General features: G+C 44.3%; 2 protein-coding genes and 1 long non-coding RNA gene across 5 annotated transcripts in view; 1 reads left to right on the forward strand and 2 right to left on the reverse strand.

Moving 5' to 3' along the window:
• Nucleotides 1–16253: 16253 nt before the first annotated feature.
• On the forward strand, nucleotides 16254–25235 carry LOC309541537. The gene is made up of 4 exons (XR_014223806.1): nucleotides 16254–16318; nucleotides 16381–16481; nucleotides 20816–20894; nucleotides 25159–25235. It is a non-coding gene; the product is annotated as an uncharacterized lncRNA (long non-coding RNA).
• Nucleotides 25236–40887: 15652 nt separating this feature from the next.
• On the reverse strand, nucleotides 40888–45146 carry IL22 (interleukin 22). The gene is made up of 5 exons (XM_082241439.1): nucleotides 44921–45146; nucleotides 44265–44330; nucleotides 44019–44162; nucleotides 43646–43711; nucleotides 40888–42035 (listed from the first exon to the last, which is right to left on the reverse strand). The coding sequence occupies exons 1-5, from the start codon at nucleotides 45113–45115 to the stop codon at nucleotides 41907–41909; spliced, it is 600 nt and encodes a 199-aa protein (XP_082097565.1). The 5' UTR covers nucleotides 45116–45146; the 3' UTR covers nucleotides 40888–41906.
• Nucleotides 45147–58489: 13343 nt separating this feature from the next.
• MDM1 (Mdm1 nuclear protein) overlaps nucleotides 58490–71299 on the reverse strand; it is a 20827-nt gene continuing 8017 nt past the window's right edge. For 2 of the 3 annotated variants that reach the window (XM_082239645.1, XM_082239644.1), the window contains 7 exons: nucleotides 71250–71299; nucleotides 69342–69605; nucleotides 67885–68027; nucleotides 67591–67724; nucleotides 65796–66045; nucleotides 63428–63496; nucleotides 58490–60276 (listed from right to left, as the gene is read on the reverse strand). The exon at nucleotides 71250–71299 is cut by the window's right edge and continues 126 nt beyond it. In XM_082239645.1, the coding sequence (XP_082095771.1) occupies nucleotides 60161–60276; nucleotides 63428–63496; nucleotides 65796–66045; nucleotides 67591–67724; nucleotides 67885–68027; nucleotides 69342–69605; nucleotides 71250–71299 (1026 nt within the window). In that variant the 3' untranslated portion in view covers nucleotides 58490–60160. The remainder of the gene's footprint in view (nucleotides 60277–63427; nucleotides 63497–65795; nucleotides 66046–67590; nucleotides 67725–67884; nucleotides 68028–69341; nucleotides 69606–71249) is intronic. The other variant, XM_082239646.1, reaches the window with a different exon arrangement.

Below are 71299 nucleotides of genomic sequence, written 5' to 3' on the forward strand. Positions count from 1 at the left end.
CATGCCTGATAAGCATACGAACAAGATGTAGCGTGTGCACCATTTCATGTTTTACTGGAAAACTTAAGGTCACTGTTAGCTGGTAGGCTTGGCCTTGGGGGGAAATCCCCCCTTGAATCTGACTTAGGACTTCAGCACTGCCACTACAGAGTAATAGTGTCATCATAATTTCACCATGGCAACCAGCTGCTTCATTTTTTTTAGTAATATTTTATTAGGTTTTATCCATAAAAAAAGTTTAGAAAAATACAAAAAACGAAAAAGATACAAAATTACAAAATACAGAAATACAGACATTAAACACAAAAAAGAAAAGAAAAAAGCACATTAAAAAAAACAAAAATTCCTTCTTGTCCCCATTTTATCATTGCAGATTTTACCGTTTCTTCCTCAGTGTTCCATTTCAACAGCAGATTATACATTCTTGAAAGTATCTTAGAAAGTATCTGCTGTGTTTTTTTCCTGTAATTTAAAAAAAATATCAATAAATATCATTTAAAAAAAGAGAGAGAGAACTTGGAATGTTTTTGTTCCTTCCTCAGAAAGGGAGAAATGGCTACCAAATAAAAATAAATTGGAAAAACCATACTCAAAGAAACTGCAAGTTCATAGTTCAGGTAAGAGAGGCAGGGGGAAAGTAAAATGACACAGTGCTGAAATGCACTTTCAAAATTTCTGATTTTGGAGTGCATTCTTTGACTTTCTGAAACTTGCAGCATTTCTTGGAGTGCTACATTAAAAGTATTCTCTTGGAAGTCTTCCTTTGTAACCTAAGAAAGCTGCCTGGATCAGGCCAGTGGCCCAAGTTCAGCATCCCATTCTCACAGATGCCTGTGCAAAAACTGCAAGCAGAATCTGACCCCAACAGCCCTCGTGATTCTCAGGAACTGATATGCAGAAATATGCCGCCTCTGAACCTGGAGGTACTACATAGCCATCACTTGACACATCGCTCATTTCACATGGCATCCACCTGGCTCCCCGCCCCCCAAGAATCTGGGAGCCATAGTTTGGGTCATTGGGTTTGGTGCTTTTGTAACTGGATTTGTAATGGCTTTTAGTCAAATACAATAAATGATTGATTAACTGATTGATGAAAAAGTGCTTTTTTCCTGAGATGCTAACTTTCTCTCTGCATGCCATTCCTTGAACAGCTTCCTGTGCAAAGATAAGGCTTGCTTTCATTGCTCTGTTCATCTGTGCATTTGACTAGTGTTGTGGGGAGGGAAATGCAACCACTGGGCCTAAAAATGTCCCCCTCCGGCCCACTTGGGTTTCCGGTGTGGCCTTCACAGATATTGGCACAACTTGTGTGTGTGTGTGTGTTTGTGTGTGTGTGTGTATGTGTGTGTGTGTGTTTTGGCTGCTGAGCTGTGCTCACCATTGTGAGGGCTGAGGGAGTTGTGGTGATGCCTCCCCAGCTGCTGCCATTGTCCGTGGGTTGATTGTGATGTGACAAAAGCATTTGGTTGCTGAGTGGGTATAAATGTGGGCCAAGGCGCAAGCCTCAGCAGTTGCCCTCCCCAGAGAGAAATGGGCAGCTCGGTGGCACTCAGCCCAGGTGGTCTCCTGTCCCGTGGCAGCAAGCTGGCAAGCAGAAGGAGGCAATTGCCCGGTGCTGGGATGCTGTGGCCCTGGTGGTCTCCTGCCCCGTGGTGGCAAGCTGGCAAGCGGAAGGAGGCAATCACCCGGTGCTGGGATGCTGTGGAGCAAGGAGAAGGCAAGTACAAAGATTACTTGCTGGTGGGGTCGCTACTTGAAGGTGACTGACACTCAGCTCTGAAGCTGGTTGAATGTCTGGCAATGGACCTGATGAGGTTGCAGCTGGTGGATGGTTGTCGGAAGAATTTGCATTCAGGCTAGTGGATGTTGCGCGGCTACGCTGGCTGAGATGGGTGCAAACTGGTTTGGAAGCATTGTTTGTTAACAGGCAGCCAAACAGAGGAGGAATCTGGGGGGACGCTGTCGGGTGTTGGCCATCCCACTCACCTGTTTGCCTTTGCCTTACAGGGATGTCTGGAGCCGGTGAGGTTTTCCCCAAGTCCAGCCTTAAAAGTCATCAAGAGAACCACAGAAAAGTCATCAAGAGAACCACAGGACATCCCTATTTACATCGGAGAAGTGAACGTGAAATACTGGCAGTGAGGAATGGACAAGGCTGTGGCCATACTTGAGAGAAGGAGAAGGGAGACTGCAGGTGGACATCTGCTGCATTGCAAGTGATGGGGCAGTGGGGAGAGAGAAGAAAATGAGGGAGGGGACATTAGGCCACATTAGGTGCACCACTGAACTGCTATGAAGTCACTTTAAACAGGCATGGCTTCCCCTCAGGGATTCTGGGAACTGTAGATGGTTAAGGGGACGGAGACTTGTTACGGTGGTTAAGTATTAGGATTAAGATTAGGGGTAGGGTAGGGGTGGGGGTAGGGGTAGGGTTCCCTTCATGCCAGGGAACTCTGGGAATTGTAGCTGTAGTTAGGGGGCAGGGTAGGGTTCCCTTTTTGCCAGGGAACTCTGGGAATTGTAGCTGTAGTTAGGGGGCAGGGTAGGGTTCCCTTTTTGCCAGGGAACTCTGGGAATTGTAGCTCTAGTTAAGCCTTAAGGGTTAGCATTAGGGTTAGAGTTAGCGTCCGGGGTAGGGGTGGGGGTAGGGGTAGAGGTAGGGTTCCCTTCTTGGCAGGGAACGGGGCCCCCTAACAACTCTTGGCACCCTTTTCCAACTATAGCTCCCAGAGTCTTTGGGGGTTGTTTAAGCCATGAGTGTTTAAAGCGGCTTCATAGCGCATTCAATGGTGTGGATGTGGCCATGGCCTCCCTCACCCCACTGCCTCTTATTAATGAAGAATTGAAAGGATTTCCCAATTCAAATCTCTCGGAAACAGGAAACAAAAATGGAATGGACAAGGCTGTGGCCATACTTGAGAGAAACTTTGAAGGGAGACTGCAGGCGGACATCTGCTGCATTGCAAGTGATGGGGCAGTGGGGAGAGAGAAGAAAATGAGGGAGGCAACATTAGGCCACATTAGGTGCACCACTGAACTGCTATGAAGTCACTTTAAACAGGCATGGCTTCCCCTCAGGGATTCTGGGAACTGTAGATGGCTAAGGGGACGGAGACTTGTTACGGTGGTTAAGTATTAGGATTAGGATTAGGGGTAGGGTAGGGGTGGGGGTAGGGGTAGGGGTAGGGTTCCCTTCATGCCAGGGAACTCTGGGAATTGTAGCTCTAGTTAAGGGTTAGAGTTAGGGTTAGCGTCAAGGGCAGGGGTAGGGTTGGGGTTCCCTTGGCAGGGAACTCTGGGAATTGTAGCTGTAGTTAGGGGTTAGGGTTAGGGTTCCCTTTTTGCCAGGGAACTCTGGGAATTGTAGCTCTAGTTAAGGCTTAAGGGCTAGCGTTAGGGTTAGAGTTAGCGTCGGGTAGGGGTGGGGGTAGGGGTAGGGGTAGGGGTAGAGGTAGGGTTCCCTTCTTGGCAGGGAACGGGGGCCCCTAACAACTCTTGGCACCCTTTTCCAACTATAGCTCCCAGAGTCTTTGGGGGTTGTTTAAGCCATGAGTGTTTAAAGCGGCTTCATAGCGCATTAAATGGTGTGGATGTGGCCTTGACCTCCCTCACCCCACTGCCTCTTATTAATGAAGAATCGAAAGGATTTCCCAATTCAGATCTCTCGGAAACAGGAAACAGAAAGAAGGCTTTGTATCTCAAGCCATTTTGGAAGGTCTTAACTTGAAATGTCAATAAATGTATTTTTGTTGTATTGTGTTGTATAGTGTTGTGATTAACATGGGAAGTAGGGTGGTAAAATCTGCATGCGTTTATGGTAGGCATTTTGCACTCACCTGAACCCTTGCAGGGAAAGGGACAGGGCACAATGGGAAAGGGTGGGGCAACCGGGCTGCTTAAACCACACCCTTTTTCCAATGGAAGCACCATGGGGAGTGGGCCGTCCGAGAGACAACAACAGAACACAGAACAAAGAAGACGGAAGTGGCGCACAGTTCCTTCTGTTCCCTCTCTTCCAAAGAATGGAACGTCAACACACAGAGTATGTGATCCAGTAGTCACACACACTCTGCAGCACGGGAGAGAATGAAACTCCGGACATCCAGCACCCGCTTCTCTGCTTCTCAGAACTCTTTGACTGTAACCCTGTCCAATCTTTTTCCAAAGAGGGCCAGATTTGATGAAGTGAAGGGCTGTGGGGGCCGCCGAAACAGCCAACTCAAGTTGTTAACCTTTTTTAGGGTTGAATTTGTTGAGGGTTTGTTTTTTTAGGATTTTACCCCAGGAAATAAACTGCCACAGGGGCCGGATTAAACTGACCGGTGGGCTGGATTAGGCCCCCAAAATGGACCTTGGACATGCCTGATAAGCATACAAACAAGATGTAGCGTGTGCACCATTTCATGTTTTACTGGAAAACTTAAGGTCACTGTTAGCTGGTAGGCTTGGCCTTGGGGGGAAATCCCCCCTTGAATCTGACTTAGGACTTCAGCACTGCCACTACAGAGTAATAGTGTCATCATAATTTCACCATGGCAACCAGCTGCTTCATTTTTTTTTAGTAATATTTTATTAGGTTTTATCCATAAAAAAAGTTTAGAAAAATACAAAAAACGAAAAAGATACAAAATTACAAAATACAGAAATACAGACATTAAACACAAAAAAGAAAAGAAAAAAGCACATTAAAAAAAACAAAAATTCCTTCTTGTCCCCATTTTATCATTGCAGATTTTACCGTTTCTTCCTCAGTGTTCCATTTCAACAGCAGATTATACATTCTTGAAAGTATCTTAGAAAGTATCTGCTGTGTTTTTTTCCTGTAATTTAAAAAAAATATCAATAAATATCATTTAAAAAAAGAGAGAGAGAACTTGGAATGTTTTTGTTCCTTCCTCAGAAAGGGAGAAATGGCTACCAAATAAAAATAAATTGGAAAAACCATACTCAAAGAAACTGCAAGTTCATAGTTCAGGTAAGAGAGGCAGGGGGAAAGTAAAATGACACAGTGCTGAAATGCACTTTCAAAATTTCTGATTTTGGAGTGCATTCTTTGACTTTCTGAAACTTGCAGCATTTCTTGGAGTGCTACATTAAAAGTATTCTCTTGGAAGTCTTCCTTTGTAACCTAAGAAAGCTGCCTGGATCAGGCCAGTGGCCCAAGTTCAGCATCCCATTCTCACAGATGCCTGTGCAAAAACTGCAAGCAGAATCTGACCCCAACAGCCCTCGTGATTCTCAGGAACTGATATGCAGAAATATGCCGCCTCTGAACCTGGAGGTACTACATAGCCATCACTTGACACATCGCTCATTTCACATGGCATCCACCTGGCTCCCCGCCCCCCAAGAATCTGGGAGCCATAGTTTGGGTCATTGGGTTTGGTGCTTTTGTAACTGGATTTGTAATGGCTTTTAGTCAAATACAATAAATGATTGATTAACTGATTGATGAAAAAGTGCTTTTTTCCTGAGATGCTAACTTTCTCTCTGCATGCCATTCCTTGAACAGCTTCCTGTGCAAAGATAAGGCTTGCTTTCATTGCTCTGTTCATCTGTGCATTTCACTAGTGTTGTGGGGAGGGAAATGCAACCACTGGGCCTAAAAATGTCCCCCTCCGGCCCACTTGGGTTTCCGGTGTGGCCTTCACAGATATTGGCACAACTTGTGTGTGTGTGTGTGTTTGTGTGTGTATGTGTGTGTGTGTGTTTTGGCTGCTGAGCTGTGCTCACCATTGTGAGGGCTGAGGGAGTTGTGGTGATGCCTCCCCAGCTGCTGCCATTATCCGTGGGTTGATTGTGATGTGACAAAAGCATTTGGTTGCTGAGTGGGTATAAATGTGGGCCAAGGCGCAAGCCTCAGCAGTTGCCCTCCCCAGAGAGAAATGGGCAGCTCGGTGGCACTCAGCCCAGGTGGTCTCCTGTCCCGTGGCAGCAAGCTGGCAAGCAGAAGGAGGCAATTGCCCGGTGCTGGGATGCTGTGGCCCTGGTGGTCTCCTGCCCCGTGGTGGCAAGCTGGCAAGCGGAAGGAGGCAATCACCCGGTGCTGGGATGCTGTGGAGCAAGGAGAAGGCAAGTACAAAGATTACTTGCTGGTGGGGTCGCTACTTGAAGGTGACTGACACTCAGCTCTGAAGCTGGTTGAATGTCTGGCAATGGACCTGATGAGGTTGCAGCTGGTGGATGGTTGTCGGAAGAATTTGCATTCAGGCTAGTGGATGTTGCGCGGCTACGCTGGCTGAGATGGGTGCAAACTGGTTTGGAAGCATTGTTTGTTAACAGGCAGCCAAACAGAGGAGGAATCTGGGGGGACGCTGTCGGGTGTTGGCCATCCCACTCACCTGTTTGCCTTTGCCTTACAGGGATGTCTGGAGCCGGTGAGGTTTTCCCCAAGTCCAGCCTTAAAAGTCATCAAGAGAACCACAGAAAAGTCATCAAGAGAACCACAGGACATCCCTATTTACATCGGAGAAGTGAACGTGAAATACTGGCAGTGAGGAATGGACAAGGCTGTGGCCATACTTGAGAGAAGGAGAAGGGAGACTGCAGGTGGACATCTGCTGCATTGCAAGTGATGGGGCAGTGGGGAGAGAGAAGAAAATGAGGGAGGGGACATTAGGCCACATTAGGTGCACCACTGAACTGCTATGAAGTCACTTTAAACAGGCATGGCTTCCCCTCAGGGATTCTGGGAACTGTAGATGGTTAAGGGGACGGAGACTTGTTACGGTGGTTAAGTATTAGGATTAAGATTAGGGGTAGGGTAGGGGTGGGGGTAGGGGTAGGGTTCCCTTCATGCCAGGGAACTCTGGGAATTGTAGCTGTAGTTAGGGGGCAGGGTAGGGTTCCCTTTTTGCCAGGGAACTCTGGGAATTGTAGCTGTAGTTAGGGGGCAGGGTAGGGTTCCCTTTTTGCCAGGGAACTCTGGGAATTGTAGCTCTAGTTAAGCCTTAAGGGTTAGCATTAGGGTTAGAGTTAGCGTCCGGGGTAGGGGTGGGGGTAGGGGTAGAGGTAGGGTTCCCTTCTTGGCAGGGAACGGGGCCCCCTAACAACTCTTGGCACCCTTTTCCAACTATAGCTCCCAGAGTCTTTGGGGGTTGTTTAAGCCATGAGTGTTTAAAGCGGCTTCATAGCGCATTCAATGGTGTGGATGTGGCCATGGCCTCCCTCACCCCACTGCCTCTTATTAATGAAGAATTGAAAGGATTTCCCAATTCAAATCTCTCGGAAACAGGAAACAAAAATGGAATGGACAAGGCTGTGGCCATACTTGAGAGAAACTTTGAAGGGAGACTGCAGGCGGACATCTGCTGCATTGCAAGTGATGGGGCAGTGGGGAGAGAGAAGAAAATGAGGGAGGCAACATTAGGCCACATTAGGTGCACCACTGAACTGCTATGAAGTCACTTTAAACAGGCATGGCTTCCCCTCAGGGATTCTGGGAACTGTAGATGGCTAAGGGGACGGAGACTTGTTACGGTGGTTAAGTATTAGGATTAGGATTAGGGGTAGGGTAGGGGTGGGGGTAGGGGTAGGGGTAGGGTTCCCTTCATGCCAGGGAACTCTGGGAATTGTAGCTCTAGTTAAGGGTTAGAGTTAGGGTTAGCGTCAAGGGCAGGGGTAGGGTTGGGGTTCCCTTGGCAGGGAACTCTGGGAATTGTAGCTGTAGTTAGGGGTTAGGGTTAGGGTTCCCTTTTTGCCAGGGAACTCTGGGAATTGTAGCTCTAGTTAAGGCTTAAGGGCTAGCGTTAGGGTTAGAGTTAGCGTCGGGTAGGGGTGGGGGTAGGGGTAGGGGTAGGGGTAGAGGTAGGGTTCCCTTCTTGGCAGGGAACGGGGCCCCCTAACAACTCTTGGCACCCTTTTCCAACTATAGCTCCCAGAGTCTTTGGGGGTTGTTTAAGCCATGAGTGTTTAAAGCGGCTTCATAGCGCATTAAATGGTGTGGATGTGGCCTTGACCTCCCTCACCCCACTGCCTCTTATTAATGAAGAATCGAAAGGATTTCCCAATTCAGATCTCTCGGAAACAGGAAACAGAAAGAAGGCTTTGTATCTCAAGCCATTTTGGAAGGTCTTAACTTGAAATGTCAATAAATGTATTTTTGTTGTATTGTGTTGTATAGTGTTGTGATTAACATGGGAAGTAGGGTGGTAAAATCTGCATGCGTTTATGGTAGGCATTTTGCACTCACCTGAACCCTTGCAGGGAAAGGGACAGGGCACAATGGGAAAGGGTGGGGCAACCGGGCTGCTTAAACCACACCCTTTTTCCAATGGAAGCACCATGGGGAGTGGGCCGTCCGAGAGACAACAACAGAACACAGAACAAAGAAGACGGAAGTGGCGCACAGTTCCTTCTGTTCCCTCTCTTCCAAAGAATGGAACGTCAACACACAGAGTATGTGATCCAGTAGTCACACACACTCTGCAGCACGGGAGAGAATGAAACTCCGGACATCCAGCACCCGCTTCTCTGCTTCTCAGAACTCTTTGACTGTAACCCTGTCCAATCTTTTTCCAAAGAGGGCCAGATTTGATGAAGTGAAGGGCTGTGGGGGCTGCCGAAACAGCCAACTCAAGTTGTTAACCTTTTTTAGGGTTGAATTTGTTGAGGGTTTGTTTTTTTAGGATTTTACCCCAGGAAATAAACTGCCACAGGGGCCGGATTAAACTGACCGGTGGGCTGGATTAGGCCCCCAAAATGGACCTTGGACATGCCTGATAAGCACACGAACAAGATGTAGCGTGTGCACCATTTCATGTTTTACTGGAAAACTTAAGGTCACTGTTAGCTGGTAGGCTTGGCCTTGGGGGGAAATCCCCCCTTGAATCTGACTTAGGACTTCAGCACTGCCACTACAGAGTAATAGTGTCATCATAATTTCACCATGGCAACCAGCTGCTTCATTTTTTTTAGTAATATTTTATTAGGTTTTATCCATAAAAAAGTTTAGAAAAATACAAAAAACGAAAAAGATACAAAATTACAAAATACAGAAATACAGACATTAAACACAAAAAAGAAAAGAAAAAAGCACATTAAAAAAACCAAAAATTCCTTCTTGTGCCCATTTTATCATTGCAGATTTTACCGTTTCTTCCTCAGTGTTCCATTTCAACAGCAGATTATACATTCTTGAAAGTATCTTAGAAAGTATCTGCTGTGTTTTTTTCCTGTAATTTAAAAAAAATATCAATAAATATCATTTAAAAAAAGAGAGAGAGAACTTGGAATGTTTTTGTTCCTTCCTCAGAAAGGGAGAAATGGCTACCAAATAAAAATAAATTGGAAAAACCATACTCAAAGAAACTGCAAGTACATAGTTCAGGTAAGAGATGCAGGGGGAAAGTAAAATGACACAGTGCTGAAATGCACTTTCAAAATTTCTGATTTTGGAGTGCATTCTTTGACTTTCTGAAACTTGCAGCATTTCTTGGAGTGCTACATTAAAAGTATTCTCTTGGAAGTCTTCCTTTGTAACCTAAGAAAGCTGCCTGGATCAGGCCAGTGGCCCAAGTTCAGCATCCCATTCTCACAGATGCCTGTGCAAAAACTGCAAGCAGAATCTGACCCCAACAGCCCTCGTGATTCTCAGGAACTGATATGCAGAAATATGCCGCCTCTGAACCTGGAGGTACTACATAGCCATCACTTGACACATCGCTCATTTCACATGGCATCCACCTGGCTCCCCGCCCCCCAAGAATCTGGGAGCCATAGTTTGGGTCATTGGGTTTGGTGCTTTTGTAACTGGATTTGTAATGGCTTTTAGTCAAATACAATAAATGATTGATTAACTGATTGATGAAAAAGTGCTTTTTTCCTGAGATGCTAACTTTCTCTCTGCATGCCATTCCTTGAACAGCTTCCTGTGCAAAGATAAGGCTTGCTTTCATTGCTCTGTTCATCTGTGCATTTGACTAGTGTTGTGGGGAGGGAAATGCAACCACTGGGCCTAAAAATGTCCCCCTCCGGCCCACTTGGGTTTCCGGTGTGGCCTTCACAGATATTGGCACAACTTGTGTGTGTGTGTGTGTGTGTGTGTGAGTGTGTTTTGGCTGCTGAGCTGTGCTCACCATTGTGAGGGCTGAGGGAGTTGTGGTGATGCCTCCCCAGCTGCTGCCATTGTCCGTGGGTTGATTGTGATGTGACAAAAGCATTTGGTTGCTGAGTGGGTATAAATGTGGGCCAAGGCGCAAGCCTCAGCAGTTGCCCTCCCCAGAGAGAAATGGGCAGCTCGGTGGCACTCAGCCCAGGTGGTCTCCTGTCCCGTGGCAGCAAGCTGGCAAGCAGAAGGAGGCAATTGCCCGGTGCTGGGATGCTGTGGCCCTGGTGGTCTCCTGCCCCGTGGTGGCAAGCTGGCAAGCGGAAGGAGGCAATCACCCGGTGCTGGGATGCTGTGGAGCAAGGAGAAGGCAAGTACAAAGATTACTTGCTGGTGGGATCGCTACTTGAAGGTGACTGACACTCAGCTCTGAAGCTGGTTGAATGTCTGGCAATGGACCTGATGAGGTTGCAGCTGGTGGATGGTTGTCGGAAGAATTTGCATTCAGGCTAGTGGATGTTGCGCGGCTACGCTGGCTGAGATGGGTGCAAACTGGTTTGGAAGCCTTGTTTGTTAACAGGCAGCCAAACAGAGGAGGAATCTGGGGGGACGCTGTCGGGTGTTGGCCATCCCACTCACCTGCTTGCCTTTGCCTTACAGGGATGGCTGGAGCCGGTGAGGTTTTCCCCAAGTCCAGCCTTAAAAGTCATCAAGAGAACCACAGAAAAGTCATCAAGAGAACCACAGGACATCCCTATTTACATCGGAGAAGTGAACGTGAAATACTGGCAGTGAGGAATAGACAAGGCTGTGGCCATACCTGAGAGGAGCTTTGAAGGGAGACTGCAGGCGGACATCTGCTGCATTGCAAGTGATGGGGCAGTGGGGAGAGAGAAGAAAATGAGGGAGGCAACATTAGGCCACATTAGGTGCACCACTGAACTGCTATGAACTCACTTTAAACAGGCATGGCTTCCCCTCAGGGATTCTGGGAACTGTAGATGGTTAAGGGGACGGAGACTTGTTACGGTGGTTAAGTATTAGGATTAGGATTAGGGGTAGGGTAGGGGTGGGGGTAGGGGTAGGGTTCCCTTCATGCCAGGGAACTCTGGGAATTGTAGCTGTAGTTAGGGGGCAGGGTAGGGTTCCCTTTTTGCCAGGGAACTCTGGGAATTGTAGCTGTAGTTAGGGGGCAGGGTTAGGGTTAGGGTTCCCTTTTTGCCAGGGAACTCTGGGAATTGTAGCTCTAGTTAAGCCTTAAGGGTTAGCATTAGGGTTAGAGTTAGCGTCCGGGGTAGGGGTGGGGGTAGGGGTAGAGGTAGGGTTCCCTTCTTGGCAGGCAACGGGGCCCCCTAACAACTCTTGGCACCCTTTTCCAACTATAGCTCCCAGAGTCTTTGGGGGTTGTTTAAGCCATGAGTGTTTAAAGCGGCTTCATAGCGCATTCAATGGTGTGGATGTGGCCATGGCCTCCCTCACCCCACTGCCTCTTATTAATGAAGAATTGAAAGGATTTCCCAATTCAAATCTCTCGGAAACAGGAAACAAAAATGGAATGGACAAGGCTGTGGCCATACTTGAGAGAAACTTTGAAGGGAGACTGCAGGCGGACATCTGCTGCATTGCAAGTCATGGGGCAGTGGGGAGAGAGAAGAAAATGAGGGAGGGAACATTAGGCCACATTAGGTGCACCACTGAACTGCTATGAAGTCACTTTAAACAGGCATGGCTTCCCCTCAGGGATTCTGGGAACTGTAGATGGCTAAGGGGACGGAGACTTGTTACAGTGGTTAAGTATTAGGATTAGGGGTAGGGTAGGGGTGGGGGTAGGGGTAGGGGTAGGGTTCCCTTCATGCCAGGGAACTCTGGGAATTGTAGCTCTAGTTAAGGGTTAGAGTTAGGGTTAGCGTCAAGGGCAGGGGTAGGGTTGGGGTTCCCTTGGCAGGGAACTCTGGGAATTGTAGCTGTAGTTAGGGGTTAGGGTTAGGGTTCCCTTTTTGCCAGGGAACTCTGGGAATTGTAGCTCTAGTTAAGGCTTAAGGGCTAGCGTTAGGGTTAGAGTTAGCGTCGGGTAGGGGTGGGGGTAGGGGTAGGGGTAGGGGTAGAGGTAGGGTTCCCTTCTTGGCAGGGAACGGGGCCCCCTAACAACTCTTGGCACCCTTTTCCAACTATAGCTCCCAGAGTCTTTGGGGGTTGTTTAAGCCATGAGTGTTTAAAGCGGCTTCATAGCGCATTAAATGGTGTGGATGTGGCCTTGACCTCCCTCACCCCACTGCCTCTTATTAATGAAGAATCGAAAGGATTTCCCAATTCAGATCTCTCGGAAACAGGAAACAGAAAGAAGGCTTTGTATCTCAAGCCATTTTGGAAGGTCTTAACTTGAAATGTCAATAAATGTATTTTTGTTGTATTGTGTTGTATAGTGTTGTGATTAACATGGGAAGTAGGGTGGTAAAATCTGCATGCGTTTATGGTAGGCATTTTGCACTCACCTGAACCCTTGCAGGGAAAGGGACAGGGCACAATGGGAAAGGGTGGGGCAACCGGGCTGCTTAAACCACACCCTTTTTCCAATGGAAGCACCATGGGGAGTGGGCCGTCCGAGAGACAACAACAGAACACAGAACAAAGAAGACGGAAGTGGCGCACAGTTCCTTCTGTTCCCTCTCTTCCAAAGAATGGAACGTCAACACACAGAGTATGTGATCCAGTAGTCACACACACTCTGCAGCACGGGAGAGAATGAAACTCCGGACATCCAGCACCCGCTTCTCTGCTTCTCAGAACTCTTTGACTGTAACCCTGTCCAATCTTTTTCCAAAGAGGGCCAGATTTGATGAAGTGAAGGGCTGTGGGGGCCGCCGAAACAGCCAACTCAAGTTGTTAACCTTTTTTAGGGTTGAATTTGTTGAGGGTTTGTTTTTTTAGGATTTTACCCCAGGAAATAAACTGCCACAGGGGCCGGATTAAACTGACCGGTGGGCTGGATTAGGCCCCCAAAATGGACCTTGGACATGCCTGATAAGCACACGAACAAGATGTAGCGTGTGCACCATTTCATGTTTTACTGGAAAACTTAAGGTCACTGTTAGCTGGTAGGCTTGGCCTTGGGGGGAAATCCCCCCTTGAATCTGACTTAGGACTTCAGCACTGCCACTACAGAGTAATAGTGTCATCATAATTTCACCATGGCAACCAGCTGCTTCATTTTTTTTAGTAATATTTTATTAGGTTTTATCCATAAAAAAGTTTAGAAAAATACAAAAAACGAAAAAGATACAAAATTACAAAATACAGAAATACAGACATTAAACACAAAAAAGAAAAGAAAAAAGCACATTAAAAAAACCAAAAATTCCTTCTTGTGCCCATTTTATCATTGCAGATTTTACCGTTTCTTCCTCAGTGTTCCATTTCAACAGCAGATTATACATTCTTGAAAGTATCTTAGAAAGTATCTGCTGTGTTTTTTTCCTGTAATTTAAAAAAAATATCAATAAATATCATTTAAAAAAAGAGAGAGAGAACTTGGAATGTTTTTGTTCCTTCCTCAGAAAGGGAGAAATGGCTACCAAATAAAAATAAATTGGAAAAACCATACTCAAAGAAACTGCAAGTACATAGTTCAGGTAAGAGATGCAGGGGGAAAGTAAAATGACACAGTGCTGAAATGCACTTTCAAAATTTCTGATTTTGGAGTGCATTCTTTGACTTTCTGAAACTTGCAGCATTTCTTGGAGTGCTACATTAAAAGTATTCTCTTGGAAGTCTTCCTTTGTAACCTAAGAAAGCTGCCTGGATCAGGCCAGTGGCCCAAGTTCAGCATCCCATTCTCACAGATGCCTGTGCAAAAACTGCAAGCAGAATCTGACCCCAACAGCCCTCGTGATTCTCAGGAACTGATATGCAGAAATATGCCGCCTCTGAACCTGGAGGTACTACATAGCCATCACTTGACACATCGCTCATTTCACATGGCATCCACCTGGCTCCCCGCCCCCCAAGAATCTGGGAGCCATAGTTTGGGTCATTGGGTTTGGTGCTTTTGTAACTGGATTTGTAATGGCTTTTAGTCAAATACAATAAATGATTGATTAACTGATTGATGAAAAAGTGCTTTTTTCCTGAGATGCTAACTTTCTCTCTGCATGCCATTCCTTGAACAGCTTCCTGTGCAAAGATAAGGCTTGCTTTCATTGCTCTGTTCATCTGTGCATTTGACTAGTGTTGTGGGGAGGGAAATGCAACCACTGGGCCTAAAAATGTCCCCCTCCGGCCCACTTGGGTTTCCGGTGTGGCCTTCACAGATATTGGCACAACTTGTGTGTGTGTGTGTGTTTGTGTGTGTGTGTGTATGTGTGTGTGTGTGTTTTGGCTGCTGAGCTGTGCTCACCATTGTGAGGGCTGAGGGAGTTGTGGTGATGCCTCCCCAGCTGCTGCCATTGTCCGTGGGTTGATTGTGATGTGACAAAAGCATTTGGTTGCTGAGTGGGTATAAATGTGGGCCAAGGCGCAAGCCTCAGCAGTTGCCCTCCCCAGAGAGAAATGGGCAGCTCGGTGGCACTCAGCCCAGGTGGTCTCCTGCCCCGTGGCAGCAAGCTGGCAAACGGAAGGAGGCAATTGCCCGGTGCTGGGATGCTGTGGCCCTGGTGGTCTCCTGCCCCGTGGTGGCAAGCTGGCAAGCGGAAGGAGGCAATCACCCGGTGCTGGGATGCTGTGGAGCAAGGAGAAGGCAAGTACAAAGATTACTTGCTGGTGGGATCGCTACTTGAAGGTGACTGACACTCAGCTCTGAAGCTGGTTGAATGTCTGGCAATGGACCTGATGAGGTTGCAGCTGGTGGATGGTTGTCGGAAGAATTTGCATTCAGGCTAGTGGATGTTGCGCGGCTACGCTGGCTGAGATGGGTGCAAACTGGTTTGGAAGCCTTGTTTGTTAACTGGCAGCCAAACAGAGGAGGAATCTGGGGGGACGCTGTCGGGTGTTGGCCATCCCACTCACCTGCTTGCCTTTGCCTTACAGGGATGTCTGGAGCCGGTGAGGTTTTCCCCAAGTCCAGCCTTAAAAGTCATCAAGAGAACCACAGAAAAGTCATTAAGAGAACCACAGGACATCCCTATTTACATCGGAGAAGTGAACGTGAAATACTGGCAGTGAGGAATAGACAAGGCTGTGGCCATACCTGAGAGGAGCTTTGAAGGGAGACTGCAGGCGGACATCTGCTGCATTGCAAGTGATGGGGCAGTGGGGAGAGAGAAGAAAATGAGGGAGGCAACATTAGGCCACATTAGGTGCACCACTGAACTGCTATGAACTCACTTTAAACAGGCATGGCTTCCCCTCAGGGATTCTGGGAACTGTAGATGGTTAAGGGGACGGAGACTTGTTACGGTGGTTAAGTATTAGGATTAGGATTAGGGGTAGGGTAGGGGTGGGGGTAGGGGTAGGGTTCCCTTCATGCCAGGGAACTCTGGGAATTGTAGCTGTAGTTAGGGGGCAGGGTAGGGTTCCCTTTTTGCCAGGGAACTCTGGGAATTGTAGCTGTAGTTAGGGGGCAGGGTTAGGGTTAGGGTTCCCTTTTTGCCAGGGAACTCTGGGAATTGTAGCTCTAGTTAAGCCTTAAGGGTTAGCATTAGGGTTAGAGTTAGCGTCCGGGGTAGGGGTGGGGGTAGGGGTAGAGGTAGGGTTCCCTTCTTGGCAGGCAACGGGGCCCCCTAACAACTCTTGGCACCCTTTTCCAACTATAGCTCCCAGAGTCTTTGGGGGTTGTTTAAGCCATGAGTGTTTAAAGCGGCTTCATAGCGCATTCAATGGTGTGGATGTGGCCATGGCCTCCCTCACCCCACTGCCTCTTATTAATGAAGAATTGAAAGGATTTCCCAATTCAAATCTCTCGGAAACAGGAAACAAAAATGGAATGGACAAGGCTGTGGCCATACTTGAGAGAAACTTTGAAGGGAGACTGCAGGCGGACATCTGCTGCATTGCAAGTGATGGGGCAGTGCGGAGAGAGAAGAAAATGAGGGAGGCAACATTAGGCCACATTAGGTGCACCACTGAACTGCTATGAAGTCACTTTAAACAGGCATGGCTTCCCCTCAGGGATTCTGGGAACTGTAGATGGCTAAGGGGACGGAGACTTGTTACAGTGGTTAAGTATTAGGATTAGGGGTAGGGTAGGGGTGGGGGTAGGGGTAGGGGTAGGGTTCCCTTCATGCCAGGGAACTCTGGGAATTGTAGCTCTAGTTAAGGGTTAGAGTTAGGGTTAGCGTCAAGGGCAGGGGTAGGGTTGGGGTTCCCTTGGCAGGGAACTCTGGGAATTGTAGCTGTAGTTAGGGGTTAGGGTTAGGGTTCCCTTCTTGCCAGGGAACTCTGGGAATTGTAGCTCTAGTTAAGGCTTAAGGGCTAGCGTTAGGGTTAGAGTTAGCGTCGGGTAGGGGTGGGGGTAGGGGTAGGGGTAGGGGTAGAGGTAGGGTTCCCTTCTTGGCAGGGAACGGGGCCCCCTAACAACTCTTGGCACCCTTTTCCAACTATAGCTCCCAGAGTCTTTGGGGGTTGTTTAAGCCATGAGTGTTTAAAGCGGCTTCATAGCGCATTAAATGGTGTGGATGTGGCCTTGACCTCCCTCACCCCACTGCCTCTTATTAATGAAGAATCGAAAGGATTTCCCAATTCAAATCTCTCGGAAACAGGAAACAGAAAGAAGGCTTTGTATCTCAAGCCATTTTGGAAGGTCTTAACTTGAAATGTCAATAAATGTATTTTTGTTGTATTGTGTTGTATAGTGTTGTGATTAACATGGGAAGTAGGGTGGTAAAATCTGCATGCGTTTATGGTAGGCATTTTGCACTCACCTGAACCCTTGCAGGGAAAGGAACAGGGCACAATGGGAAAGGGTGGGGCAACCGGGCTGCTTAAACCACACCCCTTTTCCAATGGAAGCACCATGGGGAGTGGGCCGTCCGAGAGAGAACAACAGAACACAGAACAAAGAAGACGGAAGTGGCGCACAGTTCCTTCTGTTCCCTCTCTTCCAAAGAATGGAACGTCAACACACAGAGTATGTGATCCAGTAGTCACACACACTCTGCAGCACGGGAGAGAATGAAACTCCGGACATCCAGCACCCGCTGCTCTGCTTCTCAGAACTCTTTGACTGTAACCCTGTCCAATCTTTTTCCAAAGAGGGCCAGATTTGATGAAGTGAAGGGCTGTGGGGGCCGCCGAAACAGCCAACTCAAGTTGTTAACCTTTTTTAGGGTTGAATTTGTTGAGGGTTTGTTTTTTTAGGATTTTACCCCAGGAAATAAACTGCCACAGGGGCCGGATTAAACTGACCGGTGGGCTGGATTAGGCCCCCAAAATGGACCTTGGACATGCCTGATAAGCACACGAACAAGATGTAGCGTGTGCACCATTTCATGTTTTACTGGAAAACTTAAGGTCACTGTTAGCTGGTAGGCTTGGCCTTGGGGGGAAATCCCCCCTTGAATCTGACTTAGGACTTCAGCACTGCCACTACAGAGTAATAGTGTCATCATAATTTCACCATGGCAACCAGCTGCTTCATTTTTTTTTAGTAATATTTTATTAGGTTTTATCCATAAAAAAGTTTAGAAAAATACAAAAAACGAAAAAGATACAAAATTACAAAATACAGAAATACAGACATTAAACACAAAAAAGAAAAGAAAAAAGCACATTAAAAAAACCAAAAATTCCTTCTTGTGCCCATTTTATCATTGCAGATTTTACCGTTTCTTCCTCAGTGTTCCATTTCAACAGCAGATTATACATTCTTGAAAGTATCTTAGAAAGTATCTGCTGTGTTTTTTTCCTGTAATTTAAAAAAAATATCAATAAATATCATTTAAAAAAAAGAGATAGAACTTGGAATGTTTTTGTTCCTTCCTCAGAAAGGGAGAAATGGCTACCAAATAAAAATAAATTGGAAAAACCATACTCAAAGAAACTGCAAGTACATAGTTCAGATAAGAGATGCAGGGGGAAAGTAAAATGACACAGTGCTGAAATGCACTTTCAAAATTTCTGATTTTGGAGTGCATTCTTTGACTTTCTGAAACTTGCAGCATTTCTTGGAGTGCTACATTAAAAGTATTCTCTTGGAAGTCTTCCTTTGTAACCTAAGAAAGCTGCCTGGATCAGGCCAGTGGCCCAAGTTCAGCATCCCATTCTCACAGATGCCTGTGCAAAAACTGCAAGCAGAATCTGACCCCAACAGCCCTCGTGATTCTCAGGAACTGATATGCAGAAATATGCCGCCTCTGAACCTGGAGGTACTACATAGCCATCACTTGACACATCGCTCATTTCACATGGCATCCACCTGGCTCCCCGCCCCCCAAGAATCTGGGAGCCATAGTTTGGGTCATTGGGTTTGGTGCTTTTGTAACTGGATTTGTAATGGCTTTTAGTCAAATACAATAAATGATTGATTAACTGATTGATGAAAAAGTGCTTTTTTCCTGAGATGCTAACTTTCTCTCTGCATGCCATTCCTTGAACAGCTTCCTGTGCAAAGATAAGGCTTGCTTTCATTGCTCTGTTCATCTGTGCATTTGACTAGTGTTGTGGGGAGGGAAATGCAACCACTGGGCCTAAAAATGTCCCCCTCCGGCCCACTTGGGTTTCCGGTGTGGCCTTCACAGATATTGGCACAACTTGTGTGTGTGTGTGTGTGTGTGTGTGTGTGTTTGTGAGTGTGTTTTGGCTGCTGAGCTGTGCTCACCATTGTGAGGGCTGAGGGAGTTGTGGTGATGCCTCCCCAGCTGCTGCCATTGTCCGTGGGTTGATTGTGATGTGACAAAAGCATTTGGTTGCTGAGTGGGTATAAATGTGGGCCAAGGCGCAAGCCTCAGCAGTTGCCCTCCCCAGAGAGAAATGGGCAGCTCGGTGGCACTCAGCCCAGGTGGTCTCCTGCCCCGTGGCAGCAAGCTGGCAAGCGGAAGGAGGCAATTGCCCGGTGCTGGGATGCTGTGGCCCTGGTGGTCTCCTGCCCCGTGGTGGCAAGCTGGCAAGCGGAAGGAGGCAATCACCCGGTGCTGGGATGCTGTGGAGCAAGGAGAAGGCAAGTACAAAGATTACTTGCTGGTGGGATCGCTACTTGAAGGTGACTGACACTCAGCTCTGAAGCTGGTTGATGTCTGGCAATGGACCTGATGAGGTTGCAGCTGGTGGATGGTTGTCGGAAGAATTTGCATTCAGGCTAGTGGATGTTGCGCGGCTACGCTGGCTGAGATGGGTGCAAACTGGTTTGGAAGCCTTGTTTGTTAACAGGCAGCCAAACAGAGGAGGAATCTGGGGGGACGCTGTCGGGTGTTGGCCATCCCACTCACCTGTTTGCCTTTGCCTTACAGGGATGTCTGGAGCCGGTGAGGTTTTCCCCAAGTCCAGCCTTAAAAGTCATCAAGAGAACCACAGAAAAGTCATCAAGAGAACCACAGGACATCCCTATTTACATCGGAGAAGTGAACGTGAAATACTGGCAGTGAGGAATGGACAAGGCTGTGGCCATACTTGAGAGAAGGAGAAGGGAGACTGCAGGCGGACATCTGCTGCATTGCAAGTGATGGGGCAGTGGGGAGAGAGAAGAAAATGAGGGAGGGAACATTAGGCCACATTAGGTGCACCACTGAACTGCTATGAAGTCACTTTAAACAGGCATGGCTTCCCCTCAGGGATTCTGGGAACTGTAGATGGTTAAGGGGACGGAGACTTGTTACGGTGGTTAAGTATTAGGATTAGGATTAGGGGTAGGGTAGGGGTGGGGGTAGGGGTAGGGGTAGGGTTCCCTTCATGCCAGGGAACTCTGGGAATTGTAGCTGTAGTTAGGGGGCAGGGTAGGGTTCCCTTTTTGCCAGGGAACTCTGGGAATTGTAGCTGTAGTTAGGGGGCAGGGTTAGGGTTAGGGTTCCCTTTTTGCCAGGGAACTCTGGGAATTGTAGCTCTAGTTAAGCCTTAAGGGTTAGCATTAGGGTTAGAGTTAGCGTCCGGGGTAGGGGTGGGGGTAGGGGTAGAGGTAGGGTTCCCTTCTTGGCAGGGAACGGGGCCCCCTTACAACTCTTGGCACCCTTTTCCAACTATAGCTCCCAGAGTCTTTGGGGGTTGTTTAAGCCATGAGTGTTTAAAGCGGCTTCATAGCGCATTCAATGGTGTGGATGTGGCCATGGCCTCCCTCACCCCACTGCCTCTTATTAATGAAGAATTGAAAGGATTTCCCAATTCAAATCTCTCGGAAACAGGAAACAAAAATGGAATGGACAAGGCTGTGGCCATACTTGAGAGAAACTTTGAAGGGAGACTGCAGGCGGACATCTGCTGCATTGCAAGTGATGGGGCAGTGGGGAGAGAGAAGAAAATGAGGGAGGCAACATTAGGCCACATTAGGTGCACCACTGAACTGCTATGAAGTCAATTTAAACAGGCATGGCTTCCCCTCAGGGATTCTGGGAACTGTAGATGGCTAAGGGGACGGAGACTTGTTACGGTGGTTAAGTATTAGGATTAGGATTAGGGGTAGGGTAGGGGTGGGGGTAGGGGTAGGGGTAGGGTTCCCTTCATGCCAGGGAACTCTGGGAATTGTAGCTCTAGTTAAGGGTTAGAGTTAGGGTTAGCGTCAAGGGCAGGGGTAGGGTTGGGGTTCCCTTGGCAGGGAACTCTGGGAATTGTAGCTGTAGTTAGGGGTTAGGGTTAGGGTTCCCTTTTTGCCAGGGAACTCTGGGAATTGTAGCTCTAGTTAGGGGGCAGGGTTAGGGTTCCCTTCTTGCCAGGGAACTCTGGGAATTGTAGCTCTAGTTAAGGCTTAAGGGCTAGCGTTAGGGTTAGAGTTAGCGTCGGGTAGGGGTGGGGGTAGGGGTAGGGGTAGGGGTAGAGGTAGGGTTCCCTTCTTGGCAGGGAACAGGGCCCCCTAACAACTCTTGGCACCCTTTTCCAACTATAGCTCCCAGAGTCTTTGGGGGTTGTTTAAGCCATGAGTGTTTAAAGCGGCTTCATAGCGCATTAAATGGTGTGGATGTGGCCTTGACCTCCCTCACCCCACTGCCTCTTATTAATGAAGAATCGAAAGGATTTCCCAATTCAAATCTCTCGGAAACAGGAAACAGAAAGAAGGCTTTGTATCTCAAGCCATTTTGGAAGGTCTTAACTTGAAATGTCAATAAATGTATTTTTGTTGTATTGTGTTGTATAGTGTTGTGATTAACATGGGAAGTAGGGTGGTAAAATATGCATGCGTTTATGGTAGGCATTTTGCACTCACCTGAACCCTTGCAGGGAAAGGGACAGGGCACAATGGGAAAGGGTGGGGCAACCGGGCTGCTTAAACCACACCCCTTTTCCAATGGAAGCACCATGGGGAGTGGGCCGTCCGAGAGAGAACAACAGAACACAGAACAAAGAAGACGGAAGTGGCACACAGTTCCTTCTGTTCCCTCTCTTCCAAAGAATGGAACGTCAACACACAGAGTATGTGATCCAGTAGTCACACACACTCTGCAGCACGGGAGAGAATGAAACTCCGGACATCCAGCACCCGCTTCTCTGCTTCTCAGAACTCTTTGACTGTAACCCTGTCCAATCTTTTTCCAAAGAGGGCCAGATTTGATGAAGTGAAGGGCTGTGGGGGCCGCCGAAACAGCCAACTCAAGTTGTTAACCTTTTTTAGGGTTGAATTTGTTAAGGGTTTGTTTTTTTAGGATTTTACCCCAGGAAATAAACTGCCACAGGGGCCGGATTAAACTGACCGGTGGGCTGGATTAGGCCCCCAAAATGGACCTTGGACATGCCTGATAAGCACACGAACAAGATGTAGCGTGTGCACCATTTCATGTTTTACTGGAAAACTTAAGGTCACTGTTAGCTGGTAGGCTTGGCCTTGGGGGGAAATCCCCCCTTGAATCTGACTTAGGACTTCAGCACTGCCACTACAGAGTAATAGTGTCATCATAATTTCACCATGGCAACCAGCTGCTTCATTTTTTTTTAGTAATATTTTATTAGGTTTTATCCATAAAAAAGTTTAGAAAAATACAAAAAACGAAAAAGATACAAAATTACAAAATACAGAAATACAGACATTAAACACAAAAAAGAAAAGAAAAAAGCACATTAAAAAAAAACAAAAATTCCTTCTTGTGCCCATTTTATCATTGCAGATTTTACCGTTTCTTCCTCAGTGTTCCATTTCAACAGCAGATTATACATTCTTGAAAGTATCTTAGTAAGTATCTGCTGTGTTTTTTTCCTGTAATTTAAAAAAAATATCAATAAATATCATTTAAAAAAAGAGAGAGAGAACTTGGAATGTTTTTGTTCCTTCCTCAGAAAGGGAGAAATGGCTACCAAATAAAAATAAATTGGAAAAACCATACTCAAAGAAACTGCAAGTACATAGTTCAGGTAAGAGATGCAGGGGGAAAGTAAAATGACACAGTGCTGAAATGCACTTTCAAAATTTCTGATTTTGGAGTGCATTCTTTGACTTTCTGAAACTTGCAGCATTTCTTGGAGTGCTACATTAAAAGTATTCTCTTGGAAGTCTTCCTTTGTAACCTAAGAAAGCTGCCTGGATCAGGCCAGTGGCCCAAGTTCAGCATCCCATTCTCACAGATGCCTGTGCAAAAACTGCAAGCAGAATCTGACCCCAACAGCCCTCGTGATTCTCAGGAACTGATATGCAGAAATATGCCGCCTCTGAACCTGGAGGTACTACATAGCCATCACTTGACACATCGCTCATTTCACATGGCATCCACCTGGCTCCCCGCCCCCCAAGAATCTGGGAGCCATAGTTTGGGTCATTGGGTTTGGTGCTTTTGTAACTGGATTTGTAATGGCTTTTAGTCAAATACAATAAATGATTGATTAACTGATTGATGAAAAAGTGCTTTTTTCCTGAGATGCTAACTTTCTCTCTGCATGCCATTCCTTGAACAGCTTCCTGTGCAAAGATAAGGCTTGCTTTCATTGCTCTGTTCATCTGTGCATTTGACTAGTGTTGTGGGGAGGGAAATGCAACCACTGGGCCTAAAAATGTCCCCCTCCGGCCCACTTGGGTTTCCGGTGTGGCCTTCACAGATATTGGCACAACTTGTGTGTGTGTGTGTGTGTGTGAGTGAGTGTGTTTTGGCTGCTGAGCTGTGCTCACCATTGTGAGGGCTGAGGGAGTTGTGGTGATGCCTCCCCAGCTGCTGCCATTGTCCGTGGGTTGATTGTGATGTGACAAAAGCATTTGGTTGCTGAGTGGGTATAAATGTGGGCCAAGGCGCAAGCCTCAGCAGTTGCCCTCCCCAGAGAGAAATGGGCAGCTCGGTGGCACTCAGCCCAGGTGGTCTCCTGTCCCGTGGCAGCAAGCTGGCAAGCGGAAGGAGGCAATTGCCCGGTGCTGGGATGCTGTGGCCCTGGTGGTCTCCTGCCCCGTGGTGGCAAGCTGGCAAGCGGAAGGAGGCAATCACCCGGTGCTGGGATGCTGTGGAGCAAGGAGAAGGCAAGTACAAAGATTACTTGCTGGTGGGGTCGCTACTTGAAGGTGACTGACACTCAGCTCTGAAGCTGGTTGAATGTCTGGCAATGGACCTGATGAGGTTGCAGCTGGTGGATGGTTGTCGGAAGAATTTGCATTCAGGCTAGTGGATGTTGCGCGGCTACGCTGGCTGAGATGGGTGCAAACTGGTTTGGAAGCCTTGTTTGTTAACAGGCAGCCAAACAGAGGAGGAATCTGGGGGGACGCTGTCGGGTGTTGGCCATCCCACTCACCTGCTTGCCTTTGCCTTACAGGGATGTCTGGAGCCGGTGAGGTTTTCCCCAAGTCCAGCCTTAAAAGTCATCAAGAGAACCACAGAAAAGTCATCAAGAGAACCACAGGACATCCCTATTTACATCGGAGAAGTGAACGTGAAATACTGGCAATGAGGAAGAGACAAGGCTGTGGCCATACCTGAGAGGAGCTTTGAAGGGAGACTGCAGGCGGACATCTGCTGCATTGCAAGTGATGGGGCAGTGGGGAGAGAGAAGAAAATGAGGGAGGCAACATTAGGCCACATTAGGTGCACCACTGAACTGCTATGAACTCACTTTAAACAGGCATGGCTTCCCCTCAGGGATTCTGGGAACTGTAGATGGTTAAGGGGACGGAGACTTGTTACGGTGGTTAAGTATTAGGATTAGGATTAGGGGTAGGGTAGGGGTGGGGGTAGGGGTAGGGTTCCCTTCATGCCAGGGAACTCTGGGAATTGTAGCTGTAGTTAGGGGGCAGGGTAGGGTTCCCTTTTTGCCAGGGAACTCTGGGAATTGTAGCTGTAGTTAGGGGGCAGGGTTAGGGTTAGGGTTCCCTTTTTGCCAGGGAACTCTGGGAATTGTAGCTCTAGTTAAGCCTTAAGGGTTAGCATTAGGGTTAGAGTTAGCGTCCGGGGTAGGGGTGGGGGTAGGGGTAGAGGTAGGGTTCCCTTCTTGGCAGGGAACGGGGCCCCCTAACAACTCTTGGCACCCTTTTCCAACTATAGCTCCCAGAGTCTTTGGGGGTTGTTTAAGCCATGAGTGTTTAAAGCGGCTTCATAGCGCATTCAATGGTGTGGATGTGGCCATGGCCTCCCTCACCCCACTGCCTCTTATTAATGAAGAATTGAAAGGATTTCCCAATTCAAATCTCTCGGAAACAGGAAACAAAAATGGAATGGACAAGGCTGTGGCCATACTTGAGAGAAACTTTGAAGGGAGACTGCAGGCGGACATCTGCTGCATTGCAAGTGATGGGGCAGTGGGGAGAGAGAAGAAAATGAGGGAGGCAACATTAGGCCACATTAGGTGCACCACTGAACTGCTATGAAGTCACTTTAAACAGGCATGGCTTCCCCTCAGGGATTCTGGGAACTGTAGATGGCTAAGGGGACGGAGACTTGTTACGGTGGTTAAGTATTAGGATTAGGATTAGGGGTAGGGTAGGGGTGGGGGTAGGGGTAGGGGTAGGGTTCCCTTCATGCCAGGGAACTCTGGGAATTGTAGCTCTAGTTAAGGGTTAGAGTTAGGGTTAGCGTCAAGGGCAGGGGTAGGGTTGGGGTTCCCTTGGCAGGGAACTCTGGGAATTGTAGCTGTAGTTAGGGGTTAGGGTTAGGGTTCCCTTCTTGCCAGGGAACTCTGGGAATTGTAGCTCTAGTTAAGGCTTAAGGGCTAGCGTTAGGGTTAGAGTTAGCGTCGGGTAGGGGTGGGGGTAGGGGTAGGGGTAGGGGTAGAGGTAGGGTTCCCTTCTTGGCAGGGAACGGGGCCCCCTAACAACTCTTGGCACCCTTTTCCAACTATAGCTCCCAGAATCTTTGGGGGTTGTTTAAGCCATGAGTGTTTAAAGCGGCTTCATAGCGCATTAAATGGTGTGGATGTGGCCTTGACCTCCCTCACCCCACTGCCTCTTATTAATGAAGAATCGAAAGGATTTCCCAATTCAAATCTCTCGGAAACAGGAAACAGAAAGAAGGCTTTGTATCTCAAGCCATTTTGGAAGGTCTTAACTTGAAATGTCAATAAATGTATTTTTGTTGTATTGTGTTGTATAGTGTTGTGATTAACGTGGGAAGTAGGATGGTAAAATCTGCATGCGTTTATGGTAGGCATTTTGCACTCACCTGAACCCTTGCAGGGAAAGGGACAGGGCACAATGGGAAAGGGTGGGGCAACCGGGCTGCTTAAACCACACCCCTTTTCCAATGGAAGCACCATGGGGAGTGGGCCGTCCGAGAGAGAACAACAGAACACAGAACAAAGAAGACGGAAGTGGCGCACAGTTCCTTCTGTTCCCTCTCTTCCAAAGAATGGAACGTCAACACACAGAGTATGTGATCCAGTAGTCACACACACTCTGCAGCACGGGAGAGAATGAAACTCCGGACATCCAGCACCCGCTTCTCTGCTTCTCTTGAACTCTTTGACTTTAACCCTTCAGTGGTGTCCAGATTTTTTTCAAAGAGGGCCAGATTTGATGAAGTGAAGGGCCGTGAGGGCCGACCAAAGTTGTTAACCTTATTTTAGGATTGAAGTTGTTGAGATTTTTTAGGATTTTTACCCCAGGAAATAAACTGCCACATGGGCCAGATTAAACCGACTGGGCGGGCCAAATTAGGCCCTAGCTGCTTGTGGCAGTTCACATCTGATGGCTTTTACAAATCACTCTTGAATTCCTATACCAATAATTTCGGGATTTTCACCACTTTGTAACTAGTTCAGGTTTTACTGCCTGCACAACTATTTTTGATGAATCTTACCTTTGGAGAGTTTGTAAGTAACACAAACACATGCTCATTTTCTAAACAAGGTGTTGTTAAAATGAATCTCTTCTAGCCAAGTCAAGCATGATGGTGGTTAAAGATTCAGAAATCACTTTGCTTCAGTTGAAGATTTATGAGCATAGAAAGCCTTTTCTGCATTTCGTTATGATTTGACCCTGACCTCATTCTTCTTGGATGCAAAACACAAAGTGAGTTATGCTGTGACATCAGCTCACTGGAAACCTATAAAAGCTACTCTTGTGTTTAAGTGATTCATATTCTTGCTGTGTAAACCTTGAGTTTCATGAAGATGGATAGGAAATATGTTGGTTGCAGGAAGTATACAGGAGCAGACTTAAAAATGGAAATAAGTAGCCAAGATACTCAACTTTCCACTTTGCATTTAGGCTGTTCAATGAGCTTTCTTGCAGTGGGCTCCTGGGTCTTGTCTCATTCCGCTCAGGTGAATTGCCATCTTGAAAAGATGCAGAATTTTTTTGGGGGAAGCCTAGCTATATTGAGTGATTCTTGGGAATAAGGAGGAAAAATTGATAAAAACATATTCTTACAAGTTAGGCAGTGATCCTTAGCCTTCCAGATGTGGGCATCTATTCTTTTCAGTGCTTCTCCACCCTCAACATAACTTTTCATTTTCATATATTTATTTTATTTTTTATTATTAAATTTATAACCTGCCCTTCCTTCCCAGGGAGTCCCAAGCGACATACAGCAAGTGATGAAACATATTAAAACAATCCCACTACAGAATACTAATAGCTAAAAATTAGAGCGGGGACATTGTTCCCTCAATATCGGAGTGGCAAATCTAGCTTAGTGAGTTTATAGAGTTGGCCAAACTGACAGCAGACTTCAATCAAATCAGAAATTGAGGAAAGAATGGGAATGTGTGGCAGAGTATATGACAAAACGTTCCAAAACAAATTTATTGACATGTATTGACGGAGTTTGTAAAGTTAAGGGTAAAGATAGAAAGAAATTAGTTAATAATACTTATAACACAATATAAAAGTTTTGAAAAACAAAAGAAGCCAAACTTTGGTGAAGGGAAGACACAATGCTAGAAATAAGGAAAATATATATTTACACATAGATCTATATACAGTGAGGATTATACTGTAAAGCATGATGAATTGTGTGATTGTATTCAGTTCAGTTGTATTGTAATTGTATAACATTGCAAAATAAAATAAAGTAAGATGGATTTTTTTAAAAAAATTAAAAAATAAAACAATCCACTGCAGATGTAGACTGGGAAGGATCTCAACTAAAAAGTCTGGTTGAAAGAGGAAGGCCTTCAGTAGGTACCAAAAAGAACAAAGACAGCACCCTTCTAATATTTATTTTAGGAGGAACTGATCTGCAAAAATGTGTATATTGGGCAAAATTGCATACAAAAAATAGAAATATTAGGAGAAATTTGACCTAAATGCTGATGAATTTTCTTAAGGACTTTTTTAAAAGCTGTGGGAAATGCAGAGACATGAAATTAAGACTGTAATACAGTAGACGCTCGGGTTGCAAATATGATCCGTGCGGGAGGCATGTTCACAACCCACAGTGTTCGCAACCTGCAGCGGCACGTCTGCGCACAGGCGGGTTGCGATTCAGTGCTTCTGTGCATGCGCAAAGTGCCATTTAGCGTTTCTGTGCATGCGCAACAGCTGAAACCCAGAAGAAACCCATTCAGGTACTTTCAGGTTTCGGCAGTCCGTAACCCAAAAAAACGCAATCCGAAGCGTCTGTAACCCGAGCTATAACTGTAATGAAAAACTGACATGAACTGAAACAGACAGATTAGTCCAGAAATTAACAAACCAGAGTCAAGGGAGTTGGGAGGAAAAGCAAGGAGGGAAGGCAGCTAAAAATGGAGGAAAAGAGAAGTCTGCTTCTGCCACGTTTAACGAGGTTAGAGCATCTTAAACAGAGAAATAGCCTTCTGGATGTGTGTCCCCCAAAATTTGAACAACTTGGGGGTGCAAAAGGGAATTAGGTACAAGGAAGGGGTTTGTATCAATTGGTGTTATCCTAAATTTGCAGAGTAATCTTGTTAACTTCTGGGAGGAGAATGAGTGACACTAAATAACAAAGGACACAGGCAGTGAGCTGTCATGGGCCATCATGTAAAAGATAAAGGGACCCCTGACCATTAGGTCCAGGCGTGGCCGACTCTGGGGTGGTGGCGCCCATCTCACTTTATTGGCCGAGGGAGCCGGCATACAGCTTCCGGGTCAGGTGGCCAGCATGACTAAGCCGCTTCTGGCGAACCAGAGCAGCGCACGGAAACGCTGTTTACCATCCCACCGGAGCGGTACCTATTTATCTACTTGCACTTTGACGTGCTTTCGAACTGCTAAGTTGGCAGGAGCAGGGGCCGAGCAACGGGAGCTTACCCTGCCACAGGGATTCAAACCGCCGACCTTCTGATTGGCAAATCCTAGGCACTGTGGTTTAACCCACAGCACCACCTGCGTCATCATGAGTTAAAAGCAATTCCTACCATGTTTTAAGAGGAATCCTTGTGCTCACAGCAGGGATTGAGCTTGAATTTCCCAGGAAATGCAAACAAGAATGCTTACAATTAGGCTGGAAAAAGCTTGCTGGAGAGAAGCCATTCCTAGTAAAGGATAATTAACGGCCAACCTTGATGCATTTCCTACGTTAAATGTGGTTCCAGGTGCTTATTTAGGCTTATAAAGACCTGTTCATGTCTGTGGCTTACCATCCTTCTGTTAGGAGCTATTGCTCAGAACAAATCTAAACAAGACACACCTCACACAGCATGTGCCGAGTTCCCATTAAACCACATTTTTTCAAGAATGAAAGGTCAGACTCAGCCTAAAGCAGATACCTGTATGTTCCTGGCCATCTTCCTGTGAACATGTGTGTATAGCCACAGGAGTGGATTGTGCCTCTGATACAAGGGTTGACAATCTTATGGGGCCAGTGTGCACATTTGCAGTTTTTAAGATAGTGCCATGAGTAACAGTCAGGAATGGACCTCATAAGATTGATGCATAACACAAAATGGCTGCCATGGGGATCTGTCAGGCTTAGCCAGTGCAAACAGGAACTGAGAAGGAAGAGTAAACAGTCTCTCATGCAATGTGGATTTTTGAGGGGATGTGTACCCTTTTTCAGGGGCCAGGGGCCATCTTCAGCTGTGTTTGTGGCCCCTGCTCTAATATTTAAACCAATGTATTTCAAAATAGCTAAAAAATATTTTTGCATGCCATCCCAATCTCCAGGCAGTGCAAGATTCCAGGGGTACCAGGAGTTTATCCGGGGTTCATGCTTCCTTTTGGGAATGAGGAACAGTGAGACTGTGGTGTCTTTATGATATATGGTTTATTTGCCCATATTTACAACCTGAGCCCATGATGGAGGGGTTCACAGCATCAACACCCCAAGAAGGTCCTACTTCTCCCATAATTGCAACCTTGGTTTCAAGCAGAAAGCCAGTGTGGCTCTTTTTCCTCTCTGCTTTTCCATCCTGTTGCTTTTCCCTCTAGGTCACAGCACACACCTTTCAACTCTAAACTCCAGCTTCGGTCATTCTCACTATCTAAGAGCTGGAGGAGGGGCCCCACCCATTTGCTACCTGGCACAGACCCCCTTTTCCATTGCTCCCGCCCATCGCTTTTCTTTTGTTCTCTTAATGGCCAATCACCCAGGTGATCACATGAACCTGGGATACTAGCCGGGCTTATTTGGCTTTTAACACTTGCTGGATCCAGAGATTAAAGGGGCCTGGCACCCACCAACTCATAACAATATTCTGCAGAATCCTGTTGGGATTTCCGCAAGAAACCTCCCCTCCTGTCTAATGCCCTGGGAAGGCCAGGCCAGCCTTGGCCCACAAATTAAAGCAAGACACATTCAGAATGCTAAGGAAGAGGAGACCGAGTGCCTTCCTGCAAAGGGTTGCCAAAGAGACGGCTGTTGCTTCTGCTACATCTAATCAAATTTTGCCTGCACAATATCTTTAAGAAAAGTGGGGCATCCTGTTTCCAGTTCCTATCCCGGAACTCTCTGTATCTTTCTCTGTTCGACTCTTTCGGGCCCCTTTCCTCTAGGCTATGCTGTAGATGGAATCTCGGTGCGATTACATGATTTTTGAGAACAAACTTTCTGGGAGCTGAAAGGCGTATGCCTGTGCAAACCCACCCACAGATAAATGATAGTCTTGTAGATTGTTGGAAGTAGGACCCTGATCTAACTTTAACTATTTTTCGCCCTGTAAGACGCACATTTTCCCCTCCAAAAATTAAGGGGATATGTGTGTGCGTCTTATGGAGTGAATGCAGGCTCCTTGGCTTCAGCAATATCAACACGAAGCCTCCGAAGCACAGTGAAAGTGCTCCCGCCACGCTCCGGAGGCTTCGGGTCGCCTTCACTGAAGCCTGGAGAGCGGGAGGGGTCGGTGCGCTCTCCAGGCTTCAAGGATAACCTCCCGAAGCCTCCAGAGCGTAGCGGGAGCTCCTGCTGTGCTCCAGAGGCTTCGGGTTCCTTTTTCTGAAGGGTAGGTGCCCCTTCAGCTAAGGCACAGCGCCCCTTCAGCCAAGTGGAAGGGGAAATGGAAGGAGCCCCGTTTCTCCTGCCGCTTCGCTGAAGGGGTGCTGCGCAGAGAGGGGGGAATTTTTTTTTCTTGTTCTCCCCCTCTAAAACAAGGTGCATCCTGTGGTCGGGTGCGTCCTATAGAGCAAAAAATACAGTAAGTAAGCAGAAGCCCAAATTGGAAGTTTTGAGCATGGCCGCCTATGGTAGCAAATGGAGCAGTTTAAGCTACCAACTCGAGCTGGGGATAAATTTGTTCAGTTCGCCATTTTATATGATCTTTCCAAATCCACAGATTCTGATGCACAAACTCAAGTACATCACTTCCAGCAACTCCAATTCGTCAGGATCGATTTTCAGTTTATTGGCCCTCCATTACACTTTAGCACTTCCACTGCCTCCCCTGAATCAGATGAAAAGTAGAAAGAGATCCAGGTATCATTAGCATACTGATGAGGGCACCTCACCATGACCTCATTCAGCAGTTTCATCATGTAGGTGTTTAGAAGCATGGGAGAAAAGATTAATCCCTCTGGGACCCATGTCATAAATAGCTGGAGACTGAGAAGCAGTCCTCCAGCACCACCTGCTGGAAATGGCATTCAGGCAGGAAGAGAAGCACTGAAACACACCGCCCTCACTCCCTAGCTGACGGTCAAACAAGGCATGGTGCAGAATGTGCCAGTGTCAGCAGCTTTTCAATTTAATGCTAAGCACAGACGGTCCTTACAGTAAGTACACTGCCCTCTGTCCAGAGATCACAGGGCAGTTCACAATATTAAAATCAAAGTGTTGGCGCTGACCTTTAAAGCTCTAAATGGTCTCAGCCCAGTATACTTGGAGGAGCATCTCCACCCCCATCATTCAGCCCAGACACTAAGGTCCAGCTCTGAGGGCCTTCTGGTGGTTCCCTCACTGCAAGAAGTGAGGTTACAGGGCCTTCTCGGTTGTGGCGCCCACCTTGTGGAACGCTCTCCCTTCAGATGTCAAGGAGATGAGTAACTGTATAACCTTTGGAAGACATCTGAAGGCAGTCCTGTATAGGGAAACTTTTTAATGTTGAATGTTTTACTATGTTTATAGATGTTGGAAGCTACCCAAAGTGGCTGCAGCAACCCAGTCAGATGGTCAGGGTACTGTTGTTGTTGTTGTTGTTGTTGTTGTTATTATGATGATGATTGACCAAAAAAGAGAGCACCAATATGTAATAAAACAAAAATAAACCAATAGGCCTATACGCATCTGCTCAGAAGCAAATCATGTTCGGTTCTGTGTAGCTTACATCAAGGTTGGGACAGATGAATCCAGCAGTTTATCTCTTTAAGCTTCTGGCATTTCCAAGCTTCTTTTCAGTTCAGCACATTTCCACATCAATTTGTAATTTTATTATGTCAGCATTTTAGTTGACATTTCTTCCAGTATAAACATTTTTGTATGCTGTTCTGCCTGATTTACAGATTTCGGCACACAATTTCTCCTAACGCAATGCATCTTGGTATATTATTTTCTTTCATTAATATTTGTGCCCATTTGTAAATATGGGGAATTTTGTACCCATATTTTGCTTGGACAACTGCATTGCAAAATTTGGAGAAGCGTGAATTTCAAAGGATAGCTGTGCTCTGGTTTGCATCTATGTTTTGGGAAGTGCAAATAAGGGAGGTCCACATTAAAATATGAAGTGAACCAATTTTCTTTCCCCTCCCAACTCCCAGGTATGGACTGTTGCCAAAGGGTGAAATTCAACATTGTGCTGCAGTGATAATTCAAGAAACTCAAGGATTTCTACTTTCCAGACAGAACAATGTCTCAGAACAATGCCCCGAAATGTCTCAAAAGATCCTTTGTTGAGCTCTTTCTTTTTCACCCCACTCAACAGCTGGAAATTTTAAACCTGTGGAGTATATTAGAAGAAATTCCCCCCACATTTTCGCAACCTGCACGTAGAATGGATAATCTCATAAAGCACTTTAAGGTAGGTCCAGTCGTGGCCGACTCTGGGGTTGCAGCGCTCATCTCGCTTTATTGGCTGAGGGAGCCGGCGGACAGCTTCCAAGTCATGTGGCCAGCATGACTAAGCTGCTTCTGGCAAACCAGAGCAGTGCACGGAAACGCCGTTTACCTTCCTGCCGAAGCGCTACCTATCTATCTATTTGCACTTTGACGTGCTTTCGAACTGCTAGGTTGGCAGGAGCAGGGATCGAGCAACGGGAGCTCACCCCGTCACTGGGATTCGAACCGCCGACCTTCTGATCGGCAAGTCCTAGGCTCTGTGGTTTAACCCACAGCGCCACCCGCGTCCCTTTAAAGCACTTTAAGGCACTTTAAGCTAACCAAAAAAAGAGAGAGATCTTGATTGAGGATCTCCCTATCTCCTGTGGCCAGAAGATACCTTTTGCTGAAGTTTAAAAACAAACCCACAATGACTTTACAAGGTTGCCATCTAGTGGAAAGAAAGAAAAAAAGGTTTTGTTGTTTCAATTCCCTTCCAGTTGAGGTCTGACAAGACCTCTCCTTGCTGAACTTCCAGGTGTTTGTTGAAGACTTTTATTATTATGATCATTCCAGCAGGGTTTTTAATTGAACTCTGACTTTACAGTTTTAACTCTTTTTTTTTTTAGTTTTATTGTATTGAGTCTCCTGTAATTACACAGCATATGATTTGTAGAAATAAATAAAATTAAAATGAACAGTATCCACAGGTTCCATTTCCTTGACATAAAGCTATCCAGACATTGTTTATCTTGAACGTACATGCAGAATTGAAATTGGTTTCCCTATTGTGTGTTTTCTATGTACATCCCATTATGTTCCATCCATATTGTCCGTGTGGCAGAGCCATGTGGGCGGAAAAAGGAATGGAACAATTTACCAGAATGGTCATTTGCTTAAAAAAAAAATATTTTTTTTAAATCAATCCTTTTTTATAAACAATAACCACAATTATTTATTTTGTGCCATTGTGCTTAAACCCCATTTAACTCAGTAGAACCCCACCCTTTTTTTTTTTTTTTTAGAAGACGTGCACAGATGATCTGAGCAGCTTAGTAGACATATGCAGGATTATTGGTGTCAGATTGCAAACATATTTATCTCTGCTTCCCTCTATGTGAGCCTGTGCCAACTTTCCTCTGTTCTTAGCCGGCATTTTCATTTCATTCAACTGAGCCGTGCAAATCTACATCACATCGAGCCGGGAAATTATCCTTATTGTTATAGCTAGGGAATAAAATCTATTTTCTCTCCTTTTGTCAAAACATTCTATTCAATCAATGACATTTCTTCAAGAGCAGTAGCTCTTGCAATTAGAGTTTAAGTTACATAATCTTTCCCCCCCCTGAGTAGGATAAAAGCTTCTGCTAATTGTATGCAGAGTCACCACGCGGAGGTGACAAGTTAATGTTGTGACAGTTTGCCATTTGTGGCGGGTCCTTTACCATTTAATCCACTATAAGTAAACACGAATGCGTGGGTTTTCTTCTTTGTATAACAAACAGCGCTATTTGTTTAGTGTTGATGTCTTGATAAACCCTTGCATTGAAAATAAGATGCTGAGGTGAATGCAATTTAAATAGCCCTCTTGGAAATAAGACGCTGCCTTGCAACATGTTAGGCTTTGGGTCTATCCAGTGCTGTGTTGTCTATGTTGAGCGGCATCGCTTGCCTTTCAGCTCTCTGGGCTTTCAGATGAGTGTCTTCCCTCACCTTCACAGGAAATACGAAGGATCATATGGGAGCTTTTGAATGTAATGCATGCTATGCCCCTCCATGCCATTCATATCAGCCAAAGTGAACCCCTTCTTGGAGCGATTGCTTGCATTCAATCTAGTTTCTGAACATCCCAAATATTTTGTGAAGATGTTGTTTAGTCGTTTAGTCATTTCCGACTCTTCGTGACCCCATGGACCAGAGCACGCCAGGCACTCCTGTCTTCCACTGTCTCCCACAGCCTGGTCAGACTCATGCTGGTAGCTTCGAGAACACTGGCCAACCATCTCGTCCTCTGTCATCCCCTTCTCTTTGTGCCTTCAATCTTTCCCAGCATCAGGGTCTTTTCCAGGGAGTCTTCTCATCTCATGAGGTGGCAAAAGTATTAGAGCTTCAGCTTCACAATCTGCCCTTCCAGTGAGCACTCAGGGCTGATTTCCTTCAGAATGGAGAGGTTTGATCTTCTTGCAGTCCATGAGACTCTCAAGAGTCTCCTCCAGCACCATAATTCAAAAGCATCAATTCTTCGGCAATGAGCCTTCTTTATGGTCCAGCTCTCACTTCCATACATCACTACTGGGAAAACCATGGCTGAAGATGTTAGTCCTTTGCAATCCTTCAACTTTATACTGGGCTTGTAATCGGTTCCTCTCTAATCACTTTCACATTGCTGAGCTGTCGAATCAGCAGGGAATCACACCCAAGTGCCTTTCCAAATTCTTCAAAATAATTGGGTAGATGAAGAGATGGGATAGGCATTGGAAGCAGACAAAGTCTCTCGAAAGACAAGTGGTGTTAAAATCCAACAGGGTGGCATTTATGAGCATAAAGCTCTAGTTTTCTTTCTAGAACATTCCCCTGAGAACGTCATCCATATAGGCTTTGCTTTTATTCACAGAAGATCAGTGAGAGGGTTGCCAGATTGCCATCCTAGTATCTTCCAGATGTTATGGCTATGTCTTCTATCAGGTCCGGACAACCCAGACTGGTGAAGGCTGCTGTAGGTCACCAACAGCTGGCCTAGAAAGGGGTTGTGCCTTGAATGCATCTTATGTGGGCTTTGAGGCACAGAAGAGTAGAATGTCACAAAGCAGGAATCCAGACAGGAAGATGGTACTGTCTGAGATGACAAATTATGAGAGGATTGCTGAATGATAAGGAAACCACAGAGAAGCTAAGTGTGTGTGTGTGTGTGTGTGTGTGTGTGTGTGTGTGTGTGTGTGTGTGTTGCTCCTCACCAGAGCTGATTTCAGAAGATGCTGAACTGATAGCCAGACCTGGATAACTGGGAGGGGACCAGCGCCTGAAGAACAAAGAACTGAAATGGCAATACATTAAGTTCTAGGGCTATTTGACACACCAAAGATTAGAAAGTTATTAGGGTGAAAAGGTGAGAGCACTTCCGCATCATTTATGCTATGTCAGTATCCTTACCTTTGCTGTTTGTCTTAATGCTATCTATCAAACAAAATTAGAAATTCATTCATTCTCAATGCTTAGGGATATTGTTGTAGGTTTTGAAAGACAGAATGTCAGGGCTGCAGTTCACTGCAGGTCAACAATTAAGGAAGCAGATCTCCATTGTCAGTGAAGTATTTCTTTCTTCAAGGAAAAAAACATACAAGTCAGCCTAGTGGCCTCAGCAATGCTTCCCAGTAGGACTTGTCCCTATGGAGCAGTTGCCAGGAGTGGAGGTCCCTATCTCCCACTCCTCTCTAAGGTTCCTTCTCTGCCACATGTTTCCCCTAGCAGTCTCAAACTGTGTCTGCACACCTCTGGTCCCTGTTCTGCCCTCCTTATTATCATGCACCTTCTTGAACACCAGTGGGGAGGGGAACTTGTCACAGCAGAAGAGGGAGACTCCCTGGATTCTTCAGCAGCCTCTTGCCCCCACTTTTCTGCTTCAGCCTTGGAGTCACAGGCTCTTCCTGCTCACTAAACCCTGTTCCCCCTTGAGCATCCAGGCCCTCCTCCCAATCCTCTCCCACTGACCTCTCCTGGGTGTCCCACCACTAATCCCCAGGCTCTGGGCCTTTATCCTCTGGGATTTCACTTGGGGGTTCCCCAGCTGGTACCTCCTACCACCTCTTCATCCAGCCAGTCCATGACTTATAAAATCAGCGATCCAATCTTCAATGCCCTAAGCAACATCTGTGATCTTAAATATGAATCTTCAATTATCGATGTTTTCTCAGACCTATCCCCAGAGACCTTGGCCTGTCGCAGATCATTCTAATGCTACAGTCCTGTGCTAGCAGCTACAGGCATTCCTTATTGGTGAGGCTTCCCATTTAAGCTACTAGTGCAAGCAAATTGTACGTACCTTGCAGCCCAGCAAATAGAAAATGTATCTTTCTCTCTCTTCTTCTATTAAACAAAGCAAACACTATATGAATAAAAAAAAAATCTATTTAGACTTCTGCTTTATCTATTTAATCCATAAGGGTTGGCTAGAAATAGCACAAGAGACTGCAATGTTATTGGGTTATTGAGACTGCTTTAATTAAGTAAAAGGTCAAGGGAATTATAATAATGAAATGTGAAAATGCAGAGGATTAGACTGATAAAATAGTACCAATGTACATTTTTATTATAGAGACATGCTGTGGTTCTCGTAAAGATGAAGCCTCATTTCCATTTCTTTAGGCAGAGAAATTTTACTAGAATAAAACTGTGGGGGGAAACCCAACCAAGCCCATCTGCTAGTAGAACAGACACTGGGGGTGAAATGGATTACCCTTTACCCTCAACCCCCCTGTGTACCCCAAATCTCTGCTCTGGAGAGTTGGGAGATTTCCTCCCAACAGATTTGAGGAGTTGGGGTGCAGGGAAAGAAGAGCAAAGGGGAGTTGTGTTGTGTGAGTGTTATGGAGCAATCCCATCCCATGTTCAAACAAATGAGCTTGGTCAGAAAACGTACACGAGGAATCACTCGGTGGTGTTGACCTAATAGCTTCACAAATGTCATAATGAAGAAATCACACACACACACACACACACACACACACACACACAACCACCTACTCAGCAGGATGTGGCATTTCTATTCTATGTATCTGCAATAGATGCTTTAAAAAAAAAAGATGCTATTTCCCCCATGCTTGTTTAAGTGGAAAGAGGAGAAGAAAGTTCAGAAGGGGCACCAAGGTCCCCATGTGCGTAGCATGTTCTTCCCATCACAGAGCATGTTTTGCCATCATCCCACCGGTGCTTTCAAGAACAGTTCCCTGTTATAAACCAAGCCCGCAGCTCATTCATGTGAGAAATAATGCGTTCATAGTAGGTATGGAAGAGAAATATGGCTGTTTGCATTTACAGCGATACCTCAGGTTACATACATTTCAGGTTACATACACTTCAGGTTACAGACTCTGCTAACCCAGAAATAGTGTTTCAGGTTAAGAACTTTGCTTCAGGATGAGAACAGAAATCGTGCTCTGGTGGCGTGGCAGCAGCAGGAGGCCCCATTAGCTAAAGTGGTGCTTCAGGTTAAGAACAGTTTCAGGTTAAGTACGGACCTCCAGAACGAATTAAGTACTTAACCCGAGGTACTACTGTAAAGGTTATCCCCTCTTCCCACTTTCCACAATAAGACATGAACCAAAACAGAGACAGCCTTTGAAATTCACACATATCTGAATTTTGCAATGCAGTTCTCCAACCCAAGTTTACAAAAAATGCATGGGTTAAGGGATAGTGTGCATAAATATTAATATATTATTGGAAAATAACACACAAAAGTGCATTATTTTAGGCAAAGTAACTCTGCCACAATGTGTCAAAATTGCATATAAGCTTGTTTTAGGATAAATTCAAACTAAAATGTTGGTGAATTTTCATGAGGACGTTTCTTTTTTAAAAAAAAAAAATGCAAACTGATGCGGAAGTGTGGTGAACTGAACTTAAGATTGGAAAGAATGAGAAACCAAAACTGATAGATCCATCCATCCCTCTTTAATGGGCAAGGCATGTGTAAATGCATCATAAATCAGAACCCAAAAGTATTATTGGCATTACATTTCTTTCCCAAACTTGACAATGGAGCCTCAGCTAAGTCTTCTCAGAACAAGGCAAGTGTGGAAATAATAATAATAATAATAATAATAATAATAATAATAATAATAATAATAATAATTTATTTATACCCCGCCCATCTTGCTGGGTTTCCACAGGCACTCTGGGCGGCTCCCAACAGAATATTAAAAACACAATATTAAAAACACAATGAAACATTTAAACATTAAACATTAAAAACTTCCCTAGACAGGGCTGCCTTCAGATGTCTTTTAAAAGTCAGATAGTTGCTTATTTCCTTGACAATTGATGGGAGGGCGTTCCACAGGGCGGGCGCCACTACCAAAAAGACCCTCTGCCTGGTTCCCTGTAACCTCACTTCTTGCAGGGAGGGAACCACCAGAAGGCCCTCAGAGCTGGACCTGAATGATGGGGCTGAGGCTGTTTAGGGAGAACCTGTGACCATCCATCTGTTGCTGAACAACAACAGCAGATAAGAGCTGTAGTTCATTGGCATCTGGAGGGTCAAAGATTCCCCAACTCTGACAGGTGGGATTTAGTCACTGCTACATGTTCACAGACTTTTAGATAGGATATTGGCGTGAGCAATGGAATGGCAGTGACAGTATAAGAAGGAAGATCGGGGTGGATGCTGCCTATGACACACACCTATCCCTTAAATATAGCTCTGTTATCACAGCTGATGAATGAATGACTTCAGGCATTTTCAAACACATCTATTCTCATGACCACAGTAACTTCCACTTTGCAGCCATTCATGCCCCACCACACACGATCCCAAATTCCTTCAGCTGCATGTGTTTCAGAATGAGCATAGCAATAGTGCAAAACTTTTCCCAGACTCATGCTAAGTGCTGTAACAGTGCTGGGATACCAGCTCCTTAGCCCTACTGCAATTGAGAAGTGTGCTGTTGACGCTGAACTGCTTTCATCAGTGGCAATGGGGAAAGACAAGTGATTCTGTTAGCCATGGAGAAATATTTAGCAGAGCCACAGTTAACTGAGGGTAAGGTTGTCTCTGGGGGTTTTTTAATCCAGCACCGGAACTGTACTTTTGAATTTATTTTTAAGTTTCTTTTGATGTCAGCTATTATGGGAGCTCTAATAGAAGAACAGCTAGTACCATATCTGAGGAAACAGGGCACAGAACACATGCAAAGAGGGCTGGAAGCTGGGAGTGCTGGGATGGTGTAATGCTAAGTCGTTCCCCATGTGAAAAGTTCCCTCCTCCTCTGTACCTCCACCACTTCCCTGAAAGTAATCCAAGAGTTCTGCACTCCCACAGTTCCCCTAAGCTACTGACCCAGCACCTGACTTCAGGCAAAGAGTAAGGATTGTTCTCTCTTACTGGCAAAGCCCACGCCTCTCCAGCAGGAGTGTGGAACCTTTTGTGAACTACAGCATCCATCATCAAGCATGGCCAATGTGGTTCATCAAGATCTGGAGAACCAACGGTTCTTCACATCTGCTTTCCAGACTTTCCTGCAACACATCACCAACTCTGGCATTGCGTTCTAAAAGTGAGTGGATAAAGACTAACAATCCAGTGTAAATACCTAGTGTAGAAGTACCCTAGAAAAATGTGGATCTATATCGCACACCAAGTCAGGCCACAGGTCCATCAAGTTCAGTATTGTCTTATGTGGTTGGCCGTGGATCTTCAGGGTTTCAGACAGGAGACATTCCCAGCCCTCCTAGGAGATGTGAGGGATTGGAACCTGGGACCACTGAGCTAGGTTCTTTCTCAAACCTCTAATGAAAAGACACAGGAAAGTTGTGATTCGGGAGTAATTGGGTCATGGAACATTGTTCTAGAGTTCTTCAGCAACCTTCAGCTAACATACCACTAGCACAACATATTGTCCCATGCTCATTTTACACATCAGGCTGGGGGGGAAATCTATTGATTTCTTGTCCATGTCATTTTCTGAAGCAAAACAAATATGTCACTGAGCTTGGTTTTTACTTCTTTTTAATGAATAACCAGATGTGTGGAACTCCTTTTTTTAAGTCAATACATATTTTCATAATAAATAAAATGGACATGATCAACTTTGACAGGGCATCATTATGACATAAGAGCTGCCATTAAGCTTAACTCATAAACATTTCCTAGATTGGTACAGAATATTAAATCATATAAATAAATCTCCACTCATATAAATTATGCGATACAATTTTAAATAAATTATTATTAAATAGTACTATCTGCTAAAATGGTTTTTAAATAAGGCAATACACTTTGTCCTCTGGAGAGAAGTAAACAGAAAAGGGAAAGATTCCTCAGATACCTATTAACTAGATGTAATTAAGCAAGTTTGCTATCAGAAGATCCAATTTTATGTGTTAAAAAGGAACTTAACTTTCAGTCAGAGAGCTTGGCATGTTTTCCCTAGATTTCATTTGACTTGAAAATGAATTCCATTGAACCCCTTGGGCTTTTTCAAGAAAAGATCCCAAAGCAAGCATATCAATGGATACAGGGCCACCAGGCTCATAAAGAGGTCCAGGTTGAAGAGATGCTTCCATGTGGCTTGTCTGTATCAGACTTCCCTAACCTGGTACCTGCTGGATGTTTTGAAATACAACTCCCACCAGATCCAGCCAGCATGGTCAATGTCTGCTATGATACGAGTTGTAGACCAAAGCATCTGAAGGGTTCTGGGTTGTGGGAAGGCTGATCTAAACATTAACACCCTAATTCCCATGATGGTGGTGGTTCAAGAAGTTCTTCTGCTAGCACCAAAACTGGGGTCTTTGTTACAGAGGCACCAAGTAACAAAATAAATGTTCCATCTGAGCCCAGCAGAGTCACAAGTTGAGTAACTGCCTCATTTTTAAAGGCCTTCTTAATCTCCCAACCCTCCCTCAATACCCTCTTTAATCAAGACTAAATCCCTCCATTTCACAATACTTCTAAACTCTGACTGGCGTGAGTTGTATTTTATGGACAGGTCCAGAGGAGTTTCCAATCACATGTCTGAGGTGGCCCTTCCTTTCAAGTAAATTTGTTTTGCATTAGGCTAACTTGCCGGCCCTCGATTCACTCTGTAGAGATGTTCTGTCAAAGTTTGCCACTAATCCAGATAAAGCAGTTTGAGAACTGCTGGATCGATACTTTAAAATGGGTCTCATGAAAGCATACATCCGTTGAGTTCTGTATGGGTAAAAACATTTGTGTCTGCTGCCTTTAAAAGCGAACCATTGCATTTGTCCTTGTTCCACAGAGGCCACCACCGAAGGAAGCTGCAATGATCCTGATTGCCCACTCAGTTGTTCTTCTTCTTGCCTTTGTGGCTCTTGTTGGGGGCTTTGAGTGCTGCAGTGCAGGCATCCTCCAGGTAGTCAAACAGCAAATCCAGCTCACCAACTGCTTTGTTTTTCCCATTTTCTCCCAACTGTAAAATCAAAGCAAAAACAATTTCTTCATCAGAATGGACAATATAGATTATAAAAGATGTTGTGTCAATTTAGGGGGGGACACAGGGGGAAATGGGGGTACTCTAAGAATTAGAGCACAACTCCTCGAGAGGTTTTTCTACATAAGCCTCACTCAATTAACCAAGATCTGCAGAAGGATACAGCAGTGTGAGAAACAGAGTAGAACAGGTTCTGTGCAATAGGCAACAGAGTTCTTGCATCAGAGTTAAACAGGAAAGATTCACAATGGAGGGTTCCCTTCCTAGGTTCGTTTTTAACGTGCCACAGTGTTTTTCTCTTTTGTTCAGGATTCAGGCATGAGATTAGCTTCTGCTCAGGTATGTCTTTCCTAGAGCTGCCTTCTGTGAGTCACAGTGGCCAAATGGGAATTAATATGACAATTCACCTTAGCGGAATGAGACAAGACCCAGGAGCCTACTGCAAGAATGCTCATTGAACAGCCTGAACATTTTCTCTCTATAGTACTATTGATCCAATTTGAGTCATTTTGGATCTTCCATTGAGTTCTGTTAGATTCTGATAAGAATGAATTACTTCATTTATATTTTGCATAATTATTTATTTAAAGGGATTGGGTAAAGGGGATAGTAGACAATACCTCAATTTAGCACACATTTAAAGGCAAATCTGCCTAAAAGCAAATCTACTTAATTTGCACTGTATTTGCAAACAATATGTGAACCAAAACACAGCCATCCTTTACCAAGATAAAGCATGGGTATAAATCCATATATTGGTGAAAATAGCATACATTATATTAGGGGAAATATGAATATAAGGGGAATATGCTTTACAAAAATGCATATATGAGACAGAATTGCATCCAATTATATGCATTTTTTATGAAATTGACACTAAACTGTTGGTTAATTTTCAGGAGCACTTTTTAAAAGTGGAAATGTCACTCATGTGGAACCTGAACTTAAGTTTGTTTGTTTTTTAAATAGAATCTGTGAGAAACCAAAACTGACAGATTTCTCCTTATCAAACCTCAAGGGATTCAATACTGGATTAAACAGACAACAACAACAACTGCAATTCCACCCCTGAATGAAATGCAAAAGGCTTGCCCTTTTTTTTTTATTCCACCTTCAGGCAGCAAAACATTTTGTACTGGATAGAAGTTCAAAGGGGACAGATATGAATGTGAGCTAAGCAAATGCATCTACAATGCAAGGCTGGCTGACCTGGAGGGGTTTCTAACCATTGGCCTTGCTGGCTAGAGCTGATGAGATTTGCCATCCAACAACATCTGAGGGTCCACAGATAGACCATCCCTCCACTATATGCTACAGCTCTCCTTACAATGCAGCTTTCATTTAACATGGATCATATTTAAACCTTATTCCCCTGAGCGTATTCTGAGGGACTGCAGTCTGTGAAGACTGTATAAAACATGTCATTTCTAAACATTTGAACTAGCACTCAACTAAGGGGGGGAAAGGGAGATTAATATTTTTTTAAAAAAAAATCTTTTTCATGAACTGCTTTGAGGGTTGTTGTTGTTGTTGTTTTTCATTCAAGTGGTACATAAATAAAATAGAACAAATTTTACAAAGCAACATACCTGTTGTAATTTGTCTTTCATTTGCTGCAGGTTCCTTTCAATGTGTTCTTTATTTCCCAGTGGTTTCTGAAAAGGAAGGGATGCAGCTAAGTCACAATGTGGTTTTTCATTTCACACCTTTCGCTTGTCTTGCACTTGACAGCAGAAAGATTGGATGTTTTGATTTGAGGTTTCCTCCTTTACCTTCGGCGCTGGTGATTTGCTACCTTGCCTTGTCTAGAAATATATTGCCAACTACCAGCCACAGACGCAAGCTGAATACCCTGCTCCCCCACCTCCCTAGAGGAAAAGCATCCAAGCAGGTGAAATACCAAGGAAGCGGAGGACCAGGGGTGGGAAACAGAGACAGACTACAGCTATGCATGACACTTACACAGCCATTCAGTTTCCTATTCAAATCAGCCAAGAAACTTGCAACTTCCTGGGCGCTCGGATATTTGTCCCCAGAGAGGGTCATGAGGACGTCTGTCACCACAATATCAGTTAATCTCTTCATTAGGTAGCAGCGATCATTCGCCTGCAAAGACAAGATAATGAAATTATATACCTCAAACAACAAGAGAATAGGAAGGTACAAAGAGAGAATAAAAACATTGTTTAATGCACATGGGAATCTCACCTTGATGTTGGTGTACAGATGCTGCCCAACAAATCTGTTATCTGTGTCCTTATCAAAGTGTCTTCCCTATTTAAAAAAGAGAGAGAGAGAGAATGAGAGTGTGGCAGAAAGATGAGGCTCTACTTTTTTAAAAGCTCTGCACTGTGGCACACAAGCTCCCTGAGTCTATATAGCTCTCCAGTTCCACAACTGAGTTGGAGGAGATTGCTGCCCATGACATGGAACTATAGAAAAGGATGCCTAGGTGTTATACTGTTAGTGTTGACCTGGTGAGTGTGAAAGCTGCAAAAGGTAAGCAGGCCCAATGAGCTACCTAACAGATCGGAAGCGAAAAGCAGAGAGCATCAACAAAACGTTAAAAGCCCCACACTTGCCAGTCCCATAGGTAGAAGATAGCCATGAGTGGGTTGTGTGGCTAATTGTTTATAAAACGAGCTCTAGAAGGTTACACTTCATAGGCAGCTGAATATAATTCTGTGGGTTGTGGTTTCCCAAAGCGGCGTACATACTTAAAGTATGCACATACCTGAAGGCAGGTTAGCCTCCTTTCAGGATGGAAGGATGTCAAGGAGCAAAAGTGGGGAAATCACAAAACAGTGCAAAGCATATGAGAGTTGTGCAGATAAAACTGCAGCACGCAGACCCATTGGCTTTACCTGGCTGGCTAAAGTATATGTACGATTCCTGAAGTAGGTTTTCTGGAAGTTGTTTCTCGTGAGTTGGCAGGAGTGGTTAGTATGAATAACTGCGTCCTTCAAGGGCACGGGGCTTGCCAAGAAGATGAGAGGGAGGCAAGCGCAGCAGAACACCCAGACAAGAAAGCATCTGGTCCCATTCTCAGGTGGATTCATGGCTCTCCAAGAAAGGTGGCAAGTTCAGCCGAGTCGCAGCTGCAGTCTTTGAACCTTCTAGAGACGCACAGAAGGAGAATTTCCCAATGAAGATAGACAAAGATCTAGTAACGTTATAGTGAAAAATAATAATTTTGCTTTATAAATTATGCATCTAACTTACATTTCAACATGCAACAATATAATTATATAAGCACTTGGAATTATTACTTACTTGTGATGTTTTTGCTGTGCTGTGAAGGAGTTGAGGGTTCCCCTATATATACCCATTGCCACCTTGTTCGAGAGATAGGTAGCGATGAGTTAAAATGACATCATCGTGTCTCTTACTTTCCACCATCGCTTCTGAGAATTTACTAACCACGACACCCAAAAAAAAAAGCCACAAGACACAACCTCACTGGTTTTTTACTGTGTAATTTTTATGAGGTGCCCCTGTTGATGAGGCTGGGGGCAGAAAGATGGGTTTGTTCCTGGCACAGCTGCAACTTAGGGTCAAACTAAATGTGACAGCATATGTGTGTGTGACTGGCGTGTAAAAAGTAGACATTGGTGGTGTGTGTCTGTGTGTTGATATGGGTCATCATGACCATGGCAAGAATAAAGTCCTTCCTCCTCCTCCACCAGGGTCCCAATCTATACAGCTATCCCCACACCAGCTATTTACCATTAAGAATCCTGTGATGGCCTGGGACTCGGACTCGGAATCAGAGGAGTCTCAGTCTGCACCGGATCCTTTGCCTCAGGCATCATCTGAACCAAGTCTGGGCCTTGATCCTGAAGAGTCCCAGTCTGCACAGGTTCCCCTGCAACAAGCACCAGTTGGGCCAAGTCAGGGGCCTGAGCCTGCCCTGGCTCCAGATGCAGGGATTACCTCGTTGCCTTCAGCTGGGTCATCAACTTACGGTTCTCCACTACTGGTTTGGTCAGGGGAGGCTGAGGCAGTCCCTGGGTCTAGTAACCCACCAACATTTCCCAAGCTGCAGAAACTAAGGTATGAGAGAAGGAGAGACCTGAGTACTCGCAGGAGGAGTGCTCGCCTTCAGGCAAAACAGGGAGGTGAGTCACTGGGGGGATCAGGACCGGCTGCTACCCCGACAAAGATAAAAGGCTGTCGGATCCCGCCCCAGGTTGCGGGAGCAACACTGCTGTATGCTGGATCCTGCCTGAGATCCTGTACCTGTCCTTGCCTGGTTTCCTGCCTCATGTCCTGCCTTGGCCCTGTTGGACTGACTCTTAGCGGAACCTTCAGATTCTGGACCGGTCCTGGACCGCGTTTCACGGGTTACCCCCGGGCCCAGCACAAATCTATTCATTGAGTTTAATGCATCAATGAAACTTTTAAAATGTGAAATGTAGCACTGCAACAACTAAATGTTGTGATTGGTGTAGGGCATGGGGTGGGGGGGACTTAAGATCAGAGAATTGGAGGGGACTGACCTGGCAGAAGACCCAGCAGGCTGTAGGATGAGAATGCAGGATGCCAGGAGGAGACTAACCTAAAGGGAACCTTAGCAGCTTGGGAGATGGAGATCTGGATCCAAGCGAAGGCCTGAGCAGATTGTGTGGAGAATATACCACCTCTGTGTAACCGTCATGGCCCATTAAGGAGTCTCATGCACCTTCCTCCGTCAGTGAAGAGTCTTTCTCTTTTGAGGAGGCACCTGGGGATAAGTTCAACGGTGAACCAGCTCCGTCAACTCCATCTCTGTTTCCAAGGGCATGGATGTGGCAGTGCTACATGAACGAACCTTACGTGCCCAATCTCTATGGGGGAGCACCCATTTGCTTGTCCAGGTTCAAGCCTTAGGATGTCAACTGCGTGAATAGCTTGCCCCACTCTTCCTAAGGAGAGTGTAAGGGACATGTAAATCATTGGAACAACATCTTAAGTGATGCCGAGCTGTGTAGCATGCATTTGTAACCTGTAGACCCATGTTGGGATGCTGTACTGACTTCCTAAACAAAACCTTTGAAAAATTGTGGTGACATTTAACTGTCAGTAATCTTGCTAAGATGTATAAGACTGAATCAGATTAGTCCTGGAGATGCAAAGAGGTTGAGGAAACCTTCTTTCATATGTGGTGGACTTGTAAAGGGGTAAAAGAGTATTGGGAAATGATCCATAATGAATTTTAAAAAAATGTTTTAAAAGTACTTTCCCCAAAAAACCAAAGTCCTTTCTGTTGGGGATAATTCAGACTGAAATTCCAGGTGTCAAAAAAAAGGTTATTTATGTATGCCACTACTGTGGCCCATGTTTTGTTAGCCCAAAAATGGAAAACAAGTGAGGTCCCAACCAAATGGCAACTTAAGTTGACAGAATATGCACAGCTTGCAGACTTAACATATAGAATAAGAGAAGAAGAGGAGCATACGTTTAGAGAATATTGGAAATTGTTTATTGAATATATGGGAAATAACTGAAAATGCTGGCAGCATTAAGATATATTCAGCAGTGTAAATAAGTTTTGTTGGATGTAATAATGGAATACTGAATGGTATAGTTTTTGTAAAATATGCAGGGATTTTTGATATGTAAAATGAACCATAGAAAGAGAAGGAGGGAAGTCATTGATATCTTAAGGGTGTAAAAATGAGTACTTTAAATTGTAAAACAGAAATTATATATATATGGCAATTGTGGTGACAAGAGTCAAATAATAACAGCCAGGGCATGTGCTCTTACTTGTCTGTATATCAATATGGGAAAATGTTGCACACCACCATGGCATGGTCATGATCCACAAGAGTACAAAGGTGGCCTGTTGCTCTGGATGTCAATATTCTGCAGTCTCAATCCATTTCAACTTCAAGGTTCTTGACTGTGCCCTGAGGGCCATAGAGATCATGGTGCATGGAGCAGGTTTTATTTAAATTATTCGCTTTGTTAAAAGCTCAAATGTTCCTGGTACAGCTCTTGATAGACTTACCCTCCATGAATTTGCCTAACCCTCTTTCAAAGCCATCCAAGATGGTGGCAATCGCTGCCTTTTGTGGGAGCAAATTCTATTGTTCAGCTATGCCACATGTGACAAAGTACAGTACTTTCTTTCGTCTCTGCCGAATCTACCAACGTTCTGCTTCACTGCATGTCCACAAGTTATAGTTTTATGAGGGGGGGGGACTTTTCTCTATCCACTTTTTCTATTCTGTGACCATTTAAGTGGTATAATGCTGCTTGAAATGTAAGCGGCAGATGTGGTCCTAGACAAAGATGAGTGACATCCTCTATTAGCCCCTTGTAGACCAACTTTCTATTATGATTATATTTTCATTTCTATACCACTTCATATTTTAAAGGGGGGACTCAGAGTGGTTTATAACACATTAAAATATCAAAATAAAACAATCCAGAATAAAACTGATGCAAGCTTCAAGGAAAATATTTCAGAACCTTCTCTAAGTGACATTTTGCTTTCCCCATATTTATTTATTTACCTACTTAATTTATAGAGCTGCCCCATAGTAGGACTATAGGAAGCCCTGGTGGTGTAGTGGTTAGGGGGTCAGACTGGGACCTGGGAGATCAGGGCTCAAATCCCCACACAGTCATGAAGCTCACTTGTTGACCTTGGAGTCAGTCACAGCCCCTTAACCTACCTCACAGGGTTGGTGTAGGGATTAACTGATTCCATGTGCTGCTGATATAGTAGATTCAAATTCAGTTGATTCTGACAAGATGCTCTGAGAAGACAATTCAGTGATGTCTACTCCAGATTAGGATACAGTCCTCAGCATTTACCCATACAGTGGTACCTCAGGTTCCATACGCTTCAGGTTACAGACTCCGCTAACCCAGAAATAGTGCTTCAGGTTAAGAACTTTGCTTCAGCATGAGAACAGAAATCGTGCTCCGGTGGTATGGCAGCAGCAGGAGGCCCCATTAGCTAAAGTGGTGCTTCAGGTTAATAACAGTTTCAGGTTAAGTACGGACCTCCAGAACGAATTAAGTACTTAACCTGAGGTACCACTGTACTGTATATTATCCATTTGATTTCAGTGAATTTATAGATCTATGTGTTTGTGACTAAGCAGATTCACTAGAACCTCCAAGTGCTTAACCAAAGAAGAGGCTTTCTGTTAAATCTGATATTTTTTAGCTTAATCCCAAATTTTTAAAAACTCTACAATAAAATGTAGAGTTCATCAGTGAAGAAATAATATTGATTTCTCCTTGTTTCAATTTTTTTATTTTATTTTTTACAAAGAGAGAGAGAGAGAGCGTGCAGCACAGTAGTAAAAATCAAGTAAGCAGCAAAGTGGTACTCAACCACATTTAGGGTTTTCCTTTCCCCGTTTTTCTTTCCAGTAATGTCTCAGAAATCACCCTTTTCCCACTCACAGGCTCTGGGGTAATGCTTCGAACCACAATTACACACTGAGTTTCCCTAGGTGACTAGTAAGTCAGAGTGGTTTGATATTCTCAAGCGACTGACCCATATAAAACACAGAGGATTCGAAGCAGAGGAATAGCATGTGCACCAGAAGCCACAAACACTTCCTCTTTGATTTCAACCTTCTGTCGTCATGTAGACTAATCTTTGATTTCATCCTCCTAGGACTTGCACAGACAAGTCTGTGCTTAACAACTTGCAGTGCTCTCTTTTTTCTAAAAAAATGTTTAGGGGTGCTCTCATTTTGACTCAAGGAAATCACCATTTTATAGTTCAAATAAATACAGTAAATGGACAAAAGTACAAAGATTCACAAAATGTTAGGGGTATGTGTATTCCTGCATCCCCCCAGGGGGAAAAAGGCACTGACAACTTGATTTGTGTTTTTAGTTGTTACCTGGTTATAGTAGCATGAATTTGACACATTTTAAATTCTTGGATGAGATTTCCCAAAAGTAAGCCCGCAACGTACGCAGGGGTTACTTTCCAGAAATCACACCTGAAGGCAAAATCACGTACTGTATAATCTAAACACACTGGGTGCAATTGCAAGTGGGATTACCAAAGTCTTTATTTCCTGGACACCTGCCCCCCCCCTTTTTGTTTTTTTTTAAAGCCAAGCACTTTAAAGATGAATGCACACAACTGAAATGTGTCTAAGTTGCAGGCTTCCTGTATTCACAAACTATAGACAAAATACAGGTAATCAGATGCATTACCAATATTTGAGCACCTCCATGTTCAAAGCGCTGCAGTAGGCCATCTCCCACTACTGCTATAGCTAAACAGAGTTGCAACATTTTTATTATTTTTGAAAAAAATATTTATGATCTTCAGGTTTATACATTTCAGTAATTTTACAGTTATTTTAACATTTCAAATCTTGACTTCCTTACCCCTTTTCCTGTGGCTCCTTAAATTTATTCTTAATATCTTCTGCATATACAAATTAACTTTATTTGCTCAATTATTCATCTACTTTAAATATATACGCTTATGAAACTGCAGCTAATTACAACAATCCTAATATTTATCAGTATACATTCAATAAGCCATTTCCATTCTTTTATATATAAAGAAATTGTTATCTTGATTTTCTATTTTTCCAGAAAGTTTTGCCATTTCTGCATATTCCATGAGTTTTTGTGTCCATTCTACCTTTGCTGGGACTTCTACTTTTTTCCATTTTGGGGCAAGTAACATTCTTGTCACTGTAGTAGCATACTTGACTAAGTTTCTATACAGTTTAAGTAGTTCTGTCGCTATAATTCCCAAAAGAAAAGCTTCTGGGTTGTTGTTTTTTACAAACGTTTTCCATTCATTATATATCATTTCCTAGTAAGCTTTAACCTTACTACAAGACCTTACTACATATGATAAAAAGAACCTTCTTTCTCTTTACATTTCCAACACTGACTTGATTTAGATTTATACATTTTTGCCAATTTACTCGGTGTTAGATACCATTGATAGAGAGAGTTGCAACATTTCGACAGCAGCTAGACTGCACACACTTACTTGAAAGCAAGTCTAATTGGATCCCGTGAGATTTACTTATGAGTAGATATGCAGTGCATTGTTAGTTAATGCATTCTATTAATTGATGAAAATATGTTTGATAGATCAAAACGATGCACCTGATGAATTAGGCAGCAAAATTTCAGAATACTTTTTTAAAAAATTTAAAACAAACCCTTCAGAAAATCATGGGTGGTGGGTGACAACTTAGAAAAGATATTCCCCCCGATTGAGGTGGAAATGAATGTCAGAGTCCAATCCTAAGACTGGCCACCACCCAGTGGGGATTGACAGAGCACCAGCAACACACCCATAGAGCTGTAGCCCAGGGCGGAAGGTGAGGAGCACAATTATGAGGCCCACATTGAGCCATATGGCACCACGCTGGACTCTGTCACTCTTATTCTGCACCCACAGTGCTTGCCACTGGCTGCCTCTGCAAATGGAGGAAACAGGGCTCAGTAGTGGGACACCTCTACCCAGTGTACCTGAAGGAGCGTCTCCACCCCCATCGTTCTACCCGGACACTGAGGTCCAGTTCCGAGGGCCTTCTGGCGGTTCCCTCACTGCGAGAAGTGAGATTACAGGGAACCAGGCAGAGGGCCTTCTCGGTAGTGGCGTCTGCCCTGTGGAACGCCCTCCCACCAGATGTCAAAGAGAACAACAACTACCTGACTTTTAGAAGACATCTGAAGGCAGCCCTGTTTAGAGAAGTTTTAAATGTGTGATGTTTTATCGTGTTTTTAATAATCTGTTGGGAGCCCAGAGTAGCTGGGGAAATCCAGTTGGATGGGGAGTAGATATAAATAATAAATTATTATTATTATTTCTATTACCCAATCCACCAGTGCAAATGGGTTTTAGGTTGCTCTGTAAGATATAAAATATCCTGTCATTTATTCCCAGAGAGGTAGACACTCCCATTCACCCACCTGGGAGCTTCTTCTCCCCATCTCTCACCCTGGGAGACCCTTTCTACCCTGCCTTTCATGCAGTGACTGCCCCCCCTCCGACTGTCTCCTTCCTGTTTGTGTCCTCCTCGGCCCAAGGTTAAGGACTTCTCCCACCCACCCCAAGTTTTTATATATGTTTCCAATACAAAATAGTAAACATACACAGAGAAAACAAGAGAAAGAGAAAATAGAGAAAGAAAACAAACAGAACACTGGTTAAGAAGATAAAAGGCAGTGGAAAAACAAATAACACAAAGAAATAACACTGTTTTCTTTGAAATGTTCATTTACTCGCACACAAATATGTAATCAATTTGATCATTCGTCAGTAAAAACTAAAATTTGTTTAATCAGATGACAGTCATAGGACTAAGATACTTGGATGCTGGTATGTTGATTTCTTCTTCTGCACAATATTTCATTTATTATTATTATTATTATTTGCCATCAGTCCTGGGCACTGAAATGTCATGCATTCACCCTGCTTGCATGATCAGCCAGGAGCAAAGGCTTCCAAGTCCAGGTGTGCCAAATGCAGAAGCTCAATACAGCAGGATATTGACTTCCCTTTGCCACAGAGCACATGCCCAAAATATGCTCCTGGCTAAGGCCTAGTTGAGGAGTGCAGGTCAATATGAACATATAATAAATCAAGTATAATGGCTGCTGGGCTCTGGGAAGGGACTTCTTCTTTGCCCAGGGCAGCAGATCAAACCTAGGCAGCAGCTTCTTCCATAGTTCTGAGTACAAGGGAAGTGGCGCTGGCTTCCCTTAGCCCTGCACAAAACATGCACTCCTTTGCAAACCGCAGCAGCACTCCTAGGCAGCAGGCTTTTTCAGTTTCAGCCACAAGGGAGGCATTGCTGCTCAGCTGGTCTCACTCAGTATGAGACCAAAAAAATCATAACTTATAGGGATGTACAGGGTGGATTTGTATGCAAGACCACATTCACACTATGCATTTAAAGCACTACGATGGCAATTTAAGCAGTGATGTCTTTCTCCAAAGAATTCTGGGAGCTGTTGTTTGTTGAAGGTGCTGAGAGTTGTTGGTAGACACACACACACCCCAATTCTGTGAAGGAAGATGGACTGTGGGTTGCTGTATTTTGAAGAGAGAGAGAAAGAGGATGCCATGACAGCCATTCAAAGCAAATAAATGCGATTTGTCTCAAATTTTCTACCTGAAGAAGAGGACATGTCCTGGAAAAGAGGCAAACCAGTTTAAACCAATCTCTGACAGGCACACTGCCAGCATGCTGGTGTCCTCAACGTATAATGTAAGTGGAAGCAAACAGTAGTACCCTCATACAGGCAGAAGAAACCTTGTACCCACAAAGGCCCTCTAACCATCTGCTAATTCACAACACTCCCCCCTCCACTTCTTCCATCTGTTCCTAATTGCTCCTTCTGCATCTACACACACACACACACACACACACACACACACACCACACCACCCTCTCCTTATCCATGTGCAGGTATAAGTTGTTAGCTTTTACAAGTTCTGTGGGCTTCTCCATAATCCATTCAATACCCAGAAATTGGGGACGCGGGTGGCGCTGTGGGTTAAACCACAGAGCCTAGGACTTGCCGATCAAAACGCCGGCGGTTCGAATCCCCGCGATGGGGTGAGCTCCCGTTGCTCGGTCCCTGCTCCTGCCAACCTAGCAGCTCAAAAGCACGTCAAAGTGCAAGTAGATAAATAGGTACCGCTCCAGCAGGAAGGTAAACGCCGTTTCCGTGCGCTGCTCTGGTTCGCCAGAAGCGGCTTAGTCATGCTGGCCACATGACCTGGAAGCTGTATGCCAGCTCCCTCGGCCAATAAAGCGAGATGAGCGCCGCAACCCCAGAGTCGGCCACGACTGGACCTAATGGTCAGGGGTCCCTTTACCTTTACCCAGAAATTGCCGGTTTTCTTCCTATCAGAAACTGCTGGGGCTGGAAGTTGGAACCTATCTCTGCATGTTGAGCTATCAGAACTGCTGGCTAGAGCATCGTCCTGGCAGTGAAACAGTCTCATTCCCCACCCAGACTGGAAATTACAAAAGCCCTTTCCTGCCTTGGAAGGCCGCAGTGTGGGGAAACCGGTCACACTGCCCAATTCCGCCTCTGCTTAGTGTCTTTCTAGAGCCCAGGTTTCTGCTCAGCTGGGGGTCTCTTGCCCTCCTTCTTCCTTGGAAAGGGACCCCCCCCCCCCGCTACTCCTGCCTCCCTCCTTTATTCCCTTCTCCCAGTACACAGGGAGAAGCTTCCCCATGGGAACAAAGAATCAGAATGTAATAACTGGCAGAAATGACTGGCAGAATCCGAGATTTGGGAGATGAAACAACGGAAGAGGACTGGAAAAAGTTTAAGGACTATTTACAAAAACAATATAAGTTGTATGAATGTTAAGAATTTACACGATTTGGTAACTTTAGCTCCAGCAATTAGATTTTGTGAAATAGGAAATCAAGCTATAAGTAAGAAAAGGTCGAAATTTAAAGTAATATTATGTTTAATTTAAGGCATAAATATTTGATAAAAAAGTACTTTAAATCCAGAAGTACAACATCTGAAAAGCATAAAATAAGGTATGAAATAAGGTAATAATTTGCTGATATTTTTATTATAAAGAATGCAGGGTTAGGGAGATGTGAGGAAGTCCAGTTAGTTATATAAAAAATGTTTTGAATGGTTGGGTTTTTTCTTGTTTTCTTCTTCTTCTTTTTTCTTTTTTAAATCTCTGTGTATATTTCTAACTTTGTATTTGAAAATTTAATAAAATATTTTTTAAAAAAAAAAAGAATCAGAATGTAATAGGATTTTGTGTATTTGATATCCTTCCACTTTGTTGTGGGAATGAGCCATAGTTCAAGGTAAAGGAAGTGCTAAGTAGTGCTACAAAAAAAAACCTCCCATCTGAAACTCTGGGAAGTCACTGCCAATCAGTATAGACCAGATGACAGACATGGTGCCTCTAGAAGTTGGTCTCAAACCTCCCAGCACTCTGACCCAGAATGACCAATGGTCATAGATGATGGGAGTTGTAGCCCAACATGTGGAGAATATTACATCAGCTGTCCCGGTTCAGACAATGCCAAGGTAGATGACCAATGGATAATCTGTGACACGTTTAGAAACCTGTAAAAATCAATTTTCATGTAGAAGCAAGTACCAATGGGAAGAAGAGAGTAAATGTTAATATTGGAAGTGTTCTCATTTTTACCGGGGTGATTCATGGACCACATTGCTGCAGTGGTCATATCAAAGTCTATTCTATACTTCATGCAATGCATTTCATTTATGACAATCAAGCAGATTTCATGTTGTTGTACCATGCCATTTAATGACCTACTTATTCAACTATTGAGAAAAGCCACTTCAGTTGTAGCGACATTTCTGTACTTCCTGCTTTATTTTGGCATCTTATTCACTGAACTTGGTCCACATAATGAAGCTGAACACACAGTAGCACACAACAAAACAAAGCAAGTTAAAATTCAGAGATCTTGTCCTCTTGGGTGGTATAAATCTGTGAAGAAAGGGGCTTCGTTGTTTGGAGGCAGTGAAGCCAAGTCCCCAAAAGACAAAGGTGTTGTGTGCTATTTATTCAAATGTATTTAATCACCCAATAATTGGAAAAAGTCACTTAAATGAACCAAGACCATACACACACACACACACACACACACACACACCATCTGTTAGGAAGAAACACTCTATATAGCCTGTTTTACGAGAGTCTTTTAATTTCAAATGCTTCTATATACAGGTGGGCAATCTCTAGGGCACTACAGTAGCCTCTGTGGATACTCCTTTCAAGAAAGAGAAATAGTTCTTCCATAATGGAATCTCTGCAAAGATAAAGTGAAACATTTGGATAGATTCCAATTTTCTTATTTTCCCAAGGAAGTGGTTTCATGTGCATAGTGTCAGGGCTGGAGTCCTGCAATAAAGGAAGCAGCTCTCCGTTGTTAGCAAAGTTAACTCTTTATTCAAGAAAACAAGCATACAACTCAGCCTAGTGGTGTCAGCAGCTCTTCCTGGTAGGTCTTGCCCAGTTGCAAGGCGGAAGATCCCAGCCTAAGGCTCTTCCTCTCCCAGATGTTTCCCAAGCAGTCTCAAACTGCTTTTTATGTGCAGTAATGTGCTAACTCAGTTGTTGTTGTTGTTTAGTCGTTTAGTCGTGTGCGACTCTTCGTGACCCCATGGATCAGAGCACGCCAGGCACTCCGGTCTTCTGTCTTCCGACAGGAGTGCTAACTCAGAGGCCCCAGTAATAAGTTTTCACTCTAGTAAAATTTGAAACCTATTCTAAATCATAGTTGCAACATCCCTTATGGCAACCCCAAAGCTCCGCACCCAGTGTGACCAAACCAGTCACACTCCCCTAAATCTGCCTCTACTATTGGCCCTGGCTATAGAGTTCTAGGTTCCTCTTGATAATACTATATACATGGATGTATAAATGTGCTTGTGAGTCGAGGACCCTAACCCACGTAGTGGAGAAAAAATGGACACAGACACAAGTATTTTAGGTTAATGGGCTGAAAAAGGCTACATCTTTTATTGGTTACAGCATGTGAGCGGTATTGGCTTAGGCATTGGATCAAACAACCTATATCCGACCCCACCTGCGCAGGGGGTCATTTGAAGGTTAACAACCAGTGGGAGGAGCTTGTTGATGCAAATACAACTGGAATCTTCCCCTGATGTCACCGGGGGTCGTGCCATGGCCCTAGCCACCAGCAGGGCATCGAACAGGATCCATGACCGCCAGATTCCTTTAACGGAATACCCAAAATGGGGCGGGATAGGAGATGGCCACACCCCGCCCACCAACACACAACACATATTCCAATGCCTAACTGCCAAAACCGGAAAAGTTGTGCCAAATTGCTACGAGGTAACTGAAAAACCAAGAGGCTGGTGCCAACTTAGCCAAATGGACAAAAACTCCTAGCAGGCCCCCTGGGCAACCAGGGTGACCAACCAAGGTCCATAGCATGGTCAAGAGCACAAACCTAGCCTAAAGGGTGGGCGGGCGGGTGATCCGACATCTTCCAGGAAGCAGAATGAGGCGCGGAGGCTACCGCGGCCACTTAAATGTGGCTAAACCCCGCCCCCAGGCCAACCCTATTGGCTGGCCCACTGCAGGGAGGGGCAGCAGCTGGGGAGATGATGCAGGGGGCCAAACACCCCCCCTGCTGACGGGGGAACGTTTCCCGCTCACAACACCTCCCCTCTGGGAAGAGGAGAGGCTTGGCCACAACCAAGCATTTTTCGTTTTGTTTGATACTCTCCAACATTCCTCAGAAGGACATTATACAAACATCTCTATATCTCAGTGAAAGGTGTGGAAGAAATCCCCCCATTCTTTTTCCAAGCCAGGGTCATGGTGGATGGGAATCAGACTCAATATGAACTATAAGATTGCTGTTTTGTAAACCTTTCCATTCTTCAGTGTTTGCTGTGTCCTCATCCTTAGCTCAAAGGAAGAGGTCAGCATGAATCACACATTTGAGCAGGTGATCAGGGATGGGCTAAATTTGCCTCCTCCCAAAACTGAGTTTGGGTCCTGGCCAAATATCAGCAACTTTAGTTAACCAGATTCATCACACACACCCCTGTTATTTATTTCTTTTTAAACGATCATTTGGCACTAGTTTCAAAGACTAGATTAATGGTTTCAGCAGTTTGATTTCTGTTTAATTGAACATATTTTAAACAATAATTTTTATATGTTCGGTGAGTCTTTTCTGAATTACAATCAGGGATTAAATAATTGCAAATTCCTGTATGAAATTGCCTGATTCACATCTTGACAAATGTGCAGATAAGAATTTAGATAACCACTGGATTTTGTACTCTTTGAATTTGTAAAAAGTTATCAGTCATTTAAAAGTCTCGAAATATGCATGTAAGTAGCGGCAGCAAGACATGAACACCTACAGTCAATTAAAAGTTGATTTTGTTCCAGAAAAAACATGCCACTTGTCCGGAGCTCTCTGCCCCCATGACTTATGGCTACCCTGATGATGACTCAACTAAATCCTCAACGTTGTTCCTCTTCCTCCGGAAACAACACATGAAAACGTATCTCTGCCGTCACTTCTGTGATGTAAATTTCCCCTTTTCTTGTACCCTTCCCCTCCTGCATTCTTGCACACTGAGAGGCTTGGAAACTGGCTCAGACAAGCTATTGTCTGATAACTCCTGTGTTTCTCTGGGCTATGAAGTCCCCCCTGTACTTCCCTCTGGTCATCCCCTAACAATTCTCCCTTCATGCCCTGGGCTGCTGTCCAAGTCTGGCAGCTGCTGTTGCTCACTTGCTGGCTCCAGCCTGACAATGTAGCTATTTTTAGAGAAAATACTAATTTGAATATTATGGCATGGATTTTGAGAGGTACCTTTCACAATTAGTGTGGAAATAAAACAGAATTATGGGTAAAAGCATGCAAAAGTGAAATCTCCAGTTATAACAGGGTTATTTCTAATTAAGGATCTGACGTACACAAATATACAACTTAATTTTTATTTTAAAACACATAAAAAGCGATTTTTTAATCATAAAAATCTAACATTAAAAAATAATAATGAAAGTTCCATCACTTCTTTATAAACAGTGCTGTTGAATGTTAAAATGCTGTGGGCTAATCTGGGAAAGAATAAACCCATTTTAGCTTTAAAAATCTTTCTACGATGCTAATAATTCTGAAACAGCACAGCAAGACAGCATTGCATTGTCATCAAGTTCAGTTCTTTCCAATTCCCTGAGTCTTGAGAAGAATCCGCTGTGGTGATCTAAATACAACATTTAAAACTCAATATGGCTAACAGTGATCACGTGTACAAACCTGAAAATTATCATGACAGAGAAACACAACTGTGATTTAAATACAACTAGGGCCAAACTAGGCATTATTCTATTCACACAATTAGCAATGCTATGAATCATTTTAAAAAGTAAGTTGCAGGTGTGGGAGCCCCGATCCGGACTGGGACATTGGTTTGGGGCAGCACAGCTTTAACTCTTTGTCCCCAATGACAGTCCCAATCCACGTGAGAGGACTGTTTAAAATTTACTTTCAAAGAACCACTAGTTGAATGGGTGGCAACAAGTCTTTGTCTGGCTCATAGACTGCCAATAACCTTTCCTTCTGTGAAATGTTGAAGAACGCTTCGGTTCAGATACTGCTCATGGGCTTCATTACCTGGAGTATTATGGACTGAGATTTAGTTACGTCTTTATGATAAAACTGCTAACAGGTGAAGGGGAGTGACACTGGAATGTATATTGAGGACAGAACCAAAGTAACAGGATGCTGTGGTGTTGGGTCATGAGAGTAACTTTTGTGGTTGTCTCTTACTTGGTACTCTCATAATGAAAACTGACTCAGGTTGGTATTGCCAAGGCAGCCACAGAAGCTACATTGATTCCTGCTGGAACCTGCACAGACATGACCAAGTCAAAAATTATGTTAGGTCCATAATAGCTTTGGGTAAATGCCAAGACTGCATTGGAGCATAAAGATCAGTGCTGATGAATCTGACATGAGGAATCTGAATTATTTATATGAATATGCTGGGTGGGATTAAAGGATTTTGGGGCTCAGTGAGTGCCAGAAGAGATGAAGAAATGCTGAGGTCAGGAATCAATGAAGGTTGCTGGCAACCTACACCTGGGTTCATCCTTCATGTTATTTACTCTTACTTCACTGGGAATACTTGACAATCTCCTCTTTGTGATGGATGATGAAGATGAACACATTGTAGCATGGCAACACTTCTCTGCTATAATGCCATTTGAACAAGACTGACACTGCTCTAGCTAAAAACATTTGTGACCAAATGAGGTAGAGCTCAAATCTAAGACAGGTTGTGCATTCCCAGAACCCATGCCAGTAGGAGCTTTGCCTGTGACCTCTAGATGTTTCTGGACTCTAAGCTCTCTTCAGTCCCAGCCAGTGCGGCCAATGACCAGAGTGGAGCTGTCATGCAAAAACTCCCAAAGGATCACAGGTCATCTATCCCTGTCCCATCCAAGATAAAGGGATGTGAATAGCCAGCATTTCCTATATGGGACCCTTTTACCAAAGTGGTAAGTGCAAACAACCAGAATTCAGCCTCAAATAATTTCCGCAAATTGGTATTAAAATACCAAAACAATTCAGGAGTATAGCTGAACACAATCACATTTTGCCCCAGAAGTTCTCCTTTCTTCTCTGTGCTCGTTCTAGAACCTGAGATGCCAGTGAACTAGAAGCAGCAGATCGAGCAGATAGCTGGGACAATCGGTCATCATCATCTGTAAACATAACAAAGGCGGGGGAACCAATCAGATACATGGTAACAAGATAAGCAAAATATGCTTAGGGGCTTGCTAAAATGGACATTGTCCTCTTTAGGAACTGTAAGGTTAACACAAACTTACCAACAATCATATAATTATTTTCTACACTGGGGAATTAGGAGTATATATGGATAGTGAAGCCAGATTTAGATTGGTTTTTAAAATTATGACACAAGGCACATCTTCAAAGCTTCCTGAACTGTATGGTACTTTAAAAAAAAAAACAATTGTACTTTTTAAGAGCAACCTATTAATATTGAAACTAGAGGTGCTGTATTTTATTTCTGAAAGGACCAAACACATAAATGAACACATGTGATTCCAAAGTATGCTTTCTTGTACTGGTGCAAACTCAGTCCAATGGAAATACCATTTTACTTTCATTGACAGTTAACATGGGCCACACTTTTGACCATACTGCGTGGGGTGAACTTAGCTGTAAGAAGATACAGATGTAGCAACAGCACACACAAGGGGATTGAAGCTACAGAAAACTCTACGGTGGAAAATATTGCTTGCACCCCAGTTCCAGGAAATCAAAGCATGAGCCAAGAGGCATGCCACAACATCTTCTGCAACACTGCAAAGAATTCTGAGGTACACTCTTGATTCATGCATCGCTTCCAATGTGCACTCTGAGTAGCCTCTGGCTACCATGTAACTTATGCGCTGCACATAAGGAGAGCAAAGCAATCCTGCTGCATGGAGCATGAACTGATAGATGGACATACCTACCCATGAACCATACGTTGCTCAAATCCACACAAAATTAAGAGTTTCTACCAAGTCACTATTTTTGTAATACAACATCGTCGAGAGTCTTGCCTGCCATAATCGCAAGAGACCAAACCGGAAAGCTGTTGAAAGAGCAGCTGCCTGGTTTGTCTTTATGTGCTAGTTTTGTGGTACTAAGTTTCTGAAAGAGCTTGCCTGAGAAATGTTCAAAAACACTGTATGCAAGAAAAATTACAGACTACCTCCATCACTATAGTTCCTTTCCTGAAACTACCATTAAAGAGGTGCCAAGACTCAGCACCTAAGCATTGCACAGTAAATGTGTGCATTTAAAATTAGATAAAATTTCAGATACTAGCTTTTCTGCTGCTAATCATTTGTTTTCAGTAGCAGAGCAACTGTTTGGCAACGATCTGTCATCTCAAGAAGATTGATGAGACGGCAGGGCATTGCTGAAGACCTGGTTGACTTTAGAGGCTTTCTGTAAACATTTATAGTTGCTTTGCTGAGCAATCTGCACAGCCCACACACTTTTCAGTCTTAGCTATTACTGAAAGCTGCTAAAAGAGCCAAGTATCAGATGGACCTTACTCAGAAGGTGCAACAGTTTCTATGATATTTGCATATGCAGCCATTAATTCTGAGCAAGTACTTCCAAGCATCTCCCGTCTCAATCTGTGCAATGGGGCATTGCAAGCTAAACAATTCCTCTTTAATGGCAAGTGTTAGGGATGAGTCACACATTAATTCAGAGGTGCAAAAACCAATGAACACAGATTTTTCCGCCTCGGGGTTGTTGTTTTCTTGGGTGTGTGCAAGTCATGACCCTACATCAAACTGCCAAGCTACAGAGGTGGAAAGAAAACTGTGAGTATTTCTTTTTATGTGGTTGTGAGGGCCGTTTCTCACCAACAGTTCCCCATTTGAAACCTATGTAGCATCGTTATTTTGTACAGGTTTCACTGTCTCAGAAATAATTGTGTGATTTAGCCTGTGGTCTCCTCTATTTATCCACTTTTTGTTTGCCTGGGATTGATATATAATGAACTTTAAGAAATTCAGTGGAGACCTGAATGACCCTACTCTCTCCTTGTCCTAGGCCCTAGATGGTAATTAGCATCATAATTCCAGTCAAACACTCCCTTGATCTTAGTTGCAGTTCAAATCTAAAAGGTGCATTTAGGGAGGTCATACAGTTTGAAAATATTTGATCAAATATGTGCTTTGTCGTCCCAAGAGAACAATGCAATGAAGAAGAATGGTAAGAGGCAAAACAGAAACCAAATCTAAGATGCTATGCACAGACAAGGGATGGTAAGCCTGCTAAGGGACTACTACAGGTAGCAGACATGGTGTTAAGTTTTGTAGTCTTCAAGTTCCAATGGAGTTAATAAATCAGGGCATACTAAAATTCTTTCCCCACGTACTTATGATCTTGGAATGGTATAGCTACAGAGGTCTACACAACAGCTTTATTCAGATTTAACACTTAATTGTGGTGAATACGGAATACTGTGCATTGAAACAAGCCAACTTCAAACCATACTTTATGAAGCTGGCTTGTTTCTACTGACCATGATTAAGGTTAACCACAATTTAGGGTCTGCATGGCATGTTTCTGACCTCCTCCACCATGGCCTGAGGAGAGAGTGCACAAAGCCAAGGCTCACTCAGGACTGCTCTTGTAGTATTCAACCACAGCTAACACTACATCCAAACATAATCAGTGGGATGACATACAGTGGAACCTTGGTTGTTGAACGCTTCAGAAGTTGAATGTTTCAGCTTTCGAACGCCAACAACCCAGAAGTGAATGCTTCCGTTTTCAAACGTGCCTCACAAATCAAACAGCTTCTGAGGCGTGTTTCTCCAATTTTTCAATGGATTTTGCCTACCAGCAATTGCATGTCAGTTGTTGAACATTTCGGAAGTCGAATGGTCTTCTGGAACAGATTATGTTCAACAACCAAGGTTCCACTGAACTAAAATCAAGCCATGGGATTCTATATTCGTCACAAACAGAACAGTTCACTGCATAACACATGCATATACATTCTCATATTCATACACGTGTGTGTGTGTGTGTGTGTGTGTGTGTGTGAGAGAGAGAGAGAGAGAGAGAGAGAGAGAGAGAGAGAGACTGGTTATATATTTATACACACTTTTAAAGTTTCCATTAGCATGAATTAGTATGAAATATCTATTTTTACAACAGCTTTCATAGTTCCTACTTGGGGGGGGGGGAGGAGGGGAAACTGAAATACTGTACAGAATTATGTGTTGTTATTATTAATGACTACATTAATAATAAATGCCTAAAAATTATTAACGGCTCTAGTTATATTTAACATGGATAAAAGAGGAGAAATACCTTCATCATTATAGTTTCTCTCCTGAAGTGGTAATTGCATCCAGCTCCTTTTAGGGCTTGCAACACCGCCTAAAAAGAAACAGCACACAACATTGCATTTCTCCAGTCCACAAATACTTTACCTCCTCATGGGAAAGCCAATATACTATATTTTTCCATGTATAAGACGACGCTTTCTGCTAAAAAAAACAGGCACAAATTGGGTGTCGTCTTATACAGTACATGGATCGTGAATGTAGAGGGGGAACGTGCGATTAACGCCAGCAGCAGGCAAGAGATTAGCAGCAGCGATTGGGCGGATGATTGGTGGCTGTGGCAAGGCCTGCTGGTGACTGGCTGTGGCTGCAGCAACTGGGCAGGCAACTGGTGGCTGTTGAGAGGCGGGCAAGCGATGGCGGCTGCGGCAAGTGGGTGGGTGGGCTGTTGGTGGCGGCGAGCGGGCAGACAATTGGCGGCTGTGGAGAGGTATGCAATCAGAAGTGGCTGTGGCAAGTGATTGGCAGCGGCAGGCAGGCAGGTGAGCAGTTGGTGGAAGTGACCTCCCCCATCCCCCCAAAAAGCTAAACAACTTAATTTCGTAATTTTGGGTTTAAAAAAATAGGGGTTGTCTTATACATGGGGGCGTCTTATACACAGAAAAAATACAGCACTAATGTACAGTCAACGTTCTTCAACAATGTTGGTCAACAAAGCATTCCCCCAAAATATTAACTCCTTCAGATTAGTGTTGAGATGTAAAGAAAAATATCCATATTGTACATAGAATCATAGACATATGGAGTTGGTAGGGGTTATGTAGTCCAACTGTATTCTCTCACTGTGAACTGTTTGAAAAGAAAGCTGCTACAACAGTCTACTCATAATCTATCTTCATCCATGATTTGTCACTGTCTCCATTTCAATCCTATTTGTTTTAGTTAGCAGGTATCCCTGTAGCTACCCTTCCAACATCTCTTGAAGACTCTTTTTTTACGCCAACGGGCCTATTTGGTTGTCTCAAAAGTTTTTCAAGATGACCCAGTCATTTTTATGATTATTTTGCATTGTTTTATTGTATTTGTATAGGTCGAGGTGGTGCAAATCGAGTGGTTAGTGTGCATAACAGCCAGCCATCATCTGCATTCATCAGACTTCATGGAGAATATGCACATAAATCTGTGCATGAAGAATCAACTGTACACATTTCCAAGTAAATATACATAATCTCCAACAGGCCTTGGGGAATGTGGGTCTCTCAACCAAATCTTTGACACTTCCCGCGCAATATGCACATTCTCCACTTAGTAGTCTTCAAGAAACATGCCTTTTTCTTTCTTTCTCTAGTTCAGAAGTGTGACATCTGCACCCCCTCGGACTGCTTCTGGGCCACTGCCTAATCCTTTGTGGCCCCCCAACATACCCTCCCACTGATCAGTCAAGCAGAAGAGGAAGGGGCAGACCTCCAGATAAAGATCAACTTTTTTCTGCAGCTCAGCCTCCTTTCACTTCTCAGCTGTTCCCTAGTCAAATGAGCAGCAAAAGCAGGGATTGCAGGAAGAGCAAAGCTGTAAGCTACCCCTGTTCTTTCCACACTCCTGAATATAATAGCAACCATGGGGTCAATCATCATCAGAACTGCACACGAGGGAAGAGTTAACCAGCTGAGGAAGGGTTACCCAGCAGGGAAAAGAGGGCTGGAACAGAAAGAGCGTGAACTATCTGTGGTCCCACCCCACTGCTGGCAGATCTCCTCCAAGAGAATTCAGGTCCTGCTGGGGGAAAGGATGCATGCTCCTGCTTCCATTGATATAGCCTTTTCAAGGCTCTAGGAACAGATACTGCCAAGTCAGAAACACAGGCTATATGCGTAATCCAAACCCTACCAGGGGGCATCACAGTCTAACAGAATAGTAGGGCCAGGGATGCATTTGCAGCCCCGCTGCTCAAACCAAATGGGGCAAGAGGTGTGAGGAGCCAGGCAAATCCCTGTGCCAGGCTTGAGCCCAAATTGGGTCCAATGCCATCAAGTGGCCTGATGAGTATGCATGACAGCCAGTTGTTATGCACATTAGCCATTCAACTTGCATTACTCTCAACATATACATTGCTTTAATATTTTCTATCAGTGGATGATATATAAATATGTTGAGAAACATATTTAATAGAAAGTTTCTGCATGCTTAAGGGAGCTGTCTACTTTTGGCTGTTTCAGTTTTTCAGTGTGGGGTCACATTGCAGGGTAATAGGAGACACTTGGGTATTTTTCAATGTACAGATTCACAGAAATGAAGAGTTTCTATTGCTGCTCCTGCCAAGACCCAGAAGCTCTTATTTAAAGCCATTCTACCTATCTAAAAAAGGTCCAAAATTGTGTAGAAAGTAAGCCAACCATTATGCTGAAACTCAGGATCCCTAAGCATTCCTTGAATGCGGCACGATGGACTCCAATAGGGCAAAAAAGCATCCTTGGCTGATTTTAAGGCAGGAACTTTTGTTGTCTGCCCTGAATATGCTGAAGCTGGAGAGCTTCTGGCACCTGACGATTCTCGGCTGCACCATTGATCTTTCCTCAGAGGCAAAGGATCCACAGTTTTCAGCCCAGCAGCTGGGGAAGGACTCAGTGGCGTATCCTCGTCATCCTGAAAAGACAGAGTTGAAAAAAGACCCTGTCACGTTGTGAAAAACTATGCCAATGCTGTTCACAGGAAATGAACAAGACTGTCCTTTTCCACTTAGTTAGCTATGTCTGGCTGCAGACATTGAAGTTACTTTAAATGAATGTCACATTTAACTGATCACTTCTGCACACACGAGTCCCTCAAACTAGATTCATGAGTGCATAACTGCAGGTTAATAGCTGTGTATGGAGGAGTTTTGGGCCAGTGAAAATAGAGGGGGGAAAGAGCTGAAGGGACTGCTTTTGAGATCATCTAGTTAGTCATTTTTAGAGGGACGCGGGTGGCACTGTGGGTTAAACCACAGTGCCTAGGACTTGCCGATCAGAAGGTCGGCGGTTCGAATCCCCGCGATGGGGTGAGCTCCTGTTGCTCGGTCCCTGCTCCTGCCAACCTAGCAGTTCGAAAGCACATCAAAGGGCAAGTAGATAAATAGGTACCACTCCGGCGGGAAGGTAAACGGCGTTTCCGTGCGCTGCTCTGGCTCACCAGAAGCGGCTTAGTCATGCTGGCCACATGACCCAGAAGCTGTATGCAGGCTACCTCGGCCAATAAAGCGAGATGAGCGCCACAACCCCAGAGTCGGTCACGACTGGACCTAATGGTCAGGGGTCCCTTTAACTTTACCTTTAGTTAGTCATTTTAGAAATGATCAAAGATTGAATCGCATAAGTGGAGGTAGGAGCCTCATTCCGAGCATCCATCTCCAACCATCAAATGATAGGGATGGTTTACTATGACTTAATTTCACCAGAGGGAGGCACCAGTAGTGAATTAGTTTCAGACAGGCTTGCTTCACTGAGGCTGAGCTTGTCCTGTTTAGCACATAAACTTTGGAAACTGCATTCAATAGCATCTAATACAAATCTCAGACCGGCCCATTCCTGCAGACAATGTATCACTGGCACTCATTTTCAAAGGCTGTCAATCAGTGGTCTAGGGAAGGCCATTTGCTTTGCATAGCTACAGGCCTATAGCACTGTTAGTCAATATTTTTTTAGGATCAGGAACAGCTGATTTGGGGGCCTCGGGGGCTCCCTCTCAAATAGATCCCCCTCTCTTGAGTTACCAGCCTCCTCCCACATATGAAATTGGTTATAATGTCCCAGGCAGGTAGACCCTGGGTGATCCAGGAAAGGGTGTAGTAGAGACGTCCGGGAAGCCACGTACCCCTGACTCCTCTTCCACACCTCAAGCATAGTGGAAAGAAAAGGGTTCTCCAAATCTCAGAGCCTCTGAGGAGGGGCTGATAGGGAGTGCTTTCAGTCTAAACCATGCATTAAAACACTCCATCAGGGGTTAGTGCATGTCTGTGCAATGTTTAGCAATAGGAATACAGAGTCTGTTATTTCCCCAGTTACTTCCATGACATTTGTTTGATAAAACTATAACTGCTTCACGGTCGTCAACAGATAACACTAGATAATTTGTCATTTTTATTCAGTAGACGTGAAAACAAAGAAAGTGAAAACAAAGGGTAATTCTAAGCAAATTTTAAGCAAAACGTACCACCCTGTTAGATTTTCTTTTCAAGTCTTCCCTTGAGATTTGACTTGCCAGGGCATGCTTTTCTGAAGACCCCTGCCGCACATGCAGCGAGGATGAAGGCTTCACTTTTGGAGGAGATACTAAAACAGCACCTCCTACAGGAATAAAAGAACACACTATTGTTAATGCTGAATTTCCAGAAATAAATTGCTTTGTGTTCTTTTTATATTTAAGGGGTGTGGGTGGGTGGGTCTATATATCTATATGTCTCTGTCTTTATACTGTATCTATATCTATGAATCATTAAATGGTTACCAGCAGCTGGTGTTGTAAGGTCATGATGTGTTCTTTGGGCTCCACCAAGTGCCCTTAGCTGTGGAGTAGGAAGCCTGCCACCCTCTTGTGAGGATACCAAAGAAGACTCTGCCATATCACCTGGAGAATTCATGTTTTCTTCTCTGAAAAATATGACAAAACATACAAATATACACATGGTAAAAAGTGTATCCTCTAATTTATTGGTGGCCATAATTAATAAATTGAAGAATCTTATTTTGTTTGCTCTCCCAGGGAAAGTTCTACATATTATATAGGCCATGAGCAAGAGAGAATGAAAACCACAAGAGAGCCTTCAAAATATACAGTTATATCTTCATTTCTGCGGGTTTGGTTGGTTCCCACAAATATTCTAGGTAGACCGCTTAGGAATTTTACACATTCGGTCCAATAGACAGAATCATTCTTTTTATCCAATCTAAATTATTAATGGCTGTCTTACACCCATTATTCATTGGCCTCACAGATTTCCAAAAAGCGCCCTCCCTTTCACCATTATGGCCCCCATAGTGTTATCTTTAGTGCAACTTCGACCCCCAGTCATACTGGTTTTCTACCTGGTTTTCCTGTTCTTCTCTATCTTAAGAATGTGTCCTGTCTTAGTATCACTACAAAACAGTCATTATGCTCCTAGTTATATTTGCACACCAAAACTGGTCTGGGACCGTAATAAATTTCATTTCATATTTGTACACCAGCAAATGAAGTTGGATCTACCTTGTCAACTTTCCCCATTTGCGATCTTTATCAATATCAAAGAGTGAGCACATACTTTTTTTAAAAAAATGATGCTTTCATATTTAATATGCTTTGAAGAATGTCACCAGCTGTATCTCTAAACCATTATCTCATGATTCTCATGTTACCAAGTCATGTGTTGTCAGCCATTTTCCAGCTGCTTCCCATAAGGAGGAAAAAAACTAACATGGAAAGTAACTTTCAGCATGGTTTTTAGAGCAATTCCCAATTTGCAATATGAGTAAAATAATCCATGTGTAAAATAATCCAGCAGGAGGTTAATCATTCTTTCTTGATACAACTTCAAAACATGGTATGGCATTACATGAACAAGCCTTGTACTCATGTGCTCCCACCACAACGTCCCCTGGCGTACTATGCTTAATTAGCTCATCACTGCATCCAAACAGGAAAACCATGGTTTATTGCAAGTCGTGCAATTCAGGTTTAGCAACAAGTGGCAACCAACAGTTTCTGAATGAATAGTGATGCTTGAAATGTCTCCTGTGGCTAATTAGTAAGAACAAAAAAACAAAAAAACTAGTTCAAACTGAAATAGTAATTTCTAACCTCATTCATGTACATCGATTTGATTCCTCCATTACATAGTGAAACTGTCATTGCCCTACTTAACAGACATTGCGTGTAATTGTCATAACTGAACGACGTTGGTTTGAAACATAATTTTAGATACTTACACTTGCTGGGTGTCTGTATTGGCATCCTTATCGTTTTCTTTCAGTTCTTCGATCTCTTCCGGTTCCGGCTTATGTTTCGCCCCCTCTTCTTCCTCTAATGCTGGTGACTGATTTTCCAGTTGCTCATCATTGCCTGGTTTGTCCCAAACCAAACGCTGTTTGACTGGAACAGTGGCAGCGTCTGACATGCCTAATTTCCCAGTGTTGTTCAGCTGGAACTGTTTTGGCAATTCAGGATGTGGCAAGAGCTTTCTCTCACGGACGCTGTATAAAGAGGAAGCAAGCAGTGCAGTGAATTCAGGATGTTCCCTTAGGTATTCAGAAATATACTGATCGGACTCAAACATATGATTAAAAGCAAAACTATCATATAAAGTCTGATAAGTTTTTTACTTCATACCAACATACACATAGTTCAGCTTGTAGGGAATCCGCTAGGGTTTTAAACTTTTAAACGAAAGCCTTTGCAGCCAGTATTCAAAAAATTGCATAACCAGTACTGTAAGATCAAAGGTGCTCTGAGGGGCTTCAGGTCACACGAAAAACGCTTGAAACTGAGATAACTTTCAAGGCAAGTTTGCAAAATGGTACTGAGGATTATTGGTTAAATAAAAAAGCCAAAAGCTCATTGGACATGCCTGAGCCTAAAGTAAGTCTTTGAATTCCAACTCCTGTGTATGTACTGTAATGCAGAATTTTAAACTTAGACATAGAAGGGTTGGATATGACTGCGGCCTCCTACTGAACCTCCTAATGAATAGGGCCAGAAGGGAAGTCTTCCCCAACCTGGTGCCTTTTCAGATGTTTTCAGCTAGAATTCCCATAATGTTGTTGTTGCTGTTTAGTCGTTTAGTCGTGTCCGGCTATTCGTGACCCCATGGACCAGAGCACGCCAGGCACTCCCGTCTTCCACTGCCTCCCGCAGTTTGGTCAAACTCATGCTGGTAGCTTTGAGAACACTATCCAACCATCTCGTCCTCTGTCGTCCCCTTCCCAACATCAGGGTCTTTTCCAGGGAGTCTTCTCTTCTCATGAGGTGGCCAAAGTATTGGAGCCTCAGCTTCACAATCTGTCCTTCCAGTGAGCACTCAGTGCTGATTTCCTTCAGAATGGATAGGTTTGATCTTCTTGCAGTCCATGGGACTCTCAAGAGTCTCCTCCAGCACCATAATTCAAAAGCATCAATTCTTCGGCGATCAGCCTTCTTTATGGTCCAGCTCTCACTTCCATAATACTTCCCATAATACCTGAATATTAACCATGCTGGATTGGGTTAATAGGAGCTGACACCCAACAACAACAACTGGAGGGCACTATAGGGTCACTCAGTTACTGGATTCATTTCCCCTCTTACCCCCATGTAGCATGTTCTTGTGTGGAAGCACAGATGTACAGCCTGCAAAAACCGGTCTTCACACACATACTTCCAACATGATCTAGAGATGCTGAGCACTTGAAATCAATTTTACATAGGCTACAGTCACGTAACAAATTTTCATGGAAGTATTTGTCATTAAAATCAAAGGGTTCTACTTCTGAATAAATATGTTAGGGTTGTGCTGCTAATAAAATAGCTATGCAATAAAGCCCACTGAACTTGATTTCACTTCTTGATTTAAAAAGTTTTCTGCCACAAAAAAATATTAATACACACACACACAAACATTCATATGTTTCATTACTAACATTGTGGAGATGAAAAAAGGGAGAATTTCATGCCAAGAATGGCCATTTTAGCACGTTTTTTCTAGAGCAGTCCTAAATGAATTCAAAAAAATGAATTCACAAAGCGATATAATTGGAATATTAGAGGCTGTAACCACAAATTGCACTCATTTAGTGAAATGAATATTCCATTTCTTAAACTATCATATTCCGGGTCGGCTTATTCCACACAGAATCCCTTACCCTGCAAGATCTAGAGCTCTGACATTGTTGCTAATGATTTCTTCAGCACT

This window comes from Podarcis vaucheri (genome assembly GCF_965113315.1).
Source record: "Podarcis vaucheri genome assembly, chromosome: 10".
Classification (NCBI taxonomy): Eukaryota; Metazoa; Chordata; class Lepidosauria; order Squamata; family Lacertidae; genus Podarcis; species Podarcis vaucheri.

What these genes read in the sequence shown, in the direction of transcription:
- IL22 (XM_082241439.1), bottom strand. Translation starts at nt 45,115, where the DNA reads ATGAATCCACCTGAGAATGGGACCAGATGCTTTCTTGTCTGGGTGTTC. An exon ending in CATATACTTTAGCCAGCCAG is followed by an intron (nt 44,331 to 44,920) that starts GTAAAGCCAATG and finishes TTTTTTAAATAG; the next exon opens with GGAAGACACTTTGATAAGGA. An exon ending in TGAAAGACAAATTACAACAG is followed by an intron (nt 42,036 to 43,645) that starts GTATGTTGCTTT and finishes TTGATTTTACAG; the next exon opens with TTGGGAGAAAATGGGAAAAA.